General features: G+C 36.5%; 3 protein-coding genes and 1 pseudogene across 4 annotated transcripts; 2 read left to right on the top strand and 2 right to left on the bottom strand.

Moving 5' to 3' along the window:
* The first annotated feature begins 8,119 nt into the window (after positions 1-8,119).
* Positions 8,120-21,734, top strand: LOC143600686 (CDPK-related kinase 5-like). Of its 2 annotated transcripts, XM_077078315.1 has the most exons (11): positions 8,120-8,599; positions 9,803-9,933; positions 10,247-10,288; positions 10,377-10,485; positions 10,594-10,672; positions 11,456-11,752; positions 20,642-20,754; positions 20,867-20,968; positions 21,058-21,120; positions 21,211-21,369; positions 21,538-21,734. In XM_077078315.1, the coding sequence occupies exons 1-11, from the start codon at positions 8,120-8,122 to the stop codon at positions 21,676-21,678; spliced, it is 1,716 nt and encodes a 571-aa protein (XP_076934430.1). In that variant the 3' UTR covers positions 21,679-21,734. The 2 variants fall into 2 exon arrangements, with proteins under 2 accessions (XP_076934430.1, XP_076934424.1); XM_077078309.1 differs by having other exon boundaries at positions 21,058-21,369.
* A 4,961-nt stretch (positions 21,735-26,695) lies between these two features.
* Positions 26,696-27,418, bottom strand: LOC143602119 (uncharacterized). Its single transcript, XM_077079338.1, has one exon. It carries the CDS (start codon positions 27,416-27,418, stop codon positions 26,696-26,698), a length of 723 nt encoding a protein of 240 aa, XP_076935453.1.
* A 2,999-nt stretch (positions 27,419-30,417) lies between these two features.
* Positions 30,418-33,953, bottom strand: LOC143601382 (polyadenylate-binding protein RBP47-like). The gene is made up of 6 exons (XM_077078808.1): positions 33,582-33,953; positions 32,092-32,605; positions 31,896-31,963; positions 31,681-31,811; positions 31,511-31,607; positions 30,418-30,679 (listed from the first exon to the last, which is right to left on the bottom strand). Exons 1-6 carry the CDS (start codon positions 33,936-33,938, stop codon positions 30,515-30,517), a joined length of 1,332 nt encoding a protein of 443 aa, XP_076934923.1. The 5' UTR covers positions 33,939-33,953; the 3' UTR covers positions 30,418-30,514.
* An 18,994-nt stretch (positions 33,954-52,947) lies between these two features.
* Positions 52,948-53,905, top strand: LOC143600677 (putative carboxylesterase 2 pseudogene; annotated as a pseudogene).
* Positions 53,906-56,272: the final 2,367 nt, after the last annotated feature.

Below are 56,272 nucleotides of genomic sequence, written 5' to 3'. Positions count from 1 at the left end.
TTTATATATTAGTTTTTATACTTCTATAAAATTAGAAGGTTCATAAATCATAACTAATGCTTTAGATACTGTAGAGATTATCACCTTGTTGCCTGTTATCAGGTGTCACTCTTTCACTCTTGGCCCAATAGTTGTAAGCCCACTGTTATTTTGTAGCAGCTAGCAAGATATCCAGCCATTTTCATGCACAAGATTGTAGCTTCTTAGAGTGTTATCATCTCTTTAAATTAAATAATTTTTTTTAACTTAAATCATTACTTTTTTTTCCCTTCACTCACAATCACTTAAAAAAAATATTAAAAAGTTCATAAAATGCTAAAGAAAATTTTCAAATATGCAAAAAAAGTCATTGCGTCACCCTAAATCACTCCCCTTTAATAAAAACCATACTCACATAATTTAATGGGTAAGATATGAATACCCTTAGTAACAATTAATCTGTTTTAAATACCCAACCAAAAAAAAGGAAAGTTACCAAAAAGTGGCAACTAGAATACATTAAAAATAAAAAAGCAAAGAAAAATAGTGTTAGGATCTGTTTGGCACATGGGCAATGTAATGAATTAGAGAATAGAATGGACAAACAAAAGAAATTGATCATTACATTCTATTGTCATATTTTGTTATCATGTAGGAATGAAATGATTCTTCACTTTATTATTATTATTATTATTATTAGAAAATAATAATGATAATACGAATATTCATAATAACAAGTTTTTAAAACCCGTGTGTTACAACGAGATTATTTAATCGAATAAAAATAATCATAAGTTGAATCATGCATGCGCGTTGTGAAATGTTAACTCACCAAATTTAAATATAATAATAATTCTAATATAAAATAATAGTTATATTATAATATGCAAATCAATAATGATATTAATAATAATATACTTTAATAATATTGAAAATATAACAATAATAATAATAACAACAATAATAATAACAACAATTGTTGTTATTATTATTCTAATATAAAATTGTTGTTATTATTAACTCACCAAATTTAAATATAATAATAATTCTAATATAAAATAATAGTTATATTATAATATGCAAATCAATAATGATATTAATAATAATATACTTTAATAATATTGAAAATATAACAATAATAATAATAACAACAATAATTGTTGTTATTATTATTGGGTCATATACCCCTTCTTAAAAGAATGAAAATCCTATAATTAAAAGGAGTTTCACTTCTTAAAGAATAACTCATTCTATTACCACATGATAATCAAAGATGTTTTAATTCATTCAATTGAAATAATTCATTTCATTACACCCTCCATTCTTTTATACTAAGCACTATCTTAGCCTCCAAAAGTGCTATCAATATATATAGGCTACAAATGTGGTTAAGCATAGTTGTATCATGTATGGGGTAATGTGCTTAGGCTCCATAAATGACGAGGAGTTTCCAACTTCATGGAGGAGGACCGACCAATTAGAGACTGTCACCTCATATGTAACAAAATACACAGAGAACTAAACAAATTAATAGGCATCCATGAAAAAGTCATGAATATGTTTTTGCATTTTTTAAATTAAAACTACATTATAATTTTAAAAAATTAGAAATACAAAAATATTGAAAAACTCAAAATAATGAATTCATTAAATCAAAATTAACAAATATATAAATTTCATTAATTCAAAATAATAAAAAAGTAGTTTCTTGTAATGTTTAAGCACCTAACCCTAAACCTATCGTGCCTTCAGTGCCGGCCATAAGGGGGGTTGGGTGGTTAATGGGCACATGCCTGACACTCCGCTAACCGAATTTTTATTAAAAAAATTTTATGTATTTTTTATTAGGAAAATTGGTTTTAAATAATCCAACTATCACCTATTGGCAAATAACAGGCCCAACTTTGCACTTGGCTGGCGGCGGTCCTAAGTAAAGGGGTATTTGTTTTTAACGAGCCGCGACTAACGGATGTTAACCTCGTTAGTGATTTGCTAACGTTGACCTTCTTCTCCGATCAGAAACCTGCCGGAAACCTGCAACTCGCCTCCCTTCTCCCTAATATCGTTACACCGTCTCTCTCTCTGTATCTTTCCCCTCATACGAAATATAACCGACGTGTCGCCGTTGTTGTCTCCGGCGAAGTCCACCCTCGTCATTCGAGGTAATTGACACCTCATTTGACTCGTTTTGACCCCTTTAACAAAAGCCCTATGCTTATTTTGTAGCTCGTGTAACATTGATTTCGAATTTTTGAAAATAAGATCGGGTTTAGTATCTAGGGATTGGCCATGGAAGAAGATGTAATGTACTTCATTTTTAAATTTCCGATGTGTTTTGAAGAGGGAGGGAGACGGTGTGATGATATGAGGGAGAATAGAGGCGAGTTGCAGGTTTCCGGCAAGTTTCCGGCCGGAGAAGAAGGTCAACGTCAGCAAATCACTAACGGGGTTAACATCCGTTAGTCGTGGCCCGTTAAAAACAAATACCCCTTTAGTTAGGACTGCCACCAGCCAAGTGCAAAGTTGGGCCTATTATTTGCCAATAGGTGATAGTTGGGATTATTTAAAACCAATTTTCCTTTTATTAAAACAATATGTATATTTAGTGTTTAAACTCAATTACATAACCACTAGCTTGGTCAAATGGCAAAGGGCATTACTTCCAACTAGGGGTGCAAACGAGCCGAGCTGCTCAGGAGCTACTAGAGATCGGTTCGTTAAAAATTTCGAACAAGCCGAGCTTAATCGAGCCTGAGCCGGAGCTCAAGCCTAAAAGTAAGCTCGTTTAATAAATGAGCCCGAGCCCGAGCTTCACTTATTGAGCTCGAGCCGGCTCGCGAACCTAAACGAGCTTGCCATTTATATATTTTTTTAAAATATATATTTAATAACTATTAATTAATATATATAATCTTATGAAAAAAATAATAAAAAATAACTAAATAATATATATTATTTTATACATAAATTTATAATAGAAAAAAAATATATAAAAATTATTATAATTATATAAAACTATAATTATAATTGATATATAGTAAACGAGCCGAGCTCGAGCTTGAAAATCTACTCACGAGCCGAGCTCGAGCTTTGAAATAGAGCTCGAAACGAGCCGAGCTCGAGCCCTATACAAGTTAAATGAGCCGAGCTCGAGCCTAGTCGAGCTCGGGCTCGGCTCGGCTTGTTTGCACCCCTACTTTCAACCAAAAAGTTATGGGTTCTAGTGTAATTTGAGACATATTAATTTATTTTTATACATAAGTTTTTTACACAACCTAAATTATATACAAAGTAAGTCCATGCCAAAATTAAAATTTTTAAATCCAACAAAATAATCCTTTTACCTAATACCAAAAAAAAAAAATTTCGCCTTCGGCCCAAAATTATTTTTGCTTGTCGGAGCCGGCCCTGCGTGCCTTTATTGATTTCGACTAACGGGTCTTCGAAAAAATGAACCTACACTGTACACAAAGCAACTATTTATTCTTTGGTAAAAAAAAACCCCGGTTGCCCATGATATGAATTATCCTTTCTTTATGGGTTGCTGTTCTTCTTTCAACATCTTGTTCTTCATTTTCTTCATCATTTCCGTCATCATATACTTGGACTGGTCATTCTTTGTTATGTATTAGGTTATGGAATGGTCTGTTATCATAGCGGGGTGCAAAAGGTTTGAATGTTAGATCATCTCATGCTGAATTAATGAATTGACCGGGAATTTGAATAGGCATTTTTTATGCGGGATGATATTGCGAGTAATATGGGTTTTCAAGCAACAAAATTGTTATAACCTAATAGTAGCCTTGGTTATACTAAAAAAGAAAAAAAAAAGTAATTGACCATAATAAACAAAAGGGTTGGATATATTGTTGTCTCCAAAGTCCAAAGTAACAAAACTGAACTTGTTTTTTTGTTGTCTCGTTTGCTTCCTAGAATTCAGCTCAGCAACCAGCAGCCAAGTGGCTACTGCCGTCCACCCAACTAAACCGGTCGAATCTGCCGTCGGTCCAATTTTCGCTAGACTGAATAAACCCTCTTTTAATCTCACGATGACCTGCCTTTTTTTCTTCTTCTCGTGGGCTTTTGTATTTAAAGTGGGCCGCATATTTCCCTTTTCCCTTCTACATTTGCTTATGCCCAATTAAATCCAAAAGTTAAATAGAAAACCTTTTTCAGTTATATGACACTGGTTGATTATAGTAATAATTACATCGAAATAGAAGGCGTTTCGAAGGCAAATGGACAACATTCTTTCTCAGCAATTCACTTTCTCTTTTTTAACATTATAGTTTATAAACCTATAAAATAAAAAAGATAATTGTCACCGCCGTAGCTTTTGTTGTCATTTGCTCCCTTTAAAATTTAATTTGTTTATCGGTTTCTTTTTAATTGTATATTCTTATTATACTCACATGTTCCTTTTCGCTCAATTTTGATTTCATCCGTTCTAACTACGTGAGAGTATTGCAAAAATCGCATTAGGTAGAGTTTATTATTTTATAATTATCAAAGTTAGAAGATGTGGTTTGATTAGGTTTTCATTAATTATACTCGTTGTACTTTTATAAATAGTTGATTAATAATACATAACGTATGATAGGGATTTCATTATTCAACACTCTATAGATTCGACTTCCTCCTCTCATTGCCTTCGCCACTGCCACGCTACTCAGCTGGTCATTCCCCGTCGTGGTCGTCAATCCTACCATGCCATCACTATTGCAATCACCTTCATTGTGTCATCATTACATCCCACTACCTCGTAGTTTTTGCCACATGCGCTGTCGTTGCTGCCATCATAACAAAGTTGGTGACGGTGATGGTGACGACAAAGGCAGTGGCCAGGGGGAAGCCTATGCGCTGTCGTTGCTGCCATCATAACAAAGTTGGTGACAGTGATGGTGACGACAAAGGCAGTGGCCGGGGGAGGCGTCGGCAGAGATGACATGCAATCACGAAAAGTTGAAAGATTCAATTTATTGTTTTGTGACTTAGATAGATCAAAATTTATATTTCTTTAATATATTCTAATTCCTTTCATTTTCAAAGTATTTGACAAATTTTATTTCCAAGTTTAGTTTCTTTGAAATAATTTTAGGAACTAAATATACATAGTTATCTTATAGTTAAAAGTGTAGAATCCAACTCATCACAAACAATTTCTTTGTGTTCCTTTAGTAAAAGAAATGTAGCAAATAACCTTTACACGTTTAAATGCATATAGCGTATCTTTTATATACATGTTTATGAAAATTATTACTATTATTTTAATTTCTTTATGATTATGGTGATGCGTATACAAGACAACGACCACATGGTGTCATCTAGATAGTAGCCATCAAATTTTAATTAAAAAACTTTAAAATAATTGTCTATATATTAAAGATTAATAGATATATAAACAAATTTTAATAATTACACCAAATCACACCATCATCTGCCGAAAGTTAAGAGTTATATTGAAACATATTGTAATTTTTTTATTGCATCACGAATAACGTTTTGAAGACAGAATACTTCTTGAATCGAGATTTCTATTGGTCCACATGTTCAACTAGTTTCACCGGTTACTTCAGACCAAAGTCAGTAGAGAAGGTAGGTTTGGTGGTTAGCTAACGGTCGCTTAAAACTAGCTACCATTAGCTCTTAATGGAACCAACAATAATAATGTTAGCGATTTCCGATTTAACTGACCGGACTAAATTGATTTCCAAAACATCGATCATGAACTTGTAAGTGTCCTTGAGAACTTACTATGATATTGTTACATAATAGAACAACTCTTTCGTCCTTGAATTTGATTTTAAATGCGTCAAAAAAAATATGCTTTAAACGAAAGAAAAGATCAAAATAATCTTCAACAATAAGTGAAAACATACTTTAGAAATGATTAAGACATGATAAAGGAAAAGGAAGACAACAATGGATTTTTACCCTATTATTTTTCTATCGAAATTTGTCAAAGAAATACAACAAGACCTAAAAGTAGAATGGAAGTGTCCATAAAGACACATATTATATCATGGCACATTGAGAATAAAAACACTCCATATGCAGGTAAATATATTACTTTAAATTATTATTCATAAAATTAAAAGTTAAGATAATCTGTTTTTTAAATAAAAGTGTGCTATAAAGTTATTATATTGTAGTTCTATTTTAGATAAAGTTATCAGTTCTAACATTGATGGAAAACCAGGTGAGGTCTTTGTTAACGGGTCAAATTCTTCTTTCTATGATTCCATATGTGCCTTGTCTGCCCAGGCGGGGCGTAATATCTAGTCTATTTTGTCATTTAATTGTGATTGTATTTAAATAAAGATACATGTTCTATTATTTATATCAAAACATTAACATAACTATCTAGTTAACAGTCATGTTAGTCTATATTTATGCAAATTAGATAAAATTCTATATTTCGATAAATCATATAAATGAGATATGTGCAGCTATTACAAAAAACATATGTTGACGTGACCGTCAACCCTTACACTAGAAAATCAAAGTTTGTGAAAGAAAACTATTGGAGGCGGGAAGATGGTTGACTGTTTGGTTTTGAGACATACATAGATGAATGATCAAGTGAGAACTAGATTACCAATAAAGAACTCGCGATAACTCGATCAAAACATATGATCTTTTTTGTTAACAAAAAATTCTCATTAGTTTTATTTTAAGGTTATCTTTCTAAAAAAAGTAACAATAATAAATAAAATAAAATCGATCCCGATAGTTAACATATTACATATATTATATACATAATACATCAATATTGCTATATTGCATATAAGTAATATAACTCTATTACATAACGTAATATTGACAATATTGCATAAACGAAATATAAGTATATTGTTATATTACATATGAGATATATGTAATACAACAATATTACATATATGTAATGTCGCAATTGGCATTATTTTCTTCTAAAATTTGATAAAAAAAAATTGCTACATATAAGAAAGATGAAAAAAAAGATGAAAACTTTTTTTTAGTTAAGTTTTCATGAGTTCTTTATTAGTTGTCTGATTATCTTTTGATCTCACCCTTATATATTTTTTAAATGGGTTTTGTGTTGTCTTTTGATCCCACCCTTATATATTTTTAAATGGGTTTTGTGGATGTTTGACGTTGTAGAAGAAAAATTGGTGTAATCAGTAAGTTTGGAATCTGATGTGAAACTGATATTACGGTTTGTGGAGGTCATGCGTTGGAAGTGCTCTTAGATCCCTAACAAAGTATTGATTATGTGTATATAATTGTCTTATCTGAAAACTGTGAGTGTTGTTAATTTAGTAGCAGTTAAGGGAAGTGTTGCATGTGTAACCAGAGATTGAACGAAACCATGACGTAACTTCAAGGAGCAACAAGAAGATTTCTAGGTCAGGTATCAGGTGAACAGAAAGAGTTAAGTGTGAAATGGGTAACTACAACCCAAACCTCATAAAGAAAGATGCAAATATTTGATGTTCTTTTAAAGAACAATAAAGTTCATTGATTTTAGGTGCATTCTCACGTCTCTTAACAAGACTGGCCAACCCATGTTGGCTCGTACAGTGGGTGGGTTATGTCAAAGAGTTGTGCGTATCTCATTCGTAGAAAAGTATTTTATTTATGATCAAGAAGGCGCCAGTGACATGTCCGGGTAAATGTATTGATGACACATCATTGGTGTTCCGACTAGCATCCGTAGTTTCCTTAATTGAAGTTCTCCAATTTATAATGTAAATCATACAAATGTTGTTTGTTAACTAGCAACCCGATTTAAAACTCAACTGAGATAATATAAAATAAAATGAAAAGACATATATCCTAAAATGGTTCTAGAATCAGAAATCCAAAATATAACATGCTCCCATTTGGAGACGACTGGCTCGAAAATGAAACTTGCCTTCTATCCCACGAAACCTCGTCGTTTGAACTTTTTGATACGTGACACGCTGTCAATAGTTTGTATTATTAATAACTAATAATTAATAAATAATAAATGAAAAAGACTAGTAGCATCTCTTCCTTACTTCAAACCCGTAACCAAATGGAGACAACAATTTACATAATCATATAATTACATCTCCACACCACCCTCTCTCACGGCGGAGATACGCCGCCCGTCTTTAAAACTCCAACTACCATCATCATGGGTACATGTGCATCCAGTCCCAAGCCTCCAAAACGCAACCCATACGCTCCACGAGACTTACCGGAGCAACCCAAGACACCGGAACATGAATATACCGCAGACTCATCCATCACCGGAAAAGCCTCTCCGTTTTACCTCAGCCCTATTCAATCCTTGTTAGGACTTCAAAAGTCACCGGCACGCCCGTCAACCGGCGGCCACTCCACGCCGAAAAACGGAGCGTTTCCACCGCCGTCTCCGGCGAAGCATATAATGGCGGTGCTGATGGGAGGGCGGCGGCGAAGGCGGACAGATGACGGTCAGGAAGTGTTGACGGGTCTGGATAAGAGGTTCGGGTTGTCGAAACGGTTTAAGGATCAGTACGAGGTTGGAGAGGAAGTGGGTCGAGGGCATTTTGGGTATACTGTCTCTGCCACGTGTAAGTCCGGTGAACACGCCGGTGAAAAAGTCGCCGTGAAAGTCATACCGAAAGATAAGGTATTGAAATATGAAAGTGATTATTTTTCACACAGTTGTTTTTATTTTTCTCTAAAAGGGTGATTAAGAAAATTAAACCTGATTGAATTGTGTTAGACCGACTGATAAACCATTAAAATCGAACCGTTTGAATCTTAAACCGGCCAAACACGCCAACTAGTTTCCGTTTGATTGGTTTACCATCATACATGTTTCATTGTCAGGGCCGTCTTCTATCTCATATAGGGCTCAACCGGCGTATAGGGCATGTTCTCGATAAGAGAATGAAATATATTTTAAAAATTTTTATATGTATTTAAAAAAATTAACCCATATAATAATAGTTTGATGCTCTAGAAACCAAAAAAACTCAAAAATGTAATTACTACAACATGTCAAAAATGTTTCTTCATATAAGGCGTATTTTTTAATACCTGTCTTGAGCACTAAAAATTCTTAGAGATGACCATGTTCTTTGTTCTTTTCTCTATACACACTTAAAAAAAAAAAGAAATACCAATAGCGATTATAATAATTGTTGTATACATAATTATTTACAAGTGAATTATGAAAACATTCAATGTTTAATAATATGTAACGTTTGAATTCGTACCATGGCCATCCAGTGCATTGGAAGCTAATTAATTTTTCTATTGCCGTTTTGCATTAAAGGATTGTTGTAAATTAACCTTTCATTTTTTCAATATAAAAATAGTTTAGTGATGATGATGAAATCATTGTCAGAAAGTCTTCTATAACATTGAAGACAGTACAAACTAGTGGCACTTGGTTTCCTTTGTAAGAAAATATGAAGTCAGTCTTTGCGACTGTTTTGTCAAAAAAATAAAGTCTTGTCAATTTTTGTGGTAGCGTGTATTCTTACTAGAAATATGAAAATATTTGATGAACCAATTTATATTACATCCAAGATTCGTAGATTTGTATGTGCAAGTGAATATTGACTAGTTGTGATAATTTATTATTTCTAGTTTTCATTAGCACGTGAAAAATGAATAATATCTGATTTAGATCATTTGTAAGCTCCAAGGTTTATTTGCATGTGAAAAACTGAATAATATCTGATATAATTGATCACAATCATAAAATTAAATTGGATCCGTATATCCGTGATTCCCTGATAATATGATTTTATTTAATCACTTTCAAAACCGAGTACCTAATTAGTTATTGATCAAGGACCTGAAATGCAATTGTTTTTGGCAGATGACAACCTCAATAGCGATCGAGGATGTGAGAAGGGAGGTGAGAATACTAAAAGAATTGTCTGGGCATGCTAACCTCGTACGTTTCTATGATGCTTTTGAAGACAATGATCATGTCTACATAGTAATGGAGTAAGTATACTCCCATATTTAGCAATTGAGATTATTCTAATTTCTAAGTAACAAAAAGTTATTTCATATACAACAAATTGTTTGCACATGTATATTATTGTGGTATAAAATAGAATACCAAATTGTAGCCTTCATATCAGATATGAATGCTACACTCTGGTATTCTATTTTAACATAATATGCATATGTTAATACAAATAATTTTATTTTGTCACTTTTACCCTTGATGATGTAAGGGTAAATTTGTCAAATATATAATATTATCAAAGCATGAACAACTTTTTTGTAATATATGTAACTTTGCATCTCTCAGATTATGCGAAGGCGGCGAGCTTCTTGATCTAGTACTTTCAAGGTTCTAAAAAATATGCATAGCATTTTAGATATTTTTATTTATTTATTTTTGAATCATAAGTTTAGCTTAAATTTATAATTCGTTTTAGGGGCGGGAAATTCACCGAAGATGAGGCAAGAAATGTTACAATTCAGCTGCTAAATGTAGTTGCATTTTGCCATCTACAAGGCGTAGTGCATCGCGATCTTAAACCCGAGGTACAAACTATGTTCATTTTTATTTTGTTTGTTTTTCTGCTCTACATTAGAACTTAACTCGAATTAGTTCGTGTTTTGCTAATTGTTCTTTTTAATTCATTTCGTTAGAATTTCCTGTTGAGATCGAAGGAAGATAATTCCCCGTTGAAAGCCATCGACTTTGGGTTATCTGAGTTTGTTAAGCCAGGTAAGTAATAAAACACGATATGTTCAGACTTGTGTCTTAAAACTGATCAATATCAACTAATCGCAATCAAATAATTATTTGTAATAAATAATGTTAGATGTGCTTCAAGTGGTCGCATGTAGTAATCAAATAATAGATTCAGATTATTTAAAAAGTTAAAAACTAATTTCTTTAAATTATGTATTATTGAAGTATTCAGATTTAGAGATGGCCAAAAAAACCGGTTGGGGAACCGGTTTACCGGTTTAAACCGGAAACCGGTTTTTACGAAAACCGGTTTTTTAAAAACCGGTTTGACCGGTTTACAAACCGCCGGTTCGTATATCGGTTACAAGTTCTAGAGAAAAAACCGGTTACTGAACCGGTTATGGAAAAAACCGGTTAATTTTAAAACCGGTTATTATGAAAAAAGCCGGTTATTAACCGGTTATTTTAAAAAAAAAAACGGTTAATTAAAAAAACCGGTTATTAACCGGTTCTAACCGGTTTCTAAACCGGTCCTAACCGGTTAGACCGGTCCGAGTTTTGCACCAAAAAAACCGGTTAATAAACCGGTCCGGTTATTTAAAAACCGGTTTTTTTCCAGGCCAAGAAAAACCGGTCCGGTTATTAACCGAACCGGTTTTTTTAAAAAAACCGATTTGTGCACCTCTATTCAGATTTACATTATTCCAATTTGTATTTTATAACATTATTATAACTAAAATAATCACATAATCAGTTACGTTACTTGAGATTTTAGGCGGTATTCACGAGTTGTTAATCACTCGTAGTGATTTGCAGATGAAAAATTAAACGACATTGTTGGAAGTGCGTATTATGTAGCACCTGAGGTTCTACTTAGGTCATATGATACAGAAGCCGATGTCTGGAGTGTGGGTGTGATATCATACATTCTTCTATGTGGTAGCAGACCTTTCTGGGCCAGGACCGAGTCAGCCATTTTCCGGGCAGTCCTCAAAACGGTTCCTAGTTTCACCGAAAGCGCATGGCCTTCATTATCTCCATTGGCTAAAGATTTTGTGAAGGGTCTATTGAATAAAGATCCTCGTAAACGGTTGACCGCTGCCCAAGCTCTAAGTAAGTGTTCATCGTGTTTTACGAAGTAAAGACAAATTTGTGTTTTAACTTAGTCTCAAATTGATAAAAGAATGAGAACATCACATATAAAACCGTACCAGACATGACAAAAAAACACTAAAATTTCGAACCAGTAGCCTCACCTGTTGGGTCTCGGTCAGTTCTGGTCGGTTGCAGTTATATTCAGTGTTTCATCAGCTAGACCGGTTTAAGACTGATTTATTTTTCTAAAGTATGCATATATGATACTTAACCGTCTTTTCGGTTTAAGACCGATTTATTTTTGTAGTGTAAATCATCAAAATGATCATTTTCGGTTTAAGACCAATGAACCAGTTTTTAACAAGTGTCCCTTGGTGCGACAAATTTTAATCTAGCTGGTTTTTGACCGGGTCGTACTAGAGTGAAGAAACACTAGCCGGACCCCGGACAGATTACTGTTAACCTGGGGGTTGGAGAGATGTTTCCCACGAGGGGTTAGACCCTTGGAAGATGGTTCTTCTGATAACCTGCAAAACAGACACCGTGAGCTCGTCACTGAGAAGGGGGGGGGGTTCCTCCTTGTGACCACCCTCCGGCGTGAGAATCAGACTAGATTGCTCTTTAAATATAAAAGTATATTAAGAGATTGCTAGAGCAGATATCAGGTATAATATGATGATAATGTAGTAAGATATGATAAGATGAGATGGTCATACCATTTGTGGTATTTATAGCCGAAGGTAGGTTTCCAAAGAGGTATGGCCGGCTGCAACAGTGTTCCTGTTCCACCAACAGTAGCCTACGCACGTGCCCTGCTGGTAGTTGGTGGGTAGGTAGCGGCTGATAGCGACCAGGCCTGCTGTATACTATTCCTGTTCCACCAACTGACGGCTACGCACGTGGTATGGCAGTAGTTGGTGAGTAGGCAGCGGCTAATAGTGATACAGTGCAGGAGCATGCTGCTCGCCATACTGTTGTCAATAAGCTGTCGTATCTTTAGTCAGATCCTTTTCCCATACCTCGTCAGGTACAGTACAGAAGATCTTCCTGTATCGTATGGACTGGCTTATTTGGGCGGGAATATTCCCCCTCCCGCCCTTGTGCGGGATAGTTCCCGGCTTCGCTCATTCCTTCAGGTGACACTGAGTGATTGAGAGCTAAGTGCCTTGTGCGTGTAGCCCTGCTGCGCGGGTGGCCTTCCCTGATGGCTTGTATCCGAGGCTGCGGGGACAGGCGGAGTCCTTCACCATCGGGAGGCATTTCCTGCGGGACCAGCTTGCGTACTGCGCGTAAGGACGTCACGTCTCTGAGCATGGTTGGTCCTGCGGATCCAGTTGGTTTCTGCGCAGACGTCCCTCTTCAAGGTGAGTCTTGCGGGTCCAACTAGGCTCTGCTGGGACCTACCTCTTCAAGTCCCCCCAGTCCAATGTTCTTCTCATGAGTGTTTAATAAAGTGAGGTGAACTTTTGGACTTTAAGCTGAGGGTTTTGAAAAGGGTTTTTTAAGGTTTTCCATGGGGATTCTTCCCGCGGAAGTCCTTGTCACTTGCAGAAATTCACGAGTTTCCTGCTTGGTCTTTGGGTATGATGCGGGTAGGCTGTAACCTCCTCGCAAGTCAGGAGCGTTGAGTCCCACTTGTGTGGATTCTCCATGAGGTTTTGGTAGTTTTGAACATAGTGATCAATTATGTTAAAACCACCAATTCCATCCTGGAGCTTCAAACAACGTAGTTCTCGACGTTCCCGCTATGCGGGGATGTTATTTCCGTTTCCGCAAGCATTGCCCAGAAGATCCTTCTTGGTTTCAATTCCCAGCGGAGCGCTAGGTATGTGAAGGGTTTTGCCTTAACACTGTACCTGCGCTCGTCTTACGGTTACTTTACTTCCAAGGTATTCCTGGCGTCAATTCCCTGCGGGTGCTAGGTATGTGAAGGGTTTTGCCTTTACACTGTACCCGCACCCGTCTTATAGTTACTTGGTTGCCGAGGTACTTGGCTTCAATTCCCTGCGGGTGCTAGGTATGTGAAGGGTTTTGCCTTAACACTGTACCCACATCCGTCTTACGGTTACTTGTTCGCCAAGGTTTTCTTGGCTTCAATTCCCTGCGGGTGCTAGGTATGTGAAGGGTTTTGCCTTAACACTGTACCCGCATCCGTCTTACGGTTACTTGTTCGCCAAGGTTTTCTTGGCTTCAATTCCCTGCGGGTGCTAGGTATGTGAAGGGTTTTGCCTTTACACTGTACCCGCATCCGTCTTACGGTTACTTGTTCGCCAAGGTAAGGGGGTATTTTCCCGCTTACTTTTTAATATTTTTAAATTTTGAATTTTGAAATTCGAAAGGTTGGTGGAAAGATAGGAACAGTCCAAACCTCTGAAACGTCGTGCGACAGTTTCTTCTGACTGTGTCAGGACGTGCAGGAAGTTATGGTGACGTGACATTATATGGTCATTCCAGACGCTTTTTCAGGCGCGTGGGCGCGATTTTTCGGGCGCGTGGCCGCGAAATTACTGGCACACGTCCTGTCAACAGCTGTTGCCAGCCTGCTTTTTGCCACGTGTCATAGTTTCATTGCACATTCGATTTCTCTCTCCTCCGCATTAAATTCACCGCATTAATTGCGATTAGTATATAAAGGGGGAGAGGCCTCTTTGTAATCCACACTTTCACCTTTCTTCTTCTTCTTAGTGATTTCCGGCAAATACTCCCCTTTTCAGGCAAGCATTTTCCCGAAATCACTTTCTTCTGCAAAATGTCTTCCCATGATGCTGAAGCTGTAGCCGACGATAGGAGTACTGCTGGCGAGTGCCAGTGTGCTCTACCTGTCGATCAGTACCAGTATATCGTCAGGAAATTCATGCTTGAGTCTTTTGAGCCTGAGTTTCCTGAATCCCACCAGACTGTGTACGATGCCCCCAGTGGCAAGATCGGGGTATATGCTGCATTCTTTGTTTATGGGAACCTTAGGTTCCCATTGACAAAGTTTGTGTACCGTGTCCTGGAGAGGCACGGTGTGCACCTGACCGAGGTGCATCCGATGGCGATTGCCAAGGTCCGGCACTTCGAGTGGGTGTGCCGGATTCTGGGTATTGAGCCCTACGTGGACCGCCTGATGACCTTCTATACTTGGAGGTGCGTCCAGGGGTGGTACACCCTGACAACCCGTATTAAGGGTTTGAAGATCTGCGTGACCGAGCGCAGTCTCCGATCGTGGAAGCGGGAGTTCTTCTACATCTCTGCCCGCGCCATCCCCATTGCCATGAAGTTTAAGAAGGGTCAAGCGCTTCCGAGCCTTCACGCTTCCAGTTACCAGGAGGCGGAATGGTTCGCGAAGATATCCCGGGTCCAATCTCCGGTTTACCGGTTTGCGGAGTCCGGGATGGTGATGCTGGGGATGAGCCGGGTATGGAAGGATGCGTCCCGGTTTCCCATCTTTCTCGAATACGGTTTGAACTCTATTCCTTATGGTATGTCTTGTCTTTCTTGCTGATATTAGTTTGTCTTCTAACTGTTTCTTTTCTTTCAGAGGGGAATGACTTGGAGTCACTCCTGTACCCGCGGGAAGCTGACGGTCCCGTGCGGGTGGGCACTCGTGCTTTAGACGAGAATGAGTTGCCCATCCTGGAGCAAACGGCGGATCGGTTTGTGGAGGTTTATCCGCCGGGCCAAGAGATCCTGAGCCAGAGGCGGCCAGGTAAGGCGATATTCTATCCTCAACCCCTCAATGCTGTACCTGCTGCTGGATTTCCTTACATCCTGTCTTCTTCTGAGGAATCCGCAGATGGTCCTCCGCTGGTGCGGAAGAAGAAGGCTGCCGGCGGGAAAGGGAAGGAGAAGGTGCCCTCCACAGCTGATCCGGTGCTTCTATCTGACACCGAGTCAAATAGTGAAGAGGTGGCGGGGAACCCCGGTGGTGAGAAGACCACTGCTCCGGAGGCTACGACTGTTACCTCCGGAGAACCAACGACGACGACGGTGACCGGCGTCAAGAGACCGGCCCCATCGGGCTTGTCCCCGCCCGTCCGTACGTTCAGGCTCAAGAAAACCCGTAAGTAGAAACATCCTTATCTTTGTAGATTTTACTAAATTTATTTAAACACTTATCTTCTTGTGCAGGCGTGGATGTTGACGCATTCCAGGGTGAAGTACCTAGTACCTCTCCGCCGATGACGGTAGGCTTGGTCAGCCTACCTGAGGCGTCGACCCAGGCGCCTGCGCCTGGTCCCGCTGGTTCAGTTGCTCACTCTGAGCCGACTGTTCCAGCCGAGTTTACGCCACCGCCGGCCGTGAGTGCGATTTTTACGGCGTCCTTCACCGAGCCGGCGGTTACGATTGCTGCGGATTCTGCGGCAGCGACTGCGGCGGCTGCCACCATGCCCCCGCCACCGGCACCGACGGCCGGCTCATCAGGTACGCATGGGAGTACTCGCCAATCCTTGCCACCTTCCCATCTGCCTGACCTTTTGGATGGGTTTCCTTTGGGTTCAGGTGATGGGTTCGGCGGCTATCGGCCTGTTATAGACCCTACAGGTGCGTAGGGTTCCTTTGGCCCTTTTTAACTTATTTTTATCATCTTTTCCTAACTGCTTTTTTGTTTTTTGCAGTGTCGGATTCCAATGAAGTGTATGTTCCGCGATGGAACATACGCCGAGGAACAACCCTTCGTACCCCTGTGGAGTGCGTGGACTGGGCTCGCCACGCTGCTCCTCATGGTGCGTTGGGGGAAACCATGGCTAGCTACCAGGAGGGTAGGCTAACCAATGAGCTTCGGGTTCTCCAGGCCCGGATGCAGCCGCGCGTCGAGCTGCTTTGTCGTGAAAACGACAAGTTGAAAGCAGCTCGCGCCAAGGACGTATCTCAGGCGCGTGCTCTTCGGGAGGAGAACCAACGATTGACCGCAGCTGCTGCGGAGAAGGAGAAGGCCTTCAAGGCCCTCGAGGTTGAAGTTCAAGCGCGACTCGAGGCCCGCTCCAAGGCTGCCCAAGCTGTTAACGAACAGCTTCGGCTGGCTAAGGAGACTGCGAGGAACGCGACTGAGAGGGCTACCAAGGCTGAAGCCGTTGCTGAGCCTTTACGCATGGAGAACGAGGAGCTCAAGGCCCAATTAGAGGCTCTCCAACGTGCTCATGATGCCTTGGCCATGGAAGATGCCAAGAAGCTCCAAGAGATCCTGGACCAGAGGGGTGTGCTTGACCACACCGAGCGGAAGCTTAAGGGTGTTGAAGAGGCTGCTGCAAAGGAAGTGCAACTTGCCAACCTCAATAAAAGCGAAGCCGAACGCGCCTGCACCCAAGCCCTGGTTGCCAAGGAATGGCTTCTTCGAGAAGCGTTGCCTCAGGTATTTTAGCTTTACGTCTTCACGTTTTCCCTTGTTCATAGAAAAGGTGTTTGACACTTGTATTTTCTTTTGTAGGTTGTGCATCGTGTCTTCTCAGAGACATCCTACGACGATGCGATGAGCGCAGCCCTCAACGCTTCTCACGAGGATGGGGAACGGGCTGGCTTCCTGCTTGGTCTAGGGTTCGTTGAGAAAGGCTTCCCGCCTTCCAACTTCCCTTTGTACAATGTTGACACTGAAGCCATATATGACCAAGCAGTAAACCAATATGCTGCCTTCCCGCATCCAGTGGTGGAGAAGGTGAACCAAGTAGCTGCTGCTGATGATGGGTTAGCTATCCTTAAAGCTTTCCTCGAACCGGCCCGTTCTTCTGATGGAGCGGGTCCAAGTGGAGGCGGCCCTGAGGCTTGATCCCGAAGATCCCTTCCCATTGCTAGGATAGTCTTGTACGGATGTATTTATTTTTCTTTTCGTAGGCGGGTAGTTACCCGGCCATTCTTGTAATAATTCATTTGTGAAATATTAATCTTTTTGCGTATAAGATCGTTATTTCCTTCTTTGGGTTCCTTGCTTTATAAACTTATGACTTGCATATTTAGTTTAAATTAGCAATTTTCCAAGTGTTTAGAATAAGTTAACCTGTTGAACGTGGTTGATAATGGGTTAAAGTTTTGCTTCCTCTTTCGTGATTGTGCGGGTAGAACCGTCACTTGCACTTAGTAGGATAGCTAAACTTTAACCTTCATCTGACCTGCGTGTAGGTTTTCCTCATCCTTTTGAGGATAAGTTAACCTTTGAACGTGGTTGATAATAGGTGTGAAGTTTTGCTTCCTCTTTCGTGATTGTGCGGGTAGAACCGTCACTTGCACTTAGTAGGATGGCAAAACTTTACCCTTATCTGACCTGCGTGTAGGTTTTCCTCATCCTTTTGAGGATAAGTTAACCTTTGAACGTGGTTGATAATAGGTGTGAAGTTTTGCTTCCTCTTTCGTGATTGTGCGGGTAGAACCGTCACTTGCACTTAGTAGGATGGCAAAACTTTACCCTTATCTGACCTGCGTGTAGGTTTTCCTCATCCTTTTAAGGATTTTGTTTTGAACCGTTCGACGCGCGGTTGTCAATAGGTTAGTGTTCAGTTTCCTTTAATGATTCATGCGGATAGACCGGCACTTTCATTTAATGGGATAATTGAACTCTTCCCCTTCAACTAACCTGCGTGAAGGTTTGCCACGTTATTGGGTTCGTGCGGGTAGGACCGCCTTCCCACGCAACGACTTCACGTAATTATGCGGTGAAAACCGGCATATTAGTGTTCAGAAAAGTATAAATGTAAAATCATCAGCTTCGATGTTAAAGAGAATCATTTCCATTAGAAGTGGCTCTTGGCCTTTTCTTTACAAATTGGAATTGATTTACATGCAAACTGTGTAAATGAGCTCCCTTCCATGTTGTTGGGATGGGAGTGCCATCGAGCCGATACGCACCTGGTTCGGGATCTCGTTCTTTACGCAGCATGTAGTCTCGATATTGAAGCCGGAATTTTGATTCGTTTTCCCCAGCTGGGGTTCTATACGCACCTGCCTGCTCAGCCTTTACTGCGCCACGAGGTGCGCGAGCGTCCCATCTCTGACAAATGCTTCGACCATGTCTTTTACGTCTGTGCATTCTTCAGTGTTGTGGCCTTTTGTCTTGTGAAAGTCACAGTATTTGCTCCGATCAGCATCGTGACGATGTCGGATTATTGGAGGCTTTGGCCACGGGAGCTCTTCAGTGGCGAATATCTCAGTGACGCTTTTGCTGAGTGGCGTCCATCTGGAGTTCCGGTGCGGCTGTGCATTATCCCTTCCGCCCAATCGATGTTGCAAGCCGGATGAGGTGTCAAAGTTTACCCTTGACTGCCGAATGCCTTGCTTTCGCTTTTTATTTAGTCGGGCGGTGAGGACGTTGTCTTCTCTCGTCTTCTGAGTGTAGAGGTTTGTGCTATGTGGGAGATTTCTACCCTGTTGCTTCTCCGTTTCCGCATAGCGTTTTGCTGCTGTCATGATGGCATCCCATGTGGATGGCATGCCATCTTTACCCGTTAAGGTGCGGATGAGCTCTGGGTCATGCGCGCCCTGGATGAAGGCAGCGCGAACAAGATCTTCGCTGATATTGCCCAAACTTAGCTTCTTGCAGTTGAAGCGAGTGATGAAGTTTGGCAGAGATTCATCTTCTTCTCGTATGCATTTGAGGATTGTCCATTGCTCCTCGGTATACTTCCGTTGCTGGCTGAAGTGTTGGCTAAACTTCTGCTGGAAGTCTGCCCAGTCGTAGATGTGGTTGACCGGTAGACGATCGAACCAAGCTCTAGCAGCCCCAACAAGAGTCATTGGGAACATGTAGCACCACGTGGGTTCCGTCCAATTGCTGACGGTTGCCCCCGCTATGAACCTGTTCAAATGATCGTCTGGATCAGATATACCGTCATATGTGCCTATGTTAGGCATTTGTTTGGCACTCCTTGGGGCGATTGCTTCCGCAATGTCCCTTGCAAATTTGGACGTTCCTGCATTTGCAATGTTTGGTCTGAACGTTTTGGAGAAGTCTCGTGGACTTCCACCTGTGCTTTTTGGTTTGAAGGCTTGTCCAAAATGCCTTTTCGGTTGGGATTCCATTTCCTTACGCTTCCCTTTTGCCCTATGGCGAGGGTTCGCGTCGGAGTCGGATTCCTCCGAGTCATCCAAGTAATCTTCGAATTCGTCAGCCTGTTGGACGGAACGCAAGCGTTCGTCCAACTCAGCCTGGAATTCCTTTTGTCGTGCCTCCGCCCATGCCTTGACTTCATCGAGAGTTTGGCGGGGGAGTCTTCGTTTCTCAACCTGGGTATCAGTGGATCCTAGTAGGCGATCATTTACTGCACTTGCCCCAGCCTGAGTAACTGGGGTAGTGTTCGTAAAATTTACTTCACTTGCCCCGGCTTGGGTAACCGGGGTAGTGTTTGTAAAAACTGTGTTACCGGCGTTCATCCCAGTAGCTGGGGTTGTGGTTACCGGAATTTCTCTAACCATCTTTTGTAGAAAGTTTGAAAAAACTGGAGAGATAAAGTTCTAGCTTTATGCACGGATGGCGCCAATGAAGAAACACTAGCCGGACCCCGGACAGATTACTGGTAACCTGGGGGTTGGAGAGATGTTTCCCACGAGGGGTTAGACCCTTGGAAGATGGTTCTTCTGATAACCTGCAAAACAGACACCGTGAGCTCGTCACTGAGAAGGGGGGGTTCCTCCTTGTGACCACCCTCCGGCGTGAGAATCAGACTAGATTGCTCTTTAAATATAAAAGTATATTAAGAGATTGCTAGAGCAGATATCAGGTATAATATGATGATAATGTAGTAAGATATGATAAGATGATAATGAACCAGTTTTTAACAAGTGTCCCTTGGTGCGACAAATTTTAATCTAGCTGGTTTTTGACCGGGTCGTACTAGAGAGAAAACCAAAAAGTTTTTGCTCGGTTCCTAACTTCCTATACTTTCTTCTACACGCTTTTATAAATACTATTTTTGTCACACCATTTCTTGTTTCATTCAGCCCATCCATGGATTCGTGATCATAGTGCGGTAGAAGTACCAATTGACGTTCGAGTTTTGAGATCGTTAAAATCCTACACGGTTTCACCTCCTTTGCGCAAGGCGGCTTTACGGGTACGCTCTATGTACAATAATGTTATGTTAACATTAACACAAGTAAACATATAAATAAAGTGTATAATGTTTCTGTGACATTCTACTTACATGTTTTTTCTATACTTGACAGGCATTGTCAAAAACCTTGACTACAGACGATCACTTTTACCTTAAGAAACAATTTATACACTTAGCAAACGCCGAGCGTGTAACAGTCGGAAGCATTAAAACGGTTAAAGATCGTCTCTTTGTTCGTTTTATTTTAAACTTTTTTAACAACACATGGCTTTATGTTTATATGTTATAATCGTGTGTGGACAGGCGTTGATGAAGCATGCAACGAATGCAATGAAGGAGGCTCGAATCATAGACTATCTTAATTGGGTAATTGGTTGTGTTAAAATTTGCTTGTTGATTAATGGTCTTCTTGTGCATGCTTTAGCTAAAAGTTTGTTTATGTTTGATGGTTATCAGCTGACTACACTAGAGTTGGACTTAGATGATTTTTGTGCGGCTGCGGTTAATGTTTATCAGCTCGAAGTACTTGATCGCTGGGAAGGACATGCCCGTTCGGCTTATGAGATTTTTGAAAATGATGGTAATAGGGCCATCGTCATTGAAGAACTTGCATCGGTAAGTTGATGTCTTCAATAATCTGAGTTATTTACATAAGTTAAATATTTACATTGTTTGAGTTTCTTGGTCTTAATTCTGTAACAAGTTTGAGTTCTAACTCTAACTTCTATTAAAATTTATGTGAGGTTTTTACGTAACGACGGTTTTACCCTTTTATTTTCTCAGGAACTCGGGCTCGGTCCTTCAGTCCCACTGCATGTTGTTGTGAGTGAATGGATACGACATTCTGATGGGAAACTAAGCTATCTTGGATTTGTGAAATTGTTGCATGGAGTGTCCACTAGAAATAACCGCAAGTTACGATGACATTTGGTTTTCCGGTGAGGGGTAAAATGGGTATTTCACTTTTAGAAAGAAACGAAAATAAGAATGGGTTCAAGATTCTTTCATCATGTATATATGATTGGTATCATATCAAGATCATTTCACCGAGCTTTTAGCCTATAAGCTCAAGAATGTGAGTTTAGTACTTTAGTTTATGAAATGTGCAAATATGAATAGAAGCAATAAAAATGATTGTAAGCAGAAGTGTGAAATGATTAGTTTGGGTTGGAATTTGGAATTTGTTAGCCCATTATATTATTAAGTTGAAAACAATAAAGGTTAGCCCAATCTTACATGGACTAGTAATTTATTGGGCCTAGATCATAATTAGTTTTGGGTTTTAATTGAAGTTTTTAGATTGATCAAGTCGGGCCATTAACATGTAGAAAAACTTCTCGGATAACATGAGCTTGAACTAAAAAGGGTATAATGGTATATTAATGAAATAATTTAGATTTATTGATTCTTTTTATTATTTATATTTATCTTGTAACTTGTTTATTTTTAAATTGTATTTGGATAAAAAGTGTCTTAGATATTTTTTTTATTTCGCATGACATTTTTCAGTGCATAATTTTGAATTTTAATGGCGTTCTTCTAGCACAAAGTGGCATGTGGCATGAGTCCTAAAGAAAGACAAGTTGCACCTAGGTTTATATGTTGATCATCATAACCAGCACCAAGCCTAACCTTTATTAGCATTGCTTTACTCATTTATTATTAATATTAATCAAATTACGATTATGACTAATCAATACCGTTTCCGACCTTTAAAAAAAACTATAAATGCTACTTATACCCGAAAATCCTAATTGTCCTTATAAAATTTTGGTTACCGTCAGTCGCATTCCGCATAAAAAATTTATTAGGTTCGTCAGGCTGATGCCAAAGTGCTTCCTAGCAGTGAGCACTATGCCAAACCATCCGCACCAACAAAATAGATACAGAAAATTTGTGTAGATATTTATGGTATCTCAAGTTGCGTGACTTGATGTATGACAAACTTAATGTCTCATAATTTTATAACTGATTTGACTACACATGTTTTTACAATTTGTAACTATTAAATTGCATTTTACATACAGACAAATAACAAACCATATATGATCCAAACCATATATGATCCAACTATGGGAAATTTTCCAAAATGTCCATTTTATCAATCCAAGTCAAGACTTTGTTTATTATATAAATCATATATTTAAAAGTTATAAAGAAAAACAAATAAGAGTCAAATTAATTTTATTAATATAATAATCAAAATATAAACTAATTTAATTCATTTATTTTATTATAATTTGGTCCACCTTTTTATACTGGCGATGAAATGTTTATCAAATGACAAGTCTTGATTTGGAATGATAAAAATCAACGTTTTGGAAATTTTCCCTCTAACTATTTCTTAACTAGATTTGATTTTCTTTGGAGTAACTGTCGTTGCGGTGGTAAACAATAAGCTCCCAGCATTTTACACATAAAGTGAAACCAAAAAGCCATGAATGGTGTGACTTGTGAGTTGTCTCTATCACAAATCTAATTATGACTATGCTTATTTTATGTTTTAAAATATGGAAATGCTTTACACCCTTGTGGTTCTCATCTTCCACAACCACAACAGTTTATTACTTGACAATTGGGCATTTAATTTTCATTGCGACAAAGATGCTACAATGTTACAACAATGTGTAAGCTTGCACTTCAATTCAGATATGGAAATGTATCATAGTGATACTAGACGTGATAAACAAATGCCAATGTTAAGGGTATGTTTGGTATGAGGGTAATGGAATAGATGAGGGAATGGAATGGACGTGGTAATGGAATAGATGAGGGAATGAAATGGACGAGGTAACGGAATGGACAAAGGAATAAAATGTATCATTACCATTCCATTGTCATGTTTGGTTACCATGTAAGAATGATGATTAATCACTTTATTGTAACAGCCCAGCTATCGTCGCACCATAATATTGTCCGCTTTGGCCGGGACGTACCACCATCGCCTCACGGATTTGCTAAAGTAAATTTGATTAATTTAAATAGTTATAGTCTTCTATTTGGTATCTAACTATTTTTCTAAAAAAAAATGATGTAAAATTGATGTAAAATTTCCAAATTTTTTGATCAAGTTTTATATTTAAAAGGTGACAATCAATAAATATACTAAACTACGTTAAGAAAAATAATTATTTTATATGTTTATGTTCAAATAAGAAGTTTATTTTCCTAAGAATGCTAGGAAGGAGAGTATTTTAGTCTAACACTTTAATCTCAAAACCCACTTACTTTAATCTCAAAACCCACTTAAATTAATTTCAAAAACTCACTTACATAAAACCCAATTACATCTTCACTCGTCTCTTACAACCACCACCACTCCACCGCCCACCGCCACGACAACCGTCACCCACCGCCACCACCTCGCCGGAAAAGTCCGAAAAAACACAATGAAAAACACAATAAAAAAATACACTATGAAAAAAAAACACAATTATATGACACAATGTAAATAACACAATGAAAAAAAAAACACAATGAAAAATACTATTGTATAACACAATTTGTAAAACACAATTCGGTAAAACACAATTTGTAAAAAACCCACTATTTTTTTTTAATTTTTATATTACAATATGGTACTCATATAAAAGATAAAAAGACACTCGTTATTATGGTGAATTTGTTTTTCAATAAAAACGTAAAAAAAAGTTATGGACGTTTAAAAATGATAGGGGAATTTGGCATGTGCATTCCATGTGGAGAGAGAAAGTCAACAAATGTGTTATTCCTTTTATGCCCTTTACCTTGTGTTCACATTTGATTTCCACCTAAACTAATCTCAACCCTTCATATTCAAAATCAATGGACAAGATTACTTTTTATCCTTCCTACAAAAAGTATACTTCCTGTTATAACCTTGCCCTTATTTTATAAACTTAAACCGGAAAATATTGCAAAACTATTTACTAAAATCAAAGAGTAATTAGAAAAGACTTTTACCATATCATTGAAATTTTAAAATATAGTTAATATACAAACAGATAAATTACAAAAGAAATTGTTTAGAACATAGAAAAGAAATAAATAAAAAAACGACAGAATTACAAATTTTGTCCTTTAAAATAAGACGAATTACGGTTCATGTCCTTTGTTAAGTTTCCTTGCAGGCAGTGTACTTTAAACATTTTTTTCCTACACGTTATGTCCTTTACGCTAACTGGGTTAGAAAAACTCAGTTAAGTATGACATGTGCCAGACATGTGATGGGCATAATTGTAATTTTAGTGTATCTTTAAATTAAAAAAAAAAGAAAATATATATACTCCCCTCCTTTCTCTCTTCTTTCTCTCTAAGCCACCACCATCACCATAAACTCCGGCCACCATAAACTCCGGCCACCGCAAACGATCCCTATCACCCGAACCCGACCCATCCTTTTCCAAAACTCCGGCCACCATGAAGCCCAAACCCACAGCTACCGCCACACACCAACCAACACTTGTAACTGCCACCACAAAACCATACTTTCTTAAATCGGCCACCGCCAGCCACCGTCACAAATTCCGGCCACCAGAAACAACCACACCACCATACCGCAACCACCACTACACAACAGCCAACACCTGCAACTGCCACCACGAAGCCCAAACTTTTTAAATCGACCACGAAACCCTAAAATATTAACCCGGATCTCAGATTTGTTACCGGGTTCCCTATCAGAACCCACAGCTACCGCCACACACCAACCAACAGAACCCACAGCTACCGGATCTCAGATTTGTTACCGGGATCTCAGATTTGTTACCGGGTTCCCTATCAGAACCCTAGGTGGCGGTTGTGGTGGTTGTCTGCTGAAGCGATGAGTGTTACCTACGGTGGTCTGAGTCATTGCCGATGGTGTTCTCCGATGGGGCAAGGTAACCTTGTATCTCTTCATCATTGTTGACCGTCGCCGTCGGGTTCTTCCGTGGAACCCTAGGTGGCGGCGATGTCGGCGTGGTAATGATGTGGTGGGTGGGAGCTGTTATCGCCTGTGATATGGTGGTGTGGTTGTTTCTGGTGGCCGGAATTTGTGACGGTGGCTGGCGGTGGCCGGAATTTGGCCGGAGTTACAAGTGTTGGTTGGTGTGTGGCGGTAGCCCTTCTCTTTAATTTTCATTTCATGTTAATCAGACACGTGGCTTCATCACAATTAAGAATTTTACAGTTGCATTTACGGTTTCATCCAACTCCAGCCAGATTTGTATATATAAATGGTTTGTATATGGAGCGACTTGATGGACGCAGAAGGATTCGGAGCCAGAAGTCTCGCTTTTATCACTAGCTATTGCAGGTGATTTAGGGTTTTTGTTTACAAAGATTTGAAATTGAATAGGTTATGGTTGATTTGGGTATACGTGTATTACTGTTTTGTTTTGTTGATTTATCTTCTTGATTCAAGATGATTATTATTGCGGTGAAGTTACCGGTTGTATAATTATTGTGGCCATGGAAGTTAAAAGTTTCAAGGGGCAATTTAAGTAATTATGAATGATTTTTTGATTTCTTCCATACATAATTATACCAGTAACGTCACTTTCAGTTTTTATCATGGGTCGGGTTCGGGTGGTAGGGATACGGGTTTTGGAAAAGGATGGGTCGGGTTCGGGTGATAGGGATCGTTTGCGGTGGCCGGAGTTTATGGTGGCCGGAGTTTATGGTGATGGTGGTGGCTTAGAGAGAAAGAAGAGAGAAAGGAGGGGAGTATATATATTTTCTTTTTTTTTTAATTTAAAGATACACTAAAATTACAATTATGCCCATCACATGTCTGGCACATGTCATACTTAACTGAGTTTTTCTAACCCAGTTAGCGTAAAGGACATAACGTGTAGGAAAAAAATGTTTAAAGTACACCGCCTGCAAGGAAACTTAACAAAGGACACGAACCGTAATTCGTCTTATTTTAAAGGACAAAATTTGTAATTCTGTCATAAAAAAACATATAGTCTTCAATTCTTCATCTTTGTTTGATAACAGAGTTAATCCCTCTGGAAATCTGATGAACACTACCAGTCCCATTATTATGAAACCCCAAGCAACCAAACAACCCTGACTTGTACGGCAAGTACGTCTTCCGCCGCATCTCCTCCGCCACCGCCCTATTCGCCGTGTAATGCATTTCATGCGCCGACACCTTCCTCGTACCCACCACCGTCCTGCACCCATCACCTTTCGTTATTCTTGAATACTTAACCACCGGCTCTTTACTCCTTCTAGCACTACCTTCTGACGCACTTCGAAACAGTATCAGGTTCTTCAGGTTGAATTTACTGTACCAAGTTGGCGAATTCTTGTGACTGTTCTCTTCGTCGGATAATATATCGGAGATTCTGAAGGAGTTTTGAGTTTGCTCACCAGGTGTTTGTGAAAATGCCTCAGAGAAGGAGTTTGGAGTTTGGGTGTTTTTTTGAGGTGGGTGGTGGTTATTTGAAATGGGTTTTAAGGGTTTGATTTGGCCGGCGTGGAAGAGTTCGTCGGCGGCGGAGATGGAGGGGGTTTGTGTGAAGTTGAATGCGAAGTCGGTGTCGTCGTGTTGGTGGAAGTTGACGAGTGCGTGGATGGGGCTGGTGGGTGCGCTGTAGAAGAAGTTGGGGAAGCGGTGAGGAGATGAAGGTGCGGTGGTGTAAGGAGTGGCGTTGCTGCTTGCTGCCGGTGAAGGTTCCATCACTTGTATCTCCATGGTGGTGGTTAAAGGATGGAAATGAGTGAGACGTTTTTGCTTTTATACCCGTTAACTATTATAATAATAATAATAATAATAATAATAATAATAATAATAATAGTAATGTTTCATTATGTCAATTTTAAAAATCAAAGGGCTTTGAAAGTTCAAAAGAGTTATAACTTAAAGGATGTAGGTCTCTTAAAGCTTAACGAGCCTAAATGATCGTTCCATACAAGAGTCGGGTATGAATTTGAGAATTAAACGAGTTTTATGTGAGGCTTGGATTCGGCAAGGCTTGGGTTCGGACTAGATAACTAAATGAGCTTTAGAAAGTGTGTTGTGGTAGGCCATCGGAGGCGCTAGTCCCATGCTTGCTGCCATGCCACTTGGGCACACCACAACAGGTTCAAGCTAGCGGGGGTGCTATCGATGAGGCTTCAGCCAGCTCACATGCGCTAATGGGTAATTGTGGGAATGGAGTAAATGCTTTAACTGGCGAGCAAGGTCAAGTGATTCAGCATGGGCTTTATCCAATGCCCAGTCAACGCTAGATGGTACAATATTATAGGGATGAATCTTGATGGTGTCGTTAACCACAACACATGGGTTTGATAAGGCTCGACTAGTTTGTTCCCCAATTAACGTCTCCTTCCTTTGTCACTTCCCAATTAAGCTAGGTGGCCACGTCACATATGTTTCTAATTCAATTCTAAAGCCCAAAACCATTTCACTATGTTTTCAGACTGGTATGTCATTTTCTAATCGTTTGTACCTTTTTTTTTTTTTTTTGAGACAAAAACTGTGCCAGTGGTAATTTGTAAGCCTAAAACTGTGCCAATGGTGATATCAATGTCCCCTTTATCAAATGACTATTTAAGTCAAATGGTTTAGTCACATTAATCATTCCCCGTGATTTTACTTAACTTTATGCATTATATATTATTTTGACTGTTTTAGACTTTAGTTAGCCCAACGACTAATTTACTAAATAACCAGATATTTCACCAAGGGTTAATCCATAATATATATTGTTAACCAAGGGCGTGACGCAACCTCATCTTTGAACAAAGTGATACATATTATACCATACATATTAAAACCCATAAATGATAATAAGTGAAAAACAAATAAGATAATATCAACCAACGTTATGTTGACAATGAATGTACATTAAGCAGTCTACTCTATTGATGGTGTGCTGTTAGAAGGGTCTTTTGCTTTTTAGTTTTAATTTCTTGATAATACTTTCTTACCTAAAAGATGAGAATATGATAACTTTATGAAGAATGCTATGATTGTTTTATTCTTTTCAATAAATTAAACCGTATATAAAATTCTAAACGGAAGAAACAGTTCTTTTTCTTTTTGTTATTAATGATTTAGAAATACGATTAAGCATGAAGTTTGACACGCGTTGCTCTTGTTTGACACCAATTATTGAAAATATATTCAAGTTCTTAATACCAACACTACATCACTTTATGAATGTCTGGCTACTTTGTGGCGAACTGTAAAAGGACATAATACTCATTTACCCTTTCTTTGTAATCCCGTGAATTAATTAAGTTATATATTCTCTTTTGAGACATTTAATTTTAATAATCAAAACTATAATATATTAGTTTACACCGAGAACATTTACATCGCACGCCATATATTAACTAAATTACATGGATGTGAATGTTCTTAGTCTAATATAGAAATAACTTTCAGTGCTTCTTTCATTTAAAGAAAAACAGGTTTTACAATATATTTATTGAAATAAAACCAATAAACTGTTCATTAATGCCCACACAAAGACACAAAGCTACTTTTATGTCAGATTGAGACTGATACAGTCATCAAACGTGAAAGTTAGGAGTGTCACTCTTATATGTCTCCCCGGCACCGTATACCCTAATGTACACTAAAGGAATGCACGACTGAGCTACAGCAAATACATATACATGAATTGAACCAGCAGTACTTAAAAATATCATATTAATATAACAATTCGGTAAGCGTGTTAAGTACCACATTCGGAGTCACGTTCGGTATCATATTCAATATCACATTCAGTCTCAAGCATCCAAAAATCAAGAACCATGATCACTAAGAGCCCATGGCTAAACTGTTTAGGGCCTATGGATGTCGAATTAGTTGCGGTGGTAGCTTTGTAACGAAAGAGCAAATCGTGAACTAGAGCAAAGGTTGAAACTTCCATACGATTTGTAAACCACAAAGAAATTGAAGCTTATATCACGTGATCGTCGGAGCGGTGAGGATGAATGATAACTTCGATTTTGGAGTTGTTATGTTTCCATTGGTTTAGGGACCACTGAAAACCCAATCTGAAACTTGTAGCTTTGCGGCTAGAAAGCATCGAAAAATAGAGTCAGTCGAAAACATGACGTGGGTAAAAGAAATTATGAGGTAAACCGTTGAATGTCATTCCTGCAAAAGACCAAAACTCGAATAGCTTTTCTTTATTAGTTGCATTCAAAGACGCAAGTCGCAAAGAATGGTTACTTACTGCCTTCTAAACAAGCATAAAAGAATGTAAGATCAAGACAAAATGCGCAATAAAATGTTCAGAAAAGATTCATATTGCAAGTAGAAAACTGATAACACTCTATAGACATCTGAAACCTAATTTAGATAGCAACTAATTTTAATGAAAAGAGCAGCGGCCGAACCAAAAAAAAGCAAGCCATAGGGTTAAAACCGAACCATTTAAAAACGAGAACAGCTTTGGAATCAAACGAACCCTTTCCAATAGAAAACTAGTTTGAACCAATAAACCACTTGGGCAAAAACCAGTTTTGGAATTTGTTGACCAAAACAGGACCGGTTTTGTGCACCTCTGTGAATCTGTCTAAACAAAGGGTGAAACAACCTGTCCCGATGCAGCATCTAGGTGCTTCAGGGTCTCGACAGACTACGTTGGTTACATATAATGAATAACTTTTAAATTATTCAAGTCACACTGTTAAGAATTTTAACTTAGAATAAAATCACCAAAACTTTAAAGTTTAAACTTTTTAAAACATAAAAAAAACTTGCAGTTACAATTTATAAGCCAAAAGTCTATGATATCTTATCATGCTCTCCACTAACAGAACCATAACATTATCAGCTTACAGGCTGCTCATGATTTCCATACCCGTTACCCGATGCAGCTCCACCACCGTACATGTCTGATTCCTGATTCTGTCCCATTCCATACCTGGACCCATACCCGTATCCGCCACCACCATATCCTTGCCTTCCCTCATAGTTTCTGTTTGAATCCATTCGCTGTAAAGAAAATAAATTCAAATATCACAAATCAAGAACAATACCAATCTAAAAAAACGTTTAGATTGTTTCTAACATGCCTAACAAACAAGTCTTGTTCGGGTTGATCTGAGTAATCAAATCAGATCAATCTGTCACATGTTGTGGATATATATAGTTTATAAGGTTACCAACCTGTTTCACCATTTATCATCTGTTTTAGCACGTTACAAATTACAACGCGCTTAAATAAACGGGCTACACGGGGCGTACTATGCAATTTTAAGTGTTTGGTTTAAGGTTGATGACTTAATGTTTTTTACACAAACAATTATATCAACCGTTTTTGGGTTCATTAATTAGAGCAAATACGATTTCACCACCCCCTAAGTGAACAGTATGAAATGGTTATGCAGAAAAAGAAAACTATTTACATATTTTAACAAAAAATATTTTTAATTTATACTTAGAAATAGTTATTAAACGACAAATAAAATACCACATAGTATTTATATATACACTAAATGACAAATAAAAATCCCAGGTTAGCCATTTTTTAAAATCAACAACAAAAATAAAATATATAAATTTAAAAAATAAAAAAAGCTTTCACAAGTTCATGTCCATTCATTTAATCGATTGAAAAAACAAACAGCGTTTCTGTTGGCTATTAAACAAATGCACTTCAAGTCGACACAGTTGATTTGACTAATTGGTTCGTTTACAACCCTATATTCAATGAAAATAAAGATCAATGAATACAGCAACTAAGCAATACACTAATCACTGCATATTTGACATTAATACAAACCTAAGAATAAAGTCAAAGAATATAAATCATAGAATGCTTACCTGTCTGCCACCTGGAGATTTGCCCCACGAAATCCTAACCGTCTGCTTGCCAATTACTGTCCCATGCATATTCTGAATTGCATCCTCTGCGCTGCTTCTATATAACCAAAAAAAAAATTTAATAACATTTTACAAAATCTACACCGTCAAATATCAATAAAGATAATTACCTATTTGCAAATCTAACAAAACCACATCCTTTTCCTATTGGTATTTTAACTGACAAAATTTCACCACACTGATTAAAAGTTTGTCTTAAATCTTCATCAGTAACTTCTGAGTCAAGTCCACCCACAAATATCTATACAATTAAATCAATAAATATTATCAATATGAAAGAAAAAAATGTAACTTATTATTTATGCTAAGCTAAAAATAAGCTCACTGTTGTATTTGTAGAATCTTCAACAGACATGGCACCAAATGAACCATTTCCACCCGCTAATACAACAGCTAGTATAAATAATAAAATAAAAACGACAATTAAACTATATATATAACATTTAAATCCAAATGTTACATTATCTGACGATGCTCTAATTGCAAAAAAGATCAAGAAATAAAAGACCAGAAAAACGCACCTTGTGATGAAAAATCTTGTTGACCATACTGTTGGCCATATTGTTGACCATAATGTTGACCAGATGGTTTCTTTGGTGTGGCAACACCGATCCTCATGGGTCTGCTAGAACAATACTGACCGTTCATCTCATTCATCGCCCTAGCTCTCTCATTCTCGTCACTAAACCTAACAAACCCGTATCCTTTTGAACACATGGTATTCGTATCCACAACTACTTTTGCACCTTTTACTGAGGGATATCTGCTAGCAAATGTTTCAAGTAAAATTGAATCAGTTACATCTGGTGCCAAATCGCCCACGAATATAGATAATTCTGAACCAATTTCACCACGTTTATCACCACCGCCAAAACTTGCCCAGTTTAATTTGAAAACTTGATCGGTGTTGGGCATTGTGGTCCCATTGTAGGTCTGAATGACATTTTCAGCAGCTGAACGAGAAAGAAATTCGATGAACCCGTATCGCTCAGATTGGCCACTTTGTTTGTTCCTTATGAGCTTTATATTTTGCATCTGCAAATAAATATTTAGATTTCAGAGATGAAAACATTAAAATTGAAGTTAAATACTTCAACTTCTTATTTTTATATAACTATTAACTTCCAACAACTTTGTTTTATTTGTTCTAACTGCCCATTCTCTGATTATTCCCATTTGCTTATTCCCCAAGTTAAATATTTAAAGCCAAGTTAACTAACTGGGAATTAAAAATAACACACAAAAACAATTAAAATAACACAAATTACAAAAAGGTTCCATATGAATCAGAGAAATTAATTGTTTAAATTGTTACTAAGTCGCTAACCATCACTCGTATTCGCAATTAAACAGAAATCAGATTGACCCAAACCCGACATGAATAAATATATAGGCCGGGTTAGGGTTAGTGGATTCAACCTAACAAACAAACACATTTTGCACCCCTAGGGGGTTAGGCCCGTTCAAAACTGTAGGGATATTCACTGGTTCGGTCCGGCTTATTTGGTTTGAATGTTTATTCGGCTTAAACTTAAAAAAGAAGGCGAAAAAAACAAATGACCATTATTTGTTATCAGATTGAACTGTCCTATATAAAAGTGGGCTAGTACTGTAATTGAATCGGGCGTTTATCGGTTTGAACCAAGTTCAGATTTTTGTAACCGAAATCCCATTCAGTTTTGGTTTAACATTGAACCGGAAACCGAATATGTAGTTTAGTCCTGTTTAACCGATTCGAAAACGAATACGGAACACACATATAAAACGATTCGGTTTGACAATTTAAGCCAGGGTTATTTCAAAATCATTAGGTAGCATTAATTGTTTCCTTTATTATTTATTTATGGCACATTTAATTTTTTAAATTATATGTTCATAATGCATAATTCACAAAAAGAGATCTGTAATTAAAAACTAAATATTCTAAATATTGACTCCAACTATTTATTAAATCATGAATTAAAACAAAAACCCTAATTAACAAATTAACCGAATAGTAATAAAAGATTACCTCGCCGGTTTGAGAAAAGCAAGACTGTAAATAAGCTTCATCCATCCAGTGTTGCAGATCACCGATCCAGATCGTCTTATTATCCTCACCCGAACCCTGAACCTGACCACCGGCTTGATGCTGTTGCGCCTGATACTGTTGCTGCTGTTGATGATAATGATACGGCATGTACGACGGCGGCGGCTGTTGGTACATCATAGCCGGGTGATGCATCGCGGCCCCGGGGTACTGCTGCATAGCCAACCATTGTTGTTGCTGGTACTGTTGCATCGCTAACCATTGTTGTTGTTGCTGCTGCTGTTGTGGAGTCAAATCGGTGTTGGTTGGGTTGGTGGTGGTGGTGGTTGGCTGCTGCATATTGAAATCGGATTGAATGGTTTTGACTGACCGCCGTGAGGGTTTTGTGTTCGTGAGTTGTGGCGGCGGGATGATGATGAGACCTTGCGTAGGAGTCAAACCTATGAATCAGGGTTTTTAAGATTTAAACTGGCGTCCGTACTTTTACATTCGACCCCTTAATGTTCATAAACACTTACAAATGCTATATAAATTGAATCTAAATAAATCAGATATTTGCTTTCCTTTTCTTCTTTTTTCACAAAAAGGGTGTTTTTTATGTAATGGTTACGGTGTTGATAAAAGTTCACAACTCGTGGCTTGGTTGAAGTTCGTTTGGAATAGGATTTGCTTGAAAAAAGCTCGTATCAAAACAAGTCGGCTCGGCTCGAAATCTAAAGGAGTCGGACCTAAGCCAGGGTTGGCTCGGTCGAAATTCAGATCATTGACTCATTTATGTTAAACCCCAATGATACATATGCCACCCGATCTTTAGAAGAATATAAATAACAAAAATGATACATGTAACGTTTTAAATTCTTTTACTTATAAACTTTGTGTTAGTTGCATGTTAAAGTTATACTTTTGGCATTTATAAATTTTTATGTGTAAACTTTTTTTAAAAAAATTTAACGTGCACTCGATGAACCATGGTGACAGGTGTGCTCGAGCTTTTAACGAGGCGATGATTTTTAATCTTGTTAATATAAGTGAGTCGGCTCGTTTAAGTTAGAGCTCGAGCCTGAGCTCACCCTGACTCAGCTTGTAAACAATGGTGTATGAAAACATTTATTGGAAAATTACAACAACATCGATGCCTAAACTAATGGCATTTGGTAATTAGTAATTTGCGTTGGCCATGAACCTATAATAGGCTATGACAAAGAGAGTCTTTCGGTCAAGTACTAGTAGCAAATGTATAGAGATATTTACGGATCTTTATTGTTAATATAGTGAACATTAACACACTAATCCAAATGAATATGACTACGTCGGTTATGGAGATTGGATAAACGTTTTAATGGGTGTAAATAACTCAACAAATAGGTCTGAATAAAAAAAAAGTCACTTTTATTGTCGAGGCGGGATAGCGGTAAGAAAGCGATAACTGTAATACCATGCATCGTATATGTTAATAGTAATATCAAAGAAAAAAACAAAAATATCAATAACTGAAGCATGATTCAGTTATAAGCAATGATATATTCCTCTGAGTTCACATCAACCAAGGAATAATTGATAGACGAAAGATCGAGAACATGACTTAGGCTTGGATAAAATGACTGGTTATAAACAAATAAAAGATCAAATTAGAAGTTTGAGCAATTATGGTCTTTTCTTAATTTAGCCCAAATATAACAACCTTAAAAATCAGTGCTGTGACTGCTATATAGGAACAAAAAAATCAGTCAACTAGCAGCTAATAGCGCCGCTAATTGCGGTTCCGCTATTCTGGACCGCTATTGGCCCCGCTATTTTGTGAAAATCCGAACAGTACCTTTGATCATTCTCAAGAAGACACGTATGGATTTCTAATAAGTTTTAACGCACACCAGTTTTAAGAATCAAGTTTCCTTATGGTTACCTAATTAATTATGGACTAGTTCTTTTATACGAAATCCTACCTTAGAGTTCGGAAATCAAAGGCAATTTAATATATTCAACTGACTCAATAGACAATATTAAATAATCAAACCTAGACGGACTCCTTACGAAGAACTAAATCTAGCAAGATTAAATAACAAAGACTTATCAATAACCTAGCGCCTTACAGATATTTAGGTTAGCAGCACAGTTAGGTTTATTTAATTAAATAATATTACTCCTATGATCTTATTCGAAATCAATCATAAAATAGTCAAAAACACAAAAATAAATTACCTAATAGCAGCCTATCATAATGACAAACAATAATCAAGACAATTATGAAATAATAAAACTCAGCAAACAACCCTAAACACACATATACATCAACTCAATATAATTAAACATTTTACTAGTTCATAAAATCATAACGATAAATAAATCCCAAGTCAAAATCAAACATCAACAAAGGTTCATCACAAGCCTAGATGGTCTATAATGTTTAGCCTGCATCAAATCAAACAAAACAATGATAAAAGAAATCATGGCGAAAAGCAATAAAAACGGAAGATTCAAGGTGATAAAACTCGTGGTCTTCGTTCTTGATTGGTAAGCACGTCACCGTATGATTCCAAGCCTCCAAAACCTTCAAAAGATCTGCTCTTGAGCTCTCAGATTCGTCCCAAACGGATAGGGTATTTAGATTATGTTTAAGGTTGAGTTTAGGGGTCTTTATATAGGAAAATTCAAACCCAAATCCACAAAAATCAAAGTTTCTGGAATATTGAGTGGCCGCGCCGCGCGATGGGCCTCTCTCTCTCTGGCCGCGCGGCGCTCCGGCTAGGTGGGGGGTGGCCTGGTCGGGTCCGGCCCGGTTCGTTTCCTGATGCTCTGGTTCGCCGGTTTAGTTCGTTTAATCTTGTTTTTTCGCTCTTTTTAACAACGAACAAGTCCCGAGACCTATAATATTCAAATATGTTAGTATTATATAAATTCTAATAAAAACCAAACATAAACTGATAAAATATTATATAAAATGTACACGGGATTTATGTATATTAAGCATTATATCAGGGGGGTTTCAAAAAAAAAAAAGAACCCTATGTAAAACCAGGAGAAGAATATAGAGAGACGACAGCAAGGTTGGGGTTCGACTAGAACCAAGAAAAGACAATGAAGAAAGGGTCCAACACCTACTCATCCAAACATGATTATTATTTGGTTTGAATTTATTATTTTCGTCGTGAACTCATTATTTGAACTTATTTATTTTGGTTTGTTTTTGCGTATGGTTGTTGGCTAAACCCCTAAAACGCCTAGGCTTATGATGAACTATTGTTGATTTTGGATTTTAGTTTGGATTTTGTTTTCATTATGGTTTTATGAACTAGTAAAAGATTTAATTATACTGAGTTGATGCATATGAATACTTAGGATTGTTTAATGAGTTTTATTATCCCATAGTTTCCTTGATTATTGTTTGTCATACGATAGGTTGCTATTAGGTTATCTACTTTGTGTTTTTGACTATTTTATGATTGATTTGCAAGAATATCAAAGGAATAATAATTAGAATCAAGTAAACCTAAGTGTATTGTTAACCTAAATAGCTGTAAGGTGCTAGGTTATTGATATGTCTTTGTTAGGGATGGCATATCGTGTGTACCTGTAACAACCCTAATTATAGAGCCTGAATTTTTTTTTTAAACACGCCAAACTGTATTGGCGTTCGAGGAATTCAAATTTCACTAATATAAATAATCCCAGGGATTAATTTTGTAAGTTAGACAACTATAATGATTACTTCATAAAGTAAAACGAACATATATGACGTATGAAACGTCGATAAAACATTTCTAGTCTGGCTACGTGATGTAGTACCAGAAGATGACTAAGTAGTGAATGAAATATAATATTGATTAGCATCAACAGATAAACAAAGTATAATGTTGCGGTTATCTGGGTACAACGTTAAAGATTAATGAGTTAGTTCGTGTAAACAACCGACATCCATACCAGCGATAGTCATGACCACCTTTGTGAAATAATATTATACTAAGTGTTAAGATTTTTTGTCTAATACGAATATTTCCTGTTAATTGAAACATTAATAATACACAATACTTTGTCAAATTAAGAACGCGGTACAAGCGGCGTCATCCCTTAAAACCGGTTATGTGAATATACATAAATGTAATATATGTGCTACTTGATAATTATATAGAGTATATTAACTGTAGTCAGCTCATATGCGTGACCAGCATTTGACACCAACTAAATAACTAAGTAAATATGAGTATGTATTTACTTAACATTGAATTATGGTTATTACTAGAAAGTTATTTTATTAAACCATAATAGTAAACTGTAAAATTCATAAACGAGATGCATGGAGATGACACGACAGTTTGTGTGTGTGATCTAACATCGCGACATAATTTGTAGAACGACTAGAGTATTACACGAACACCTGATTTTAGTTTGGAACATACGCGTTTAATATTGTTAATAGTCTTAACGAAAGAATATACAAACTACTAACTCAAGAGCGGAGCATTATACGAGTAAGTGAATCGTATGCATTATCCTACGCTGCGTATTCTTCTATAAGATCAATTTTGTTATAACCGGTAATTATTAATTATAAAATCCAGAATTTTATTAAAAACTATAACAAAGTAAACTAATTTATGGATTGGTGGTGGAGAAACCGATTACATGCAATCCATTTAAAAGCCAAACATATCTAATGCAATATCTTAACCCCACCATTTTATGTTGAAATCCACAAACCTGCCATTCATGCTCAGGCTCCCAACAGTGGCGAAGCTTGGACTAAGACACCTGGGGGGCCGAACTCAAAATGTATACAAAATTTCACAAACAAAAGGGGGCTGTGCTCAAATTTTCGGCCGTAAATGGCTAAATTTACACTACGAATAAAAAATTTCGGCCGAAAATGGCTAAATTTTACACTACGTATAAAACATTTCGGCTGAAAAAGACTATATTTTACACTACGTATAAAAAATTTCGGCCAAAAACAGCTAAATTTACGCTACGTATAAAAATTTTCGGACGAAACCAGGTAAATTTACACTATTGCGTAAAAAAACAGGGGAGGCCAGGGCCACCCTAGGCAGAGGTGCACAAATCGGTTTTTTTAAAAAAACCGGTTCGGTTATTAACCGGACCGGTTTTTTTTGGACCGGAAAAAAACCGAACCGGTTAATAACCGGACCGGTTAATAACCGGTTTTTTCATCTCAAAACCCTAACCGGTCTAACCGGTTAGGACCGGTTTAGAAACCGGTTAGAACCGGTTAATAAACCGGTTTTTTTATTAACCGGTTTTTAACCGGTTAACCGGTTTTTTTTTTTTTTTAATAACCATAAAAAACGGTCAAAAAACCAAAAAAACGGCTATATGCCCGTTATACAACGGTCAAAACCGGTTTAACCGGTTAACCGGTTATAAAAAAACCGGTTAACCGGTTTTTTTATAACCGGTTATTAAAAAAAACCGGTTTTTTTTATAACCGGTTTCAAAACCGGTTTTGGCTCTAAAACTTAAAACCGATATACAAACCGGCGGTTTGTAAACCGGTCAAACCGGTTTTTAAAAAACCGGTTTTTTTAAAAACCGGTTTCCGGTTTAAACCGCCAAACCGGTTCGGGAACCGGTTTTTTTGTGCACCTCTAACCCTAGGCCCTAAGTATCCTCCGCCATTGGCTCCCAAGGTCCCGCCATCTTTTCTTTCTTAAGAAGCCTCCATTATTAATGTTATTTAATATAACAAAATCTCAATAGTTGCCTCTCTACGTACTAGTGTTTATCTCCCATCCAATCTTCTCCATTGCAAGAGCTTAGTAAACCATCATAAAAGGGTTCGGACAGGAGAGGAGCATGGCGGCGTAGGTGCCGGTGCTATCAGGTGATTCACGGTGGTATTAACTTATCTAACTCGAGTGAGGTATAGAATATGCGACTAATATTTCATTTACTTAAAACATGTCTACCTTATTTATTCGTTGCGCGCCCGGTTGAGCTCTCGTTAAAATGATAAAAACCGACAACCATATAAAAATAAACAAAGATAACTTGTAGATTAACTAAACCAAACGTCTAAATAGTTTAAAACCGTATATTTGACTTGTTGACAAAACCGAATATGTGATTGGTTTGATAGAACCCGTGTTGTAAGTTTGATAAAAAAAATTGTATATACATTAAAATAAATAAAATTGCTAATAACGTGTCAAGACAACGAAACTGGTTACCAAGTTCGTTGCTAAAACCAAATTCACGTTCAGCTATTTGAAAATTAAATTTGAGATGTACAATAAAACCAAACACGATCATTTTATTAGAAATACATATTACATGAATTATGTATTAGAGTTAATTGTTGATAATTTGGGAAAGCTCAGTTGTCTATATGAATACAAAATGTGCTTATATGCTAAGCATGCTATTAATAATGTGCACACTTGTTAGATGTGCTAGTATTTGGCGTTATTATCATAATGGCTAGCTAGTTTAACTTTTTAATGTTACTTGTTTTATAATTACGCGTTATTATTGTTAACTGATGTGCTGAAAGCGGTCTATAAAAACTTAACCTAACCACTCTAGTTTTAAATTTATAAATCTAGACTATCCTAATGCTAACCACTAGACAGGCAAGTGTACCTATCAACTATAGTAAAGCCTAATAAAGTCCAGATATCGAACCCAAAGGACACTAGCGACATCTAAAACTATACTCTGACTTAAAACTTAATGATTTTACTTATTTGACAATTAACTAATTAAACTAATAATTGAGAAAAAGATTATTTTGGATTTTTATTTATTTTATTTAAAACTAATAACTAATTAAACTAATTTTAAACTAGGAAAAATAATAAATTAGAACTTAAAGACTTAGACGAAAACAATAATGAGAAAGGCGTTACCTAGGCTCGAAATCCTATTTGTGAATCTTGGATGCTTATCGGCTATGGAAACTGTGATGGAACCGGGATCTAAAGATACGACGCCCTGGACATCCTAGTGGATCCCTGATCATTCCCTGGGTGTCACCTAAAAGGATTACCTAAGGGACGTATGACGCAAACCGGTTGGTTAGATTACCTCTCAGTCTCTCCAACAATATTAAAGTACTCTAATGACTAGATCACCTGTCAGTATCACTAATCACAATACATCCGGGAGTGTAAGAGACGTAAGGAGTAACCTAAAGATGCTCAAAAAGACTTTAGGATAGCAAAATTCAAAAGACAATAAGGGGAAATCCACTGTCGTGTAATCTATACCCAAACCGCCTAATGAATAAGACAACCCCAACTATCTATTACCTCTCAGTCTCAAGATAGGTAGAACACTTAAAATCTCTAAACCCTCAAACAATAGTTCCTATGGAATATGTCGACTTATAAACCATAAACTAGTTACGAACACACAGTAGGTAACCTAATACGCGTCCACACAATGAAAGACTTTCACAAAGACACATATGGAACAATTGAATAAAAGTAAATTAATATTAAGCATGCATGTTCATCTTTTCAAATACCAATAAGTTGGTTACAATAATATTAGTTCAACAACAATAACCAATAAAACCGACAAGCAATCCAAAACTCAACAAATATTCTTTCAAAACCTAGGCAACTAAAAAGGTTTAGCCAATAACCATGTTCGAAAACATAAAATAAATAAGTTCAAAACCCAAGTTCATAATAAAGATAATGAAGTTAAACAAAAAGGAACCGTATTTAGATGGGTAGGTGTGAACCAAGTGCCTTCACTCGAATAATAAATAATCTTTCTGCGCTTTCGTTTGTTGCTTGGCGTGAGGCTCTTGTTCTATTTTCCTTTTCTCTCTTAGTTCACCACGGGGCAGGGGAGCCCCTGTTCACTTGCAGCCGTCTGACTTTTTTTTTCCTACCGTAGGGTTTCCCCCCCTTTTATTCCTTCCTTTCTGTCCTTTTTAACATGTCTAGTAATATTAACCGACCTAGCCTTCTGTCGTTTAGCGACCCAGTCCAACAACCTTTCTTGAAATCTAGTTAGTCAAAGCATTTGTTGACCTGAGCTTTTAATCCACATGATTTCAACCTACAGAATCCATACAATTGGATTAATGACCACTAAAGTACATTTAAACTTCTAAACCCTTTACATCTTTTTTTCTTATTTTCTTTATTTTCATTTTATATAATAAAATTTTCCTACATAAACTAACTATGCATATAGACTGTTATATTTTTATGAAAACTTTATACTTTTATAACATAATAATTATTCCGTACGGCATAAAAAATACATCGTTTAAGTATGAGCACATAAGATAAATCAATATATTCGTTTAGCTCGCTGTCTCTTGAAACCAATAAAATCTAAATATGAACCAATTAGGTGATTTTTTCTAATAAAAACAACTCTTAAGTTATCCAAAAGTGTAGGAAATAGTTATTATATTTTATATATAAGTTAGCCCATATCATTAATGTTAAGAATGTAACTATTACAATATTATGCATAACTTGAATATTTTATAAGAATGAAATATAAGTCTCATAAACTCGTTTTATAAAAACAATAACGGTAAAATGTTTTACAATGTTATCTCGGTTAAATCGTTAAACAAATATTTTATCGATCTCATTCGTCACCAAATTAGTCTAAATAATACTAACATATAAAATTATAACTTTTACAGGAAATATTAATTAGAAAATGTTATATTTAAAACAATTTAAATAAAACATAATTGCTTAAACGATAACTTTAAACCGAACGGTTAGTCGGTCTTATAACCAAACTTTGTTTTAAACTATGGATTTCAAACTAAAATTCAAGATAACTATTATAACTTTGAATTTATTATTTGAAGCGCTTCCGTCATAATAAAATATAACAATTTATTTTTAAAACAAAATGATACGCGTTTACGCGTTATTTGTGTTTTTAATCACAAAACAGATGTTTGAAAATGAAAACATATGAAGTGATGTCTCCTTACAGAAAATTTACAAGAAATGTTTTATCATAGTTATATAAAATAATTTGCATTGCCTTATTTTGCAAGAAACGACAATTAAACGAGAGAGATCTGGTTAAACCGACACGAACCGAACAAAGGATTTTATAAAATATAAAAGCGGAAACGCTTATAATGTTTTGCTAAGTTATTTTTTATAAAATTTATTTATATTTTAATTATGATTTATTTGAAAACATTTGGTGAAATTTCTATACTTCAGTTAATGCGTTTTGCCGCTTAAACGAAGTACAGGGACCAAAACCTTACAATTGAAACTTGCTAGAATTTCCAGAACTTACACTAATATTTTTATTATGTGCCAATATAAATGAGGAGTCATAAGATAAAAGGTTTTGGTTTACGAAAACATAATTATAAGTTGTTACACGTGAAACCGACAATAGCGGCAATAATCGGCATTGTCGGCCTTTATGAAATAAAGACATGTTTCTTTTTTCCTAATAAAAATATTATGGCTGTTGGTGTTAGTAAATTGTGATAGGCTATGGTAGTTCTACATCTGAAAATTTACGGATAACCAAACTTGCTAAAAATATTCACTTTGTCAAAACTTTCAAGGCGTACATTATAATTCTCACTTGTTATACATGAGTTATATGACCAATTGCTTGACGTAGATGCTATAAACATATATATGAACTTTCCTAAAAAAAGGAACTTTAATTGCTTAGAACCTAGTACTTTGGTTAGCGTACATATGAAGTTGACTCATATTTAATACTAGGGAATGTTATTAGAACCGATATTAGTTTAGCTAAGGGTTGACATATGATTAGTTAACATGGGGATACTTAACTTAACAATTAACGATCGACAGTAAGTCATAACACTTAAACATACCCGAAGAGCTCAATCGAACGGCAACGCCAATAAAAAATAACATTGTTGTCAAATTACTTATTGTTATATACATACTAGGCTTACTTGGTGGTGTCTAGCATCGTTGCAAGCTCATAGATTGTCGTTCATTTAAACATATAACATACGGACTGAGGTGAGTTTCGTGTTGCTATTTTTACTTAAACTTTTTATGCTGGATACATGCTGGTTTTACTTATGGTGTGATGTTTATCAAGACTTGGATTATTTCTTGGCAGAGTAATAATCAGGGACGGATGCCGTTCGGTTATAAGTCGAGGAGAGGCTTATGATCGAATGCAGGATTGATTGTGGACTTGATTGACGTGCACTATGCTTTATGCTTACATACACGCAAACTTTAACACTTTTATAATGTTTATGTGAGCTAAACTCACGAACTCACCAACTTGTTAGTTGACGCTTTTTAGCATGTATTCAGGTACTATGTGGATGGCAATTTGGATTAGCATTATAACGAGAATGCCTAAGGATATAGACATATGTCGAACATGAACAGTGAAGATTAGATGCCAAGAAGATTAGTAGAACCTACCATGGGACTTCAGTAGTGTCAGAAGAGAGATAGTTGTGTAGTTACACATTGTCTTAAATACTTAGTGCAAATGTTGTAACTTATTTTTGTCAATAATATTCCGCTGTTTACGCTTGGTACCAATTTGTCCATAAAACGACCAGGCCCCCATGGCAAGGTGTGACAATACCCGTACACGATAAGACATGAACACAAAATGGGTATACCTGTACACGACACGAAAACTTATCGTGTACTTGTATCCTAAACACGAACACAAACCTGTTAATATCTGGTATACATGATAAAACACGATTATACACGATAAGTTCTGTTTAGAAACACATATTTAACAAATTCTGGCAATGGATGTAGCACCAGCGAGCGACGGAGGCGCTGACAAGAAGTGTTTCAAACACCGGCTGGCAGAGAGGGGTTTGTCCAGAGAGGGGCGGCGGCAGAGGAAGCATCGACGGGTGAGTGGTGACGGGCCGACGGCTGAGAAAGTGGTGATATAGAGGGAATGAGTGAATGATGGAAGATTGGAAGTCGTACTGGTTAGGGTTTACTGGTTTAGGAATTAGGATAAATGGATAATAAAATTATAATATTATATATATATGTGTGTATGTGTGTGTGTGTGTGTGTGTATGGGATGGATCTTGCGAGAAATGATATTATAGCGAGAAGTGCGAGAAGAGAATCTGAACCATTGATTTGTTTAATCAATGGTCAACAAAAGAAATGGCAAACTCGTAAATACAAACACATGTTTATGACATATTTATAATTAAAAGGGGTGCATATGTTTTTTGTAATGTAGCCCTTTTTAAGCTATACGTTAATGCATTTAGCGGTTTCATTTTTTATGCTTAATCATTGGTCATAGTGTCATATATAATTTTTACTATTTTATTTCTTTCATTAAATTAGACATTAGTGTATGTGAAATTTTATAATTGTAGATTATTAGCATGATCCGCTATTTATTATATGTAGTTTAATATATATAAAAAAAGAGTTTATTTTGTACTATGTAAGTGGTATTTTACGGTTTCATTTTTTATGCTTAATCAATGGTCATAGTGTCAATATAATTTTTACTATTTTATTTATTTCATTAAGCTAGACATTACTGTATGTGAAAATTTTATAATTATAAGTTATTAGCATGATCCGCTATTTATTATATGTAGTTTAATATAAAAAAAGAGTTTATTTGTACTGTGTAAGTGGTATTTTGAATTGTGTATGTGTAAACTTTATTGTGTGTAGCTTCATATATGTACTATGGAGGTGGTATTTCGAATTGTGTATGTGTAAATTTTGTCATGTGTAAGTTCATATGTGTACTGTGTAGGTGGTATTTCGAACTTTGTACGTGTAAAGTTTATAACATGTGGATCATTTATGTGTTATGCAGGTTCATATATGGGTTGTGTAGATAACATTTCGTATTGTGTATTCGTAATTTTTATCTTCTGTAGGTTCATATATATACTGTGTAAGTGGTATTTTAAATTGTGTATGTGTAAATTTTAGCGTGTGTAGGTTCATATATGTACCGGTTATGTGGTATCTCGAATTATATACGTGTAAATTTTATCGTGTGTAGAATCATTTTATGTAATATGCAGGTGGTTTTACGAATTCGGTATAAAGTTGAACATAATTTTAGTTATGGTTAAATTTGAAATATTATGACGAGCGAATTAATCATAGATTAAAAAAAAATTAAAACATAACATAATTTGTTACTTGGTTATATTAGTTGATAAACTGGTATTCGAAATGCATCAATTATTTCATGGTAAATGAAACTAGTAAAAAAAGAAACAAAATAAATCCATACTAACTAAAGGAGATCTTGTGGTATAAATAAAAAGTAACTTATAAATCATAAAGTCTAAATATTAATGCTTTAGACTTTTATTTAGGAATAGATTAAAAAATAAATAAATAAATGATGAATTATTTTAATCTACCTATAGAACCCTTTTATTTATTTATTTTATTTTTTTCTCAAATTTCATTAATTACAATAAATGCAATACATTTTCAACCATTGATTAATAATCTAATGGTTGAGATCACTTCTCGCTATAAAAATCACTTCTTAAATGAACCTAATCCTATATATATATATATATATATATATATATATATATATATTGGCTAAATATAAAATGAAAACCCACTTGAGTTGTGAAAACTCTAGAAACCCATTCTCAACTATATGTTTTTAATTAATGTTTAAATCTTGTGGTACACAATTAAAGTGAATAAAAAATGTAAATATAAATATAACTTTTTCTCTCTCCTGAAAACATATATAAAAATTAGTAAAAAAATGTTAAAAAATAACAAAACATTTTTTTTTGATGTTTCGATGTTTTATATTAAATGTTACAACATATATTACATGTAACAAAAAATCATAACTAAATTCAAAAAACCCTCCAAAAAAATTCAAAAAAATTAATAAAAAAATCATAACTCAAAATATAAATCAAAAACGAAAAAAAAAAAACTAAAACGTTTCCCATCAAATCTCACATTTAATGGGATTTTAAAACCCCACCTATTTTATAAGAATTGTTATGGAAAATAAAGGATTGTTTTATTAACCATAATCAGTACTAGGGGTGGCAAATGGGTTGAGTTGGGTCGAAACGGGTCAACTAAAAAAAAGGTTGTTTTGGTTCGGTCGGAACGGGTTAGGATCAAAAGGTTCGGGTCAGAACGGGTCTGGGTCGGAATGGGTCAAGGTCGGAACGGGTCAAAACGGGTTTCGGGTCGGGTTTTTTTTTTTTTGAAGAACGAGAGTACAGGCGGAAATGTTTTAGTTTTTTTACATTTTTCTTTTTTAATTTATATTTTGAGTTATGATTTTTTTATTAATTTTTTTGAATTTTTTTGGAGGGGTTTTTATTAAATAAAAACCCTCCCAAAAAAATTAATAAAAAAATAATAACTCAAAATATAAATCAAAAACGAAAAATTTTAAAAAACTAAAGCGTTTTCTTCGTTGTCCTCGTTCTTCAAAGAAAAAAAAACCCCCCGAGAATGAAGAAGATTTCAATTCCAATATATATTAACCAACCAAACACATAATAGGGATTTTCAAACATTCATTCCATTCCAATTTCAATTCCAGTTTCAATTCCAAATCTTTTAAAAAAAAGTTTGTGAAACAAACGCGTCCTAAAAGTTTGGTCAACGTGGAATTTTGCTAATTAATTGGTTTGGTACGAAGCTTCTATCAATTTCTGGTACACATTCCGGCACAACCAAAACCATGTGCATCAATATATATAATTTTAAATCTAAAATTTATGACAGAATTTCAAGGTCTTTTTCTCGATTCTATGTTTTTCAAAGTTTAAAAGTTGTTGATTTTAGGTTTTGTTTTATTTATTTATGAGATTTTTACATATTTTTTCTTTTTAAATCTTTGAAATTGCATATTTCTTCAAAATACAAATTTTTAATGCAAAATGTACAATGTTTTTTAAACATAATTTAAGAAAATATGTAATTTCAAAGTTTAAAAAGAAGAAATATGTAAATGTCTCTTTATTTATTGTATAATAAAAATAGCACATGATAAACAAAGACGGTATATTTAAGATTTTAATTAGTCAATTAAAACCATTTAAGAGCACATAAAATATGCTCAAATTACAATGAAAATATACAGTTTTATTAAGTTTCATTTTTATGAGGAATTGGATATGGAATATTTATAAAAACTGCGTATTTTTTGTTAAAAGATACGAATGTAATAGGAATTTTAGTGAAGTTTTCTTTCTTTCTAAAACAGGGGTTGGTGGAAGAAAGTATTTATTTTTTATAACGATTATTTTTTTTGTATTTAGGCTACCGCACTCTTTAAATTTGGAGAGCCACATTGCCCCGCTCTGGCCAGACTATGTTGCCTTAACCGGGTTCACGCTGGCTTCAGAGTTTGGCTTGACCATTCCCTCAAGAAACCATACCGCCGACTGTCACTTGACAGTCGTTGTGCCACCACAATAACAGAACTCTCTGGCATAAAATATGAATGAAAACCCGGGTAGGCTCACGGTTCGAACTGACAATCTTTGCATAGGGTCTAGCTCAAATCCATTACTGCCATTATCCATCCAAAATGACACAAGCGGGAATCGAACTTGGGTCTCCACTGGAGAACCCAAGCCTCTTATCACTATGCCACAAGTGAGTGATAGAAAGTATTTATTAAAATGAGTTATTTCAAACTTATTTATCAAAATATGTATTTTTAAAAACATTCTGTATTGCTTTTAATCTTATTGGACAAAAGCTCATCATTTAATGCTAAATACTAGGGATGATATTTTTTCATGAATACTCGTAACCATACCCATATTGGTACCTATATCTGTATTCGTATCTGTCTATTCGGTACGAGGTACCCAGATTTACTAATTTTATGTGCGGGTACTATTGGGTACTAATACGGGTATTACGGGTACTATTGGGTACTGATACGGGTATTACGGGTACTTGGTACCCATTAGAACTATGTAGGGTTTTCTATTGGGATTTCCAAACTAATAACTCTATCCGTATTTTTATTATGACTCAAGGCTTCAAGCAGACTTTTCAAAATTATTGATAATCAAGATACTAAGTACTAACAGTTCTAATCAAACCAATCAAGCCCTAGTTCTCTTCTCTTATTCATCTTCTTCCAATCAATAGCTAGTAACAGCCAGTCAGCCACCATGAATGGATTTTTTTAGATATTATGGTTGATTTGTTTCATTTATAATTTTGGTATTGTGTTTTGCTTGTGGTATTACGGTTTTGGTTTTGGTATTACAGACAATTGATTGTCGGCACCGTACCGGTATCTATACAAAGTTTAGTGGAGATATTTTTAAAAGAAGAAAAAAGTTATACCAAAGTAAGTATCTTACCCAAAGTACCCGTACCCGTATTATAAAATTCGGATACAGATATGGATACCCAAATTTACTGGTTTTCAATACGAACACTTTTAGATACAGATACAAATACGAATACGATCCAATCTCATCCCTACTAAATACAATAATTTAGTTAAATGAAAAGAAACAAACAAATCAACATAAATGGCCAATGCACCTTATTTTGTCGTTTTCGTATTTGAACCTTGTAACTCGTTTTCATTTTCTTTTGTTGTCTTTTTAAAATCTAAATGAAAGAATCACTTATAATAACAACAGCAGCAGAAATAATATTGAACTCTTTGTGTTATTCGTTATCATATAATGTAACAATTTGGTAGTTCATTTTAATTTTGAAATAAAAGTTAAATTTTAGACAAACATAAAATTTATGTAAATTTGTGTGTAAGGCAACTACATTTTCCAATTTGGAGAGCTCCGTCAGGGCTGTCTCCGAGGATTTGAATACCTCGTCCGAGTCGAAATAAAGAGGCCCATAGCCTTAACGAGTAAAGAAATATATAAGCTAATTTTTTTAAACGAGGCTTAATGTTATAACAATAAACATTGAAAAATATATTATTAAAAAAATACCGTAATAACTAACGATTAACCAATGATTTGTGAAACTTTCCTAACATTGGAAAAAAATAGCTTGGTCCCTGATGACAAGCTTGGTCAACCGTGGAGGAGCCTGGTGGTTAACAAGGAAACAACAGTGGTGGTCGGCTAGGTTGGTCGTTGTTCAACATTCGTAAAGAAGGAAGGAAACAAAGAGAAATTTCAATCGACCGCCTTTTTTTATTTTGCATCAGGTTTTTATTTATTTTTTTTAGTTTTTAGTTTTAGCTTGGGCCCAATAATTTAAACATGATTAAATGGATTTTGGATAAAAAAGAATTTCGGGTCCAATAATTTTAAGATGGTAAAGAGCAATTCATTTTATCTAAGTTTATATTTTTAAATGTATATATAAAAAATATAGATACAAAAAGTTTTGGCCCCGGCCGACGGTCCGACCGGCGCCACCCTCCAGCCGGCCATGAGCTCCGTTGCGCTACTTTGGCTATCATATTATGTCTTAGTCGGGCTTACGCTAACTTTAAAAGAAATATTAAATTATGAAATTGAATTTTCAAATAACGTTAGGTGAGAAAAATTTAACTTTTTTTTTAAATTTCTATTTTGATAAATAAGTTATAAAAAAAACCATTTTGATAAATAAATGTGAATGCTCTGATACCATGCAAGTTTGAAAATTAAACTAGAAAAAAACAAAAATCATCACCATCCCAATTTTGATCTTAGCAGGTTTTCTAATAAGGACATTGCCCCCCTTAAAGCCCAACATGCTTTGGCGAGTGACTTATTTAGTGGAATCGTCCAGAGTTTAGAAGCGAAGTTTCATCTATCTCCTCGCCAAAAAGCGGTGCTTGAATGCCTTCGAGCTTCTCGGGCTTAGGATTTTCTAACGGTAATCCCTATTGAAGGATTAAGCCAACACATGTCGGGGTTGGAGTACCGGGCTATCCTCAAGTACCAGCTGTAACACCGCGAAATTTTCGATCAAATTTTGGGCTAAAAGTGCCAAACTTGAAAGTCAAAGGACTAAAAATGTCAATTATGGAAGTAGAGGGACTGAAACAAAAATTTTGCATCTTCGCGTATCGCGAATATGCAAGGCATAACCGTTTCGCATATCGCGAAGATGTTGGCACACACTTCAACGTTATCCAATGACGTGGCGACACGTGGCAGCACGGGGTTGATTTTGCGGCGCCGTCATTGCAACTTCGCGTATCGCGAACAGACTAGGCTACATCTTCGCGTATCGCGAAGATGCATGAAAACGCCTATAAATAGGGCAGCCACGGGCTCAGCCCATTTCATCCAAAATCACACTCTTAAACACGCACTTAGTGTTGGGAAGCGTGTTAGCTTTGCCGAGGAGTCCCGAGGTCCGTTTTCGTGAAATTTGAGCAAGTATTGAAAGGTTAGCGAGCTGTAGAACAGTTAAGCGAGTTTGGAGCGAAGTTCTGCCAACTAAGCAATCGTTCTGCCTTAGCATAAGTAGTTCAAGCACCTACTAAGGTAGAATTTAAGTATAAGTTATTCTCAATTATATCATATTAAGCTTAGACTCACTCAAGGCTATGCCCTTTAACCCTGAAAGTATTTTCAAAAGCATTCACAAACAGATTTCAATCAACATTATTTTATAAATATAATGTTATACAAAATTATATTTTTACGGGCATGTAGTAACTGGAAGGGGGATATCATTAGTAGACTCTTCTTGCCTAAGGTAAGTAATTCGTACACATCCCAATCAACCGCGGGACCCGTTTACTTACCTGGAGAAGTTTGCCAACGTGATAAAACCTATTAGGCTAAAGCATGCTATATCAAACGTCACACAAATACAATCATGATTTCAAAACATTCACAAACCTAATCAAGGTTAAAACCAGACTTAAAGTCTGCAGTCTAATCAAGAAACACCATTAAGGTGATCATTCAAACCTATTTGTTCATAGGTTGACAATCATTTCCAATCAAGAAAGGTTTTCAAACAATCATATCATCGATTCAAGTGAATACGTTAAGCCTTTATAAACAGTCAAACATATTTATACTCTATAAGATAGACAGGTTGTTTGTCTTATTGAGTCAGTCAACTATTTGCATGAGATTACGTGATCTCTAAAACATAATACAAATTAGAGAATAAACCAACTCAGACCGAATACACATTTGTCTGGATCCAAACATAACCGTTAAGCTTAAACAGTCAAAGGCTACGTGGCCGCGGGCTAATGGTCATATATAGTTTCTCCGGTATGGGCTACGTGGCTCGAAGACTTGTGTGTGTGTAGGGCAGTGTTACATATACAGGGTATAGTAATATATCCGCTGAGCTTGTCAAGAAAACTATAAGTGTATTATGATTGTTATTTATATATGCTTTTAGAGTCATAACGATTCACCAGCACATAGCTGACGTATTTTAATCCCACTTGCAGGTAATTAAGTTTGATGGATATTAAATACAAGGATTAGAGTCATCCCGGAGATAGAAGTTCGCGCATTTGGTGGCTCAGTTTTAATATATAAATCCTTGTAATATTTGATAAAACAATATTTTGAATAACTTCAAACTTGGGTATTTAATTCCCAAGTAATTTTCAATGTAAATTAATATTATATTAAACTTTTAAGTCTTTCGCTAAAATTAACCCATAACTCTGATACATTTACAAAATATGTACCAACTATTGGTCATATTCATAGGCCCTAAGTTGGGGTGTGACACCGGCTAATGATCCCTATGTTTTCGATTGATGAGCCTAGTTCAGTTTGCCGCAAAGTCTGTTTGGATTCCTTTGATGACAATGCGGTGCATTGCAAAGAATTGCCTGGTTTTAAATACAGACATTATTTGGTTAGGGATGTTCTGTGTGATGTTCTTAAACGGGCAGGGATCTCTGCTAAAAGGGAGGCCCCTGTTAACTTTCTTACGGATCCGCTCGAAGGGAGGTCCACATTACGACCGGCTGATATTCTTGTGTTTGGGTGGGCAGGGGGGAAACACGCTTGCGAGGACCTTAGAGGAGTGTCTCCTCTTGTTGGGCAGGGACCGGGGATTTGTTGTGGGTCAGTCTGCGTTGAAGGCCGAATCGGGAAAGTTGCCAAACACGAGAAAGCCTGTTTAGAAAATCAACATGTATTTCTCCTCTTTGCGTTTGATACATTTGGGTTTCTGGCCCCGAAGGCTGTGAATTTTCTAAACAGGGTTAAGCGTGTCGTTTATAGTACTTTTTCATCTCCTACGACCCAACGCTTTGTTTTTAGTAGAATTGGTTTTTCAATTCAAAAGAGGGTTGCGGCGCAGCTTGTTGCTCGTTTACATACCACTTTATTGTTATCGTTTTGAATTTAACGAGAAATAACTATTTTTATTTCCGAACAAAAAAAAATCAATCAATATAAACCAACCAAAACTTGCACCAACTATACAGCATCCATTCCCAACATGGACTCCTCAGCTGATCAAATCGTCGTAGAAATCCCCGGATTCATCCGAGTATACAAAGACGGCCGCTGCGAAAAACTCGCCGGCGCCGATACCGTCCCACCCGGCATCGACCCTTCCTCCGGCGTTCATTCCAAAGACGTCCTTATCCAACCGGACACCCCACTCTCCGTCCGCCTTTACAAACCCCAAATTCCCGCCGGCCAAAAACGCCCTCTCTTAATCTACTTCCACGGCGGCGCATTCATCATCGAAACCGCTGCCTCGCTAAAGTACCACACCTTCTTAAACCTCATCGCGGCGGAATCCAACGCCTTCATTGTTTCCGTCGACTACCGTACGGCGCCGGAGCATCCCGTTCCGGCGTGTTTCGACGACTCATGGGAAGCAATCAAGTGGGTCGCGGAACACGCTACCGGAAATGGACCGGAGGCGTGGATCAACGAGTACGCCGATCTCGGAAACGTGTACATCGCCGGCGACAGCGCCGGTGGTACGATCGCCCATCACATGGCAATCCGGGTCGGGTCGGAAAACCCGGGTGGGAACGTGGTGAATCTTCAGGGGATTGCTCTGCTCCACCCGTATTTTTGGGGGACAGAACCGATCGGGTCGGAAGCGGATAACCCGTTTTTCGCGCTGATTCCCGATCTATGGAAGCTTGCCTATCCGGGAACAAGTGGGTCGGATGACCAGTGGATTAACCCGGATAAGGATCCGAAAGTGTCGGGTCTTGGATGCTCCAGGGTTCTTGTTTATGTGGCCGAGTTGGATATTTTGAAAGACAGGGGGTTGCAGTACAAGGGTATTTTGGGTAAAAATGGTTGGACAGGAGACATAGAGGTGATTGAGGATCAAGGGGAGAACCATGTGTATTTCCTATTTAACCCTTATGATGAGAGTGCTTGTACCTTGCGTACAAGAGTTTGTAACTTCATCAACAATCGGGCTTAATCAATGATGTTTGTGTGCTTTGTATTGGCTTTTTATAATAAGCAATGAAATAAATAAAAGTTTAAATCAATGAGGTTTTCATTGTGGAGTCATTTACATGTTTGAATTGTGTTAAGTGAAGTATGGTAAATGTATGTGAAGTAGGGGTCATGTATTTCAAACTAGCAGTAAGCCCGCAACATGTTGCGGCGACGACAAAGTTTTAATCTTATCATATAAATACATAATTAAATCTAGTAACAAGCCTTAGAATGATCATTTTAAGATATCAAATTAAAAAAACGGATATTATGATCATATGGTCAAAGAAGGGTGGTTTGAGGAAAAGAAATTGATGAAGCCTAGTTAACTGCTAGATTGAAGGAAGCAAGTTTCTTTACAGCGTATGCATTAAATGTTTTACGTAATCAGCAACTATAATTTATAGACGTGCACGGTAACTTATCGACGCCAAATAACAATAATTTTGTTTTTAGTAAGATTAGGTTTGCCATTCGAAAGAGGGTGGCGACGAAGCTTGTTGCCAGTTTACCCATCTCTATATTGTAATTTGATCCTTTTGTGTTAAAAAAACCTTGACTAAAAAAAAGACAACAAACTTGCAGCTATAAAAAATCAACAACTTGTACATCGATGCATAGTAGACTTGTATATTATAATTGATAAGTCGATATTAAGCAAAATTTTTAAAATGTCGACAAAATTAAGTGTCGCAAAGGTAAGTCAGTTTTTATATATATATATATCATAATATATTCAAAGATAAGGAAATAATAAGAATTTTAAATAAAGTTGTCAAATTGAGGGTCAAGCTATTCTACATAGAGGGCAAAAATAAGAAAGATAAGAAGGATTTGTAGCTACATAAGAAAAACCCTTAAAAAATAAAAAATAATAAAAAATTATAACTCAAAATTTAATAAAAAAACAAAAAAAGTAAAAACATAAAAATATTTCCACCATCTTTCTTGTTCTAAAAAAACACAATGTTGAGTGAAAAATATCATTATGTATTTTTGTTTATCATTATGTTTTATGTTTATTTCGGCGTTGATTGTGTCATTTTTCCTTAACATTGTTTCTTTATTTATTGATATTGTGTTATATTAATATCGTTGTGTTATATTTTGTGCAGCATTTGTGTTATATTTTGCGAGCTGTTGTGTCTTTTTTTAGTTATAATTGTGTCTTTTGTTCATTTTCTTCACTGTGCCTTTGATCTCAGCATTATGTCTTTTCGTCATTTTTTTTAACGGGAATGATGGGGGAAACGTTTTAGTTTTTTTAAATTTATTTTATGGGTTTTTTGTGTGGTCACAAATCCTTCTTACAATCATGTAAAAAAATTTAAATTTACTGAAGATAATTAAAGTTAAAAGATAAAAATGGTAACTAATTTAAATAAAATGGAAAGACACATATTTAATGTCACAATGATCTTTTTTCTCCTCTTTAAGCTTATACTATATTCTTTATAAGTAGTAAAACTATTAAAATCAACATTCTTACTTTGCCTATCTCTCATGCATTATATATACTAACTGGGTGCGGTATGTGTGGAAACACAACATCAAACGCGTAACCGGTTTTAGTACGCACTTGACCTCGCATCGGCATGTGTGTAACATGACATCGAGCGTGCATCCGGTGTGGTTACACGTGTAACCAGTCTCAACCAAACCTGAAGCAAATTAACCTTTTTTGTGTATCGCGTGTTTTGTTCTTAACCATTTCTGACCCATGGCCCGTACCCTCTCGACCGGGCCCGTTTACCGGTCCTAACTGGTAATCACATAACACATTAAGTTTTTAAAATTAAAAAAATATATATATAACAATACCATACTCAAATTAAAGAGCATAAAATGCTCATTTTTATGATGTATTTTATTTTGAAGAAATATTAACATGGAAAAAGTTATGACCGTTTAAAAGTCGTAGGGGTAGTTAATTTTAGAATAAGGGGTAAATGTGTAACTATTATATATATTGACAAAATATGATTAAAGTTAAAGGACTATACTTGTAAATATTTTGGAATCAAATATTTGTTGTTAACGTAGAAGAAGAGGTGGAAAAGTCCAGATTACCCCTAAAATCTTATAAATTTATGCATGGTGTGTTTTACCTTTTGCACTACACCAGATCCAGCCCAACAGCAGGCTCGGCCCAAACGAGAGATTAATAGGCCAGCCCGTTTCTAGACATGAAGACATCGTTTATTGTTTTATTTATTGTTCTTTAATTAGTTTGTTGCCTAGTCTTGCATGATTTTCATGTTCCTAACTTAGTGGTTGCATGTTTAGTGGTAGTGGCATAAAATAAGGATCATGGGTGGTCAATCCATTATGTTTAAATTCTGTTTTG

The sequence above is a fragment of the Bidens hawaiensis genome, unplaced genomic scaffold, assembly GCF_021521415.1.
Source record: "Bidens hawaiensis isolate Kalapana, Puna unplaced genomic scaffold, B.hawaiensis_p1.1 tig00001960_1, whole genome shotgun sequence".
In the NCBI taxonomy this organism is placed as follows: domain Eukaryota; kingdom Viridiplantae; phylum Streptophyta; class Magnoliopsida; order Asterales; family Asteraceae; genus Bidens; species Bidens hawaiensis.
Note: the sequence above shows the minus strand (reverse complement) of the source record. Positions and strands in the feature narration are given on the sequence as shown.

Excerpts from the sequence above, each read along its gene's own strand:
- LOC143600686 (XM_077078309.1), top strand. The coding sequence starts at position 8,120 with ATGGGTACATGTGCATCCAGTCCCAAGCCTCCAAAACGCAACCCATAC. Across the intron at positions 10,289-10,376 it reads CTTGATCTAGTACTTTCAAG|GGGCGGGAAATTCACCGAAG; the intron begins GTTCTAAAAAAT and ends AATTCGTTTTAG. Across the intron at positions 21,370-21,537 it reads TCATTGAAGAACTTGCATCG|GAACTCGGGCTCGGTCCTTC; the intron begins GTAAGTTGATGT and ends TTATTTTCTCAG.
- LOC143602119 (XM_077079338.1), bottom strand. The coding sequence starts at position 27,418 with ATGGAGATACAAGTGATGGAACCTTCACCGGCAGCAAGCAGCAACGCC.
- LOC143601382 (XM_077078808.1), bottom strand. The coding sequence starts at position 33,938 with ATGCAGCAGCCAACCACCACCACCACCAACCCAACCAACACCGATTTG. Across the intron at positions 31,964-32,091 it reads ACAAGATTTTTCATCACAAG|CTGTTGTATTAGCGGGTGGA; the intron begins GTGCGTTTTTCT and ends TATTTATACTAG. Across the intron at positions 31,812-31,895 it reads AAGATTCTACAAATACAACA|ATATTTGTGGGTGGACTTGA; the intron begins GTGAGCTTATTT and ends TTAATTGTATAG.